Source organism: Saccostrea cucullata, unplaced genomic scaffold (assembly GCF_032062105.1).
Source record: "Saccostrea cucullata isolate Sc308-1 unplaced genomic scaffold, CSIRO_AGI_Scuc_v1 ctg2073, whole genome shotgun sequence".
Taxonomy (NCBI): domain Eukaryota; kingdom Metazoa; phylum Mollusca; class Bivalvia; order Ostreida; family Ostreidae; genus Saccostrea; species Saccostrea cuccullata.
In genome coordinates, this window is record NW_026928086.1 from 256,715 (window position 1) to 328,803 (window position 72,089).

Genomic DNA, 72,089 nt, shown 5'->3' on the forward strand with positions numbered 1-72,089 from the left:
AATTACTTTTTAGCTCACCTCGACGAAGTCGAGATGAGCTTATGCTATACCCCCGGCGTCGGCGTCGGCGTTAGCAGGTTAAAGTTTTAGGAGCAAGTCCTTTCCCAAGTAACTATGAGCCCTACCTGAACCAAACTTGCATGGATGATGCATCTAGGGATGTACACTGCAAGACATGCTTCGGATGCTGGATCTGATTTAAATTTTCCAGATGAATGAGCAGGTTAAAGTTTTTGGAGCAGGTCCATTCCCAAGGAATTGTAAGCCCTACCCAGACCAAACTTGCATGGATGATGCATCTAGGGATGTACACTACCAGACTTGCTTCAGATGCTGGATCTGACCTACATTTTCCATATGAGTGACCAGGTTAAAGTTTTTGGAGCAGGTTCATTCCCAAGGAACTATAAGCCCTACTCGAACCAAACTTGCATGGATGATGCATCTAGGGATGTACACTACCAGACTTGCTTCGGATGCTGGATCTGACCTACATTTTCCAGATGAGTGACCAGGTTAAAGTTTTTGGAGCAGGTCCATAACTCAGGAACTATGAGCCTTATTTGGACCAAACTTGCATGGATGATGCATCTAGGGATGTACACTACCACACTTGCTTCAGATGCTGGATCTGACCTACATTTTTCATATGAGTGACCAGGTTAAAGTTTTTGGAGCAGGTTCATTCCCAAGGAACTATAAGCCCTACTCAAACCAAACTTGCATGGATGATGCATCTAGGGATGTACACTACCAGACTTGCTTCGAATGCTGGATCTGACCTACATTTTCCAGATGATTGACCAGGTTAAAGTTTTTGGAGCAGGTCCATAATCAGGAACTATAAGCCTTATTTGGACCAAACTTGCATGGATGATGCATCTAGGGATTGACACTACCAGACTTGCTTCAGATGCTGGATCTGACCTACATTTTCATTCCCAAGTAACTGTAAGCCCTATTTGGACCAAACTTGCATGGATGATGCATCTAGGGATGTACACTACCAGACTTGCTTCAGATGCTGGATCTGGCCTACATTTTCCATATGAGTGACCAGGTTAAAGTTTTTGGAGCAGGTTCATTCCCAAGGAACTATAAGCCCTACTCGAACCAAACTTCCATGGATGATGCATCTAGGGATGTACACTACCAGACTTGCTTCGGATGCTGGATCTGACCTACATTTTCCAGATGAGTGACCAGGTTAAAGTTTTTGGAGCAGGTCCATAACTCAGGAACTATGAGCCTTATTTGGACCAAACTTGCATGGATGATGCATCTAGGGATGTACACTACCACACTTGCTTCAGATGCTGGATCTGACCTACATTTTTCATATGAGTGACCAGGTTAAAGTTTTTGGAGCAGGTCCATTCCCAAGGAACTATAAGCCCTACTCAGACCAAACTTGCATGGATGATGCATCTAGGGATGTACACTACCAAACTTGCTTCGGATGCTGGATCTGACCTACATTTTCCAGATGAGTGACCAGGTTAAAGTTTTTGGAGCAGGTCCATAACTCAGGAACTATAAGCCTTATTTGGACCAAACTTGCATGGATGATGCATCTAGGGATGGACACTACCAGACTTGCTTCAGATGCTGGATCTGACCTACATTTTCATTCCCAAGTAACTGTAAGCCCTATTTGGACCAAACTTGCATGGATGATGCGTCTAGGGATGGACACTACCAGACTTGCTTCAGATGCTAGATCTGACCTATATTTTCATTCCCAAGGAACTATAAGCCATATTAGGACCAAACTTACATGGATGATGCATCTAGGGATGGACACTACCAGACTTGCTTCAGATGCTGGGTCTGACCTATATTTACATTCCCAAGTATCCATAAGCCCTAGCTAAACTAAACTTGCATGGATGATGTATCTAGGGATGGGCACTACCAGACTAGCTTCGGATGCTCGATCTGACCTACATTTTCATTCCCAAGTAACTTTAAGCCCTAGCGTAACCAAACTTGCATGGATGGTGCATCTAAGGATGGACACTATCAGACTTGCTTCGGATGCTGGATCTGACCTATATTTTCCATACAAGAGACTTGGTTAAAGTTTTGGGAACAGATCAATCAGAATGAACTTGAAGACCTTGATATAAACAGTATTAACAGTTATGAATATTTGTTTACAATATACATATACATATTTTTCATGCTACAGACTTAGAAATGTGTATATGCCATGTAAGGGGTTAAACACAACTTGCAAGAATATTGTTGTTGGGATGAATACTAAATATTTAGAAAATATGATGTGAGATTTGCATTACTTAAACTGATAACATTCGTCGAGGTGAGCTTCGTAATCTTTGATTACCTATGTTTTTTTTATTTTAAACGTTATGAATTGACATATTTTGTTTTTAGCTCTACTGGTCAGAGACCAGCAGAGCTTATGCGATAGTAATGCGTCCGGCGTCCGTCCGTCTGTCTGTAAACAATTTTTCAAAATGCTACTCCTCCTACAGTTTTGGTCTAATTTCAATATAACTTGGCACACAAGTAGACTACACTAAGATACATAATTCTGTGTATCGGTTTTTGATTTCGATGAACGGTATTGCCGTGGTTACTAAAAATAGAAATTTCTGTGAAATTCTTTCAAAATGCTACTCCTCCTACAAATTTGGTCTGATTTCAATATAACTTGGCACACAAGTAGAATACACTAAGATACATAATTCTGTATATCGGTTTTTGATTTCGATGAACCGTGTTGCTGTGGTTACTAAAAATAGAAATTTCTGTGAAATTCTTTCAAAATGCTTCTCCTCCAACAGTTTTGGTCTGATTTCAATATAACTTGGCACACAAGTAGAATACACTAAGATACATAATTCTGTGTATCAGTTTTTATTTTCAATGAACGGTGTTGCCGTGGTTACTAAAAATTGAAATTTCTGTGAAATTTTTTCAAAATGCTACTTTTCCTACAGATTTTGTCTGATTTCAATATATCTAGGCACACAAGTAGACTACACTAAGAACATATAGAGACTTTATCAACGATCATTATTCTATTTATTGCTGTTGTAAAGTTTCAAATCCCAGCTGGTTAAGGACTTTTCTCTTCCTTTGCTATAAGTTCAAACCAGTAGAGCTTCAGTCTCGACAGAGACTTCTGGTTATTTTTAGCTCTACTGGTCAGAGACCAGAAGAGCTTATGCGATAGTAATGCGTCCGTCGTCCGTCCGTCTGTCTGTCTGTCTGTCTGTCCGTCTGTCTGTCTGTAAACAATTTTTCAAAATGCTACTCATCCTACAGTTTTGGCCTGATTTCAATATAACTTGGCACACAATTAGACTACACTAAGATACATAATTCTGTGTATCGGTTTTTGATTTCGATGAACGGTGTTGCCTTGGTTACTAAAAATAGAAATTTCTTTGAAATTCTTTCAAAATGCTACTCCTCCTACAGTTCTGGTCTGATTTCAATATAACTTCTCACACAAGTAGACTACACTAAGATACATAATTCTGTTTATCGGTTTTTGATTTCGATGAACGGTGTTGCCGTGGTTACTAAAAATAGAAATTTCTACACACCAATAACTCACACAAAACTGAAAAAACATTCCTTAATTACGTAGTATCACAAATTTATTATGTGAAGTAGAGAACCCCTGTGATTAAACATAGTAATACTGATTGTTTCTTTAATTTTTCTGTCTCATCCAATTTTCATTTTCTGACTGTGTGATACTGCAGGTTATGGAACACAAACAACACATGTATTTCTCAACACCAGTTCTCTGGCGTATACAAAAAAACAGCACTGAACAAAGTAATACTGAAAATCATTTCTTTAATAATCAGTCACTTGGCATTTTCTTTTCTCTTATTTATTTTTTTAAATTGATTAATTTTCTAATTGTGTAATTTTGTTTTTTTTCAGACACACCCAGCAGTAATAGTTTTTCCTTTATATATCAATAGCACCTTACCTACTTTTACTAGACCTACACAGCATTGCTTTCTGTATCTGAGCTTTTTATCCTTTTTAAACATACCTGTTGTAGCCTTTCCTTTATTCTTTTTAAAACGCTATAAACGCATCAATAATAAGCATAAATTAACTCAAATCATATGTTGAGCTCATGCAAATGTTTACAGACAAACAGCAATTACTTTATTAAATGACCAAAATCAGATCTATCGAAATGAAAATGATCCAAATGAATCTTCAACAAATACTTTTTCATTTCATTCATCCATGTCTTCAAATATATATTATTTACCGTTCACGGTAACTCAGTTGGTAGAACGCTCGCTCCGTGATCGGGAGGTCGTGAGCTCGCATCTCGGCCGCGACCGACCTAGTCGTTAAAATGGGTAGCAACTGTTCCTTCGCCATGCGCTCGGCACTTTGAAGTGAAAGTTGCGGGTCCTTCGGATGAGACCTTAAAAACCGAGGCTTCGTGTCAGGGGCAGGCGCTGGCACGATTAAGATCCCTCATTGCTCAATGGCCCTGAGTGCCGAGTAAAGGTCAAAATTTGAAGCCCTTCACCTGCATACGACGACATCTCCATATGGGTGAAAAATTCTCAAGAGGGACGTTAAACAATATACAATCAATCAATCAATCAAATATATATTAAGAACCGATATCAAGTGCATAGTCGTTTAAATGTTTCAATTGCATAAAACTTTCTATTGTGCACGTTTTTATTATCCATTGTTGCTTTATATCCTTTGTTTACGTCTTTTCTTTGTTTGTGTAGTCACATCTATCGTCCTCGGTATCACCCTCCCTACCGGCCTTGTATTTATTATCATTTGTGTGGTGTATCGCCGCCGCAACCGCCACCTGATTCCGAAAAGACACTTTCCGCAGAAATTACAGTGGTGCACTCAAGAATTGACGAATTACAAGAGGAAATGAAGCATTCCGATGTCACACGAAAAAGAAAGTTAATAGAAGAAGGATATGGAAATAACGAACAGTATTCAATCTCAACGTCCATTAAACAAATATACAAAATAAGTGCAGAGCAAACACGGACCTCCGAAACATCAGAGGTGGGATCAGGTGCCATGGAGAGCATCCCCTGCCGACCGGTCACACCCGCCGTGTGCTCGTTGTCATAATCAGGATATAACGGAAAAAATCCGTGGTCAATTCAGTGTATAAATAATGGACTAACAATTGGTATGAAAAACGTCATTCAGCATTTCATTCAATGATAAATTGTATTTGCTGACAAGGTCATTGTATCGACCATAGAATTTACGAAATGATGACTTTAAACGAGACTGTTGATATTCTTGTTTCATCAACTTGCTTGTCAATAATTTACCTCGTTTAAGAAACTGTTCATACGCAGAGCATGCTCTTGCATATCGAATCAACTGAGATATAAATACTCCGTATGCAGGTGATGAAGGTATATTGCTGCATAAGTAAGGGAAGTTGACGATAGAAAAATTAAAGTCATCACGTTTATCATATAGCTTGGTTGTTAGATTACCATTAGAAGAGGAGAGAAAGTCGGGGAAGTATTAGAGGGCATCACCTACCGTCCACAGTGAGAGATTATATTAAAAAAAAATGTGGAGTTGGTTCCCCACTACAAAGATGACGAGGGGGACACTTCTGAGGATGAATTAATTGTCGAGTTTGACAAGTTGGCCTTGGGGGCGGCGAAACGGAGAATCCTAAAGACCCATCAGACGCAAGTCCTGCGGTAACTAGGGTCTAGGCAAGGTATAAGAATTTGTAAATCGTTTGGGGGTCTTTTTTAATCAACCCTTGTGTAGACATTCGTCAGTACTTGGAACTTACGAAAGATTCAAGCATCGTACCTACCAGGACTCTATCTCAGGCCAGTTGATTATAATCATTTCAAACATGTATTTGACGAAATACAAAAATGTTTACCAGAATTGGAAAATGTGGACCTATGTTCTGGGCGCGATGACCACCCAAACCAGCTTGGTATGTTAAGGTGTGACATTTGTAATCCAGACGATTTCATGAATTGGTGATACGAAGATGCCATACAACCTTTGACGCTTTTTTAAAGACAGTTTTTGTTTCTTTATTAGTATATTGTATCATTATATTATGATGAGTCCGGAAAGGCACTTTCTACAGAAATTAGAGTGGTGCACTCAAGAATTGACGAATTACAGGAGGAAATGAAGCATTCCGATGTTACAGTAAATCCACGACAAAGAAAGTTAATAAAAAATTAATAATAAAATGTGGAGTTGGTTCCCCATAGATGACCTGATTCCGGCTGACATCCCCATAGTGGAGTAGGTTCCCCACTACACAGATGACAAGGGGGACACTACGGAGGAGGAATTGATTGTCGAGTTTGACAAGTTGGCCTTGAGGGCGGCGAAACGGAGAATCCTAAAGACCTATCAGACGCAAGTCCTGCGGTAACTAGGGCCCAGGCAAAGTATACGAATTTGTAAATTTATGTTGATGCTAACTTATTTACCTCATTGTTCTGTAGTTTATATGATTGAACTATAATGGTATTGTTTGTACATATTGCTTTAACGCTTTAATGAAACTAAACTTTTGTTAATATACATCCCCATAACGCGTTTTGAACTTTGTTCATGCACATTCCCATAACGTGTTGTTTCCATATATCCTGATATTAATAAATGCCTTCTGACTTGCATTAGTTTGTTTTTTGTTTCCTTGTGTGAGGAAACATAAACTATTATAGAAAGAGTTTGTATTCCTTCAGTGGCATGGCATATATTTGAGCATTTTGCAACTGTGGACTGAATATTACCCTGGAGTTGAACTGACAGGCCACCCTCAGAGTGAAACAAAAGCCTACTTTTTATCATCATAATAAAACTACTGTATTACATATATATTGATTTGATAATGTCAATCTGCCGGTGATTTCCAGTATAAATCAATGGAGATAACTTTGGTTTGTTCTATGCGTTATCAGATTGTCCCGCTTTCTTCTTGACAAAGTCAGTGAATTTGAATAGGGAAAATGTCGTGCATTTAACATTCTGTATAGACTTTCAAACTCCCTTAACGTTCTCGTTTCTCCACTGTTTTGTTTTGTTTTATTTTTTTTAATATCATTTATTTGACTTCGTAAAACTTTGTTAACCTACATTTCTCCTTAATTGTTTTTGGATAGTTGTCAGAAATGGATTCAGCAATGCAAGTATTTTTTTTTTATTTTTTTCTTTAAAAAAATGATTTCTTTAAAATAAAATGCGTAATGACCGACAACTCTTTTTAAAAATCTCCTTTTTTTCATAGAAGAAGTATTTCTCTTAGCAGCCGCTCTGCCGTATGAAATACGGTACCAGATTTACATGATGGTGTGCCTCTGGAATAAAGATGTTAAAAATTCAAAACAAGCAGTTCTAAGAGAAATTACATATAGTAATGGATCGTTAGATACATGACTCGTTCCCTTTATGACTACCTCTGCGGGACGTTTGAAAGTACGACGAAAATCTTTACGACTTGTCAACCGTTGCATCAACATGTTTGTTAATGGACCTGACAATGAGATTCGTAGTCCATCAAAAGTAATTTAAAAAGATTTGCAAAGGTTTAATTTATTTTTTATTTGACAGATGTTTTCGTTCTCTTATTACTTCGCTAAATTTCACATACTTCAATAATTCGTTTCACTTTTAAAATATTACAGTGATGAAGACGTTATAGATTTATGTCCTGAAAGAACGCCTTCTAATGGGTATTTTTTGTACGTAAACACAGTTTATCTTATTTTGTATATCAGTTATTTTCCAATATTTTTCCTTATGACGCATCTTCGGACTCATCTCTGTTGTCTATATCAACCATTACCGGGTATTTTCATTATTATGTTACCTCTCATTTTATTTAAAATTAGGAAATATTTTCTATTTTTGAATACATGTTTTCTTTTCTTTTTTAAAGGAGGTTCTCCCCTTACCAATCATCATCTTCGGAATCAAGGTATTTTTTTAAATAAAATATCACTAGCATTTTAAAAAATATACAATTATTTTTTAGAAACATCATTTTAAAATATATTTTCTTAATTTATGATTTTGTTCGTTACAGATCATCGTCATCAGTTTCCCCAGCCGCTTCATCTCAAAGGAGCGATAGTTTTAGATCGTTCTTTTTAAAGTAAATTAAGGATTCTTCTTTATTTTTACGGGATCCGGGTTAGAATAGTCTTCAGTACCCCCTTGCTTGTCGTAAAAGGCGACTAAATGGGGCGGTCCTTCGGATGATACCGTATAAATCGAGGCCCCGTGTCACAGCAGGTGTGGCACGATAAAGATCCCTCCCTGCTCAAAGGCCCTGAGTGCCGAGCATAGGCCTAAATTTTCAGCCCTTCACTGGCTATGGTGACGTCTCCATATCAGTGATATATTCTGGAGAGGGACGTTAAACAATATTCAATCAATCAATCAATTATTATTCTTGTTTAAATGTGTAATTTTTATCTTTCTTTTCTTTAGTTCGAGCATATTCTCTCATGATGAGGAACTGGAGAGTCATCTTGATTTAACATCAGGAAAAAATAACCAGTTGCATGCTCTACAACAATTAGAGGAAAAGTTAATTTGTGACTTGGACCAAAAAAAATCGGAAAAGTGTTCCCTTGTTCATGACCTTAAAATCGTGGATTGTGAAATACAAACCCTTACTAAAGACATTGCAGTGTTACAAAGAGATATAAATAATTTAATGACACAATTGGGATATCAGTGATACGTTTTCTTATAAATTTGGACTTTATACATTTAATTCACATTAAAGGTAAATTTCGCTTTTCATTTGTTTAATACATTTAATTGATATATTTCCTGATTTTAAATGGAATTAAATCACTATTATAGACAACGTCATTTTAATAAAAATCACCATTTAATTAAGTGTGCAAAAAATAATAAAACTGTTTTGAAAAACTTAACATCTTGTGATTATAATCACACACATAAAATTAAAACGGGACACGGTAGTAGACATTATGAGCTTTGTGAGGAAAAGCGGCGTTTCGATGAGTGGTTGGAGCGAGATAAAAACTGTATCAAAAAAGGCGACACCTCTCTACCAAATTATAAAGACTGTCCTATATCCTCGGAAGAGAATTGGGACAAGGAGTTAGAACCCTTGTATGGTAAAATCTTTCTTGGGCTAGTCCCAGATGTGAAAAAAATGTGATAAAATGTGTATGAAAAAAGGGGACACTTCTCTCCCTAATTATAATGAAATCCAAATATCCTCCTGGGATGAGGAGTTGATGTTCTAACTTTTTTCGATATTGTTTGTATTTAATTTTGAACCGGAGACATTACATCCCATAGGTATATACAATATTCCCATATAACATTTGTACGGGTTATACAATATACATTTGATAAAAACCTGAACTACTTACTTCGATTATATAGTTTATTAATTGTAAGGAAATGGATTATTACCAAAGAAGCATTACTTTTGTTTTATTAATTTGTCCATACGACAATACGCATGCCATCAGGATGGAAAGAATGTCGCGTCACTTAATTAAGTGTGCGAAAAATAATAAAACAGTTCTGAAGAACTTCCCTTCTTGTGAATACAACCATACGCTTAAAATTAAAATGCGACACGGTAGCAGGCATTACGGACATTGTGGAGAAAAGAAGCGGCACGACGAATGGTTATCCAGTGATCAAAACCACTTCTCTACCAAATTATAAGGACTTTCTTTTAATGAGAATGGGATGATGAGGTGGAACCCTTCTGCAGTAAAAACTTTCTTGGACTAGTTCCAGATGTGAAAAAAACTGATAAAAGGATGATGTGACATAACTGCTATCTGGGGCCCCTTTTTCCACGACGAATTATATTTAATCTACAACGATGTTGGTAGTTTTCAAACATGAGTGAATAAATACGACGCCTTTTGAATAGTTTCAATAGTTCAGACACATTTTAATTGTAAGGAATACTGCATTATCTTTGATTTTTGAGACCCTACCACAGCTAGATTCGGCCAGGTTTGTGAGAATATGTTCTTTTATGGCAAGAAAATGGGCGGGTCTTAGTACAATAGAGGGATATGCGTGTCTGAGAAGACCTTATATGGCTATTGTTATTATTTTGCACTTAGTCATTGTCCAATCCGATGACAGAACAACAAAACATGCTGGTTTAGTACGTTTACATTTTATCGCAGACACGTGGTTGAGGTCAATTTACCTGTTATCCTTTTTTACATTTCAAACTTTTATAATGGTCAGCCAGTTCTGTTTGTACGCATAAAACGCATGGATTTTCAGCATATAAACGAATTTAGGACAAGAAATGCACATGAAACATGTATTCAACGATTCTCGGGAATACGTGTAGACCTAGCGCATTGCTCACCAAACACGCTACAAAACTTTGAACTAATGTATATCACGTATATTCTATCAATAGTTTGTAACAGTTACTGTATATAAATTTTACTGTGGTCTCGGAAAAAATCCGTATTTAATCTGTGACTCAAATACATAAAAAATATCGGAAAGCAGTAAAATTCCTATGTTTCCATAGTATTTATGTGGTACTCACTCGTAACGAATTTCATTAAGCTGATTGGTCAGTTAGAAAGTATCGCCTGTGCCTCGATAAGCATATGAATTCAATCTTACGTCAGAAAATCTAGTTCCGTCGATCTGTTTATAATGGGAAAGGGCAACTAGATTTTACGATTTTTTTAAAAATAGCATGTGAGCGCAGTTAGGTACAATTATCTCCTTTCACATATAGGAAGATTTCAATGAAATACAGTGACATCTGCGCTCGTATATTTTAAGGGCTTCAAAGAGTGGGGCGGGGTTAAAATGCAATGGGAATTGAATGCAAACATGATACCCCTACCCCACTCAAAGATCTATATCTTTCAAATCACGTTTCTATTTTTGTTAAAAATAGTATTCTATAAAGGTACACATATCAGTGATTAGTTACATACAAAATTTGAGTTAAATTAAGACATTTAATTTTTTGTCAATATACGAGGGGCCGCAAGTCACCTCATCCTTTGTATGAAAAAAGGGGACACTTCTCTCCCAACTTATAATGAAATCCTAAGTATAACATTTACGCACGAGATTAGACAAATAGTAACGACTGTCAAATTTAGAGAATGACTGTAATGACTGTAAATTCTTAGTCTTAAGACGATTTGTGGAAAAAAGGACTACTGAGAAAAGTTTATGCCTTCCGACAAAGAAGAAGTCAATGTTTTTCGAGAAATAATCTTTTTTAATCTATATGTATTTAAAAAAAACGCACACAAACAAAAATTCAGCACTGTTCTCGCTCAAGTACACATCCTCACGTCTCCCTGTTAAAATAAACAGTGTAGTGGTCTCGGAGGGGCTGGGAACGATTTCTCTAGTCACCTCCAGACCACGTGCCCGGCAGTGATGCGGGCTGTGACGTAATCGTCACTCTCTCTGATTGCTGATTGTCGACCCGTTCAGACGTGTTTACCAATCCTCTGTAAGTCACTGTATTATTGTTGATATATTATTGGCGACCACTAATAAACGTGCGGAATTTATACATAGTATTTCTCTGCTTTATCCGCCATCACAGTTTAGTTATGTAGGTACAGGTGAAATACTATATTGACGCTGCGATCCAGGGTTCTTTGTCTGGGCAGCGGGGTGCCGGCCTAACTACGTGTTGTTAGTGCCGTCGCCATCTTGGATTTTTGTGACTTTGTATTTTATCATGTAAGTTTATAGGCTTTAACCTTATAAAAGTCTTTGTGTTTTTAGTTTATTGTTTTATTTGCTCTTAGCGGATTAGCCGCGAGAGATTTGTATGTATTTTTAATAAAGTTTAGTGTACTTTTGTGTGATCTGAGGACCGGTGTTATGGACCGGGAGGTTAGCTCGTTCGGTTTTGGTAGGGGGGCTTTGAGACCCGAGGGGGGTTGGTACGCTCGTGCAGTGGGGGGAGACCGGAGTGGTCTATTAGGTGCCCCGTTAGAGTGCAGCCCAGGGAAAGTCCCGCCTACTAAGAGTGTGAAGTTTGTCCCGGGTGTTGCTAGTACACCTGTGCCCCAGGGGGGGAGTGCCCTGGATAATGTCACTCAGTATGGGGAGGGGGACATGTCACTCACACAGGGAGCTATTTCGGAGGGTCCAGGGGAAACACCCGGATGGTCCGCTTTTTATTCCCTCCTCCAGGAACGTCAGCACATACTGGAGGGAGCGGTTGACCGGATTCAAGGGGAAATGGGTCAATTCCAGGGGAATATAAGTCAGATCCATGGTGACCTTGACACTGTTAATAAGAGGGTGGATACCCTAGGTAGGGATATAGGCATAGTGAATGGCAGAATGGATGCCTTTGGTCAGGATATGGGGGCCCTGAGGGGGGAGATAGATACCCTTGGGACCAGTGTCACAAATGTGTCGCAGCAGCTGGGGACTATGGGGTCCGAGTTAGATGCCCTTGGGACCAATGTTACAGGTGTGTCAACACAGGTGGGGTCCATGGAGACAAGTATGGGGGGCCAGTTGGGTAACATTACTCAGATGTTGGCTGGGTTAATGAAGACCAGTCAGCCCCAGTCACCCCCATCCACGCAGGATAATAGGGTCAGTCAGCCAGTAGTGACTAGTAGCCAGGGGAGTCCTTGGGTCCCTAGCGCACTACCCGGATATCAGGTGACTGTTAGCAGCCCTGTAGTGACTAGTAGCCAGGGGAGTCCTTGGGTCCCTAGCGCACTACTCGGACATCAGATGCCTGTTAGTAACCCTGTAGTGACCGCACATAGCGGGGGGTATATGCCTGTCTCTGTGGGGGGCCCTAGTGTACACATGTATCAAGGTCAGTCCTTATCCTCACTTGGCAATGACAGTTTAGTCTCGGGGTTGCCGAGTACTATAACTCTGGGTTCTTTCGCGTCAGGGGGGACCGATTACCCAGTGCTTCCCAGCACGGGCCCACCGGTTCCGGGTCAGGTTGCATGGTGCACCCGAGTGGGTACTTCCGCGACAATGCCCGTAGCGTCCGCGCATCCTAGTGTTGCTAACTCGAGTGGTCAGAGCGCTGGCCACTATGGTAGGTTGGTTGGGGAGTCAGTAGCATTGGGGGGTAGTCCGTCGTTTATGCCCAGTCAGGGGGGTCTGCATACTGCAGGACAGGGACATTCCCTGATGACCACCGCATACCAGAGCCTGTTGCCTAGCTTACTTCCCGCGGGTACCCGTAGCTGTATTCAGTGTTTTCAATAAGAGCCGGCAACCGGCAAAATTAACCGCCTGTACGAGTAATTTTGCCGGCTATGAATTTTCCGCCATTAGGATTTTGCCGGTGCTGATACACGATATCCATAGATTTTATCGCAACTATTTCCATGATCTAGAGTAGCTTCCCTTTGGTGCGCTCTTTTTTCAAGGAAGTTTGATTAGATCGATAGTGTCATTTAATGGCGTCGCGGACAACGAATATTTGAGCGAAGTCGTGGAGAAATGTGCTGTTGCTGTAACACTTGCGTTTGAGATAACATACATTAAGAGGCATAAAGAATGGTCCCTTCCGAAAAGATTTGTTTGTGTTTTATAATTTTCGATTGAAAATTGATCATATATCCATTCTAATTCTTACAGAATTTCCGCAAACTGAAAATCTCAAATGTTAAGCTGACATAATAATTACGAATAAAAGTCTTAATATTTTTAATCGTGACTCAGACATAGAAATTCTTACAGCATTTCTTCAAACTGAAAATGAAAAAAAATATTCTCTTTTATTCGTCTAAGATCTCTTGAAGTACAGGAACAGTGTATCATTTTCACATATGGGAAGGTTTTAATGTACTAGTATTTTGTATCAAATTACATTTTCTTAATTATTTTGTTCTGACTATCTGCACAAAATGTCAAAAACGTAAATCAATTTAAAGATTAATTTATGAAAAGTCTCAGATTTCAGAATATTTCAATTTTTGAGGGATACCTTACATCACCAAGTGTTTAAAAAAATCTAAAATTTTCAACCAAATAATTTTTTGAGTTTTGAATAAAAGTCCTGACCAATTTATGTGAAAGGGTCTAAATATGTAGAATTTTAAATATGATATTCTACCACAGACAATTGTTTGTACTAGAATTTCATACTTAAGTTGTCTATAGTTTTTATAGACACTTATAGTTTTTTGAAGAAAAAATCCAGTCTGTCAAATTTAATCTTGTCAAACAAATCTGTAAAAAGGTAGAAAAAAAACTCTGATTGGCTTTTTTGGGTAAAATTTGATAATTGATTGTGACAAGAATGTGAAAAAATATTACTTTTTTAATGGCCTGAGAGGTAAGAAAAATGAGTCAAAAATGCTGATTTTCGTTTTCGGCCGGGGGGCTTCCCCCCCCTGGGCCCCCTACCAGGGCTCTGCCCTGGACCCGCTGGGGGCCTAAGGCGGCCCCCAGACACCTTGCCGAGACTGGTTTCCTGCTATTCCATCTATTTTTCCTTCTATTCAAAATCTTATTGAAAACACTGGTATTAGTCGAAATATTCCAGCAGAGGTTAAAGGGGTTAGATATAACAGGGACGTAGAATGGGGTCCGTTTTACTCGAAGTTTTCTACCATTGCCGAGTACCATCAGTGGAGCGACCCCGACTCTCTGTTTGCCGTAAGCCTCACTTTAGAGGGGGCAGCCCTGAAGTATTTTGACATCCTCAGGCGACGAGGCGCGCTATTAAGTTTCCGTGAGGTCGTTCTCCGGATGGAGGAGCGATTCGGTAAGACTTCTCTTAGAGCCGCCTCACAGCTGGAATTTAATTCGATCAACCAGCGGGCGGACGAAGCTATTGAGCAATGGGGAGATAGGGTGATGGACACCGCCCAGAAAGCGTTCGGTGGCGGCACCTCGCCAGAGGTTTTCCAGGAGCAAATTATTGTCCGTTTTGCTCTTGGGTGTAATGATGGCGAGGCGGGGCAACAGTTGATCAATAATCCCCCGGGAACTCTCGAGGAGGCAATTAAACGTGTAAAAACGTATCAACTTAGCCGTAGAGCTTTAGCCCGCCGTCCTAGGGCAGTGCGATCGCTTTCGAGGGACCGAAGTCAGTCGCCAGGTTCAAGTTTTTATCGCGCCCGGCCAGACTCTGAGAGCCAAGACTTTTTGGTGGCACGCAGAGAACGCTCAGAGTCGCGGGACCGCACCAATCGTGCCAGCAGGGACCGTCCTTATCGTGCCAGCGAGGACCGTTCCCCAGAACGTGCCAGCAGGACCCGTCTTCATCGTACCAGCGAGGACCGTCCTCGCCGTGCCAGCAGAGACCGTTCTGATCGCCGCGTTAATAGGGACCGCTCCGAGTCACCGGATTGGGATGCAGGTAAGGGTCATTACTCCAGTGACTCGGAGGACCGCACCCGAAGATCCAGTCCCGAGCATTTCCTCCGAGGCTTGAATTTAAGGCCATATGCTCGGAACCGCTCAAACACTTGTCTTAGGTTATCAAGGTGAGCGTGTGCGGTAGATCCTAGGACTAAAACATCATCTAGGAAGGCTAAGGCTATCTTCCAGTTGAGCCTGTGTAACACCAAATTAATGGCCCTGGCGAAGGTGGCAGGGGCGTTACACAAACCAAACCCCATTCTAGTGAATTCAAATAACCCATATTTTGTGGTAGAACCGTGAGCGAGCACGGAGTTGAGATGGGGGACCAGTACATCGAGTCAGTGCGTGACTGGCCAGTTCCACGTGATGTTAAGGGCGTAGAGCGCTTTCTTGGCTTCGCCAATTACCACCGTAGTTTTATCCCCCACTTCTCCAGAATTGCGGCTCCGCTGTATGCGGTTACCGGAAAAAGTGGTTTCCGGTGGGGTGAAGAGCAGCAGAGTGCTTTTCAGGGACTCATTCAGCTAATGACCAATCCCCCAGTCCTAGCCATACCAAACAGTACAGGTCACTTCATCCTGGACACTGACGCCTCGGATTATGCCGTAGGCGGAGAATTAAGCCAAGTCCAGGATGGCAAAGAAAGAACCATTGGGTATGGGAGTGCTGTGCTATCCGCAGAACAGCGCAGATATTGTACAACTCGTAAAGAGCTATTGGCGGTAATTAAGTTTACCAGACAATTCCGCCATTACCTGCTGGGTCGAGAGTTCACAGTCAGGACCGATCATCATAGCCTGGTCTGGCTGATGAACTTCAAGCATCCGCAGAACCAGATTGCTCGATGGCTCGAGGAACTGAGCCAGTACAACATGCGGATCGTACACCGCCCGGGAAAGAAGCATGTGAATGCTGACGCTCTGTCCCGGGACATACCTGATTCATGCCAGGGGTACTCGACGAGAATTAGGGTAGAAGACTTGCCCTGCGGCGGATGCCGTTATTGCCGCCGAGCCCATGAGCGCTGGCATGACTTTAACACCGAAATAGACGATGTAATTCCTTTGTCCCAACTCTTTGACGAGACGCCTGTGCCAGCGGAGAGTCCGTCCGCTGAGGGGGGAAACTGTAGTTCATTAGATCCCACCCTTCGTCAGGCCATTGTTTCCAGTCCTTGGGAAGACACTCCCTCGACTGTGAGTGCGTCGGCACTCCCCAGTTTCCAGATTAATGTCAGTGGGGTGTCGAGTTTAAATCCCAAGATTGAGACAGTTAGTCCTCAAGTCTGTCAGGTAACAGGTGACATTGCGGGGATTTACCTATCTTCATACAGTCCCGCAGACCTAGCTCAGAAACAGAAGCATGACGAGGCTATGGTATACCTGAGGCATTACTTAGAGTCTGGGGACCTACCTACCGAAAGTGACTTAATCATCAGTAGTCCGGAAGAGAAGTGTTATCTTCTGGAGCGAGACTGCTTTTATCTCGACGAGACAGGGGTTGTTTGGCGAGAACCGGGTGACTCGGATGTGCCCCGTCGGCTCCTAGTGCCGCGGAGTCTCAGATCCGAGATCATGCACTTATGTCATGACATACCGTCCTCTGGTCACCAGGGAATCCAGAGAACTAAAGAACACCTTAAACAACGGTTCTACTGGTGGCGGATGACAAAAGACATTAAGTTATATGTCAAGACCTGCGACGTATGTGCCAGAAATAAGCGGGGTTCGTTGCCAAACAGATCAGAACTCAAGAGCTACCAAGCGGGAAGCCCGATGGAGAGGGTACATTTAGACTTTCTCGGGCCGCTTCCCCGAACTGATAGCGGGAACGAATACATCCTCATGATGGTAGATAACTTTACCAAGTGGGTGGAGTGTATTCCGCTTCCGTCTCAGACAGCGGAAGTTACCGCCCGTTCCGCTATCAATGACTTCTTTTCTCGATTTGGCTTTCCTTACGAAATCTTTACAGATCAGGGCCGCAATTTTGAGAGCGAGCTGTTCTGTAAGATTTCTGCCATGTTAGGGATCCATAAAGCCAGGACCACACCCTACCGTCCGTCAGGGAATGGCCAGGTAGAGCGCTACAACCGCACTCTAATGGACGCGGTTCGTTGCTACGTAGATGGCCAGCCCAAGTCATGGGATAAGTACTTAGGCCCATTGGCTGGAGCGTTGCGGTCCGCGGTAAACCGCCATACTGGATACACTCCAAATCGTCTCATGCTGGGTAGAGAAGTAAATATACCAGCAACCTTGATGTTCGCCCCACCGCCTTCCACGTCTTTTCAAAATGGGGAGGAGGGTGAGGTAGAGAAGTATGTACGTGATCTAGAAGAAAATGTTCAGAGCGCGCACGACATTGCCCGCGGTAAACTAAAAGTCGCGCTAAAGGCAATGAAAAGGTCTCATGACATTAAGGTCCGTACCAGTAAGTTCAAGGTCGGGGACTTGGTCTACTGGCGCCGCAATGCGGGAAAAAAGGTAGAGTCAGTATGGAGGGGTCCTGGGATAATAACCGAAGTCAAATCGGACACAATATTTGTTGTAAAATCTCGGCGCGAGGTCAAGGTCATGCACCATGACAAGCTTAAAAGGTGCGAGTCCAGGCAACTCCCTAAATGGTTAGTAAACTACAAAAATAAGTTGCCCGGACAGTCAGTAGCCCGAGATGGGGATAGTTCTCCTATACATGATGTGGTAGCACCGCTGGGGTCCGCAGACTCAGGATTAAGTCCTGAGAGCCCGGGGAGTGGGGGTCAATCAAAAGTTAGCCCCAAACCAGCGGAGTCATTAGGTCCATATATGGGTACTCGTAAACGGGTTAGGGAAAGAGTAGAGCAATCTAAACAACCCCCATCGCCCAAAAGACCTAGAGCCACTAGGGGGACTAAAACCAAGAAATATTGTGTTTGCTTACAGTCTAATCCCAAGGGAATGATGGTGCAGTGCGACAACTGTCGGGACTGGTTTCACCCAGGGTGTGTGGGTATAAGTGAGGATTATGCTAAATCTGTACCTCAATATATCTGCCCCGAATGTAGTCCCGTCGGAGTCGACACTGGTTAGTTAGTTAGTTAGGTTTCCGCAGGGGTGCGGAAGCGTGTGCAAGTTTTAGTAGGTTAACATCAGGTCTAGCTAGACTTGTACATGAATTAGTTAGTAAGTAGACATAGTTTTGATAAACTTACATGTCTTTGTAGGTTCGTAAGTGATGTCTAAGGAAGTTGATGAGTTTGTCTTCGAGGGCGGAAGCTCCGCCGAGGAAGAGATGCGGGACCGCAGCGACGCGGATTCCGAAGTGGCCGCACCGGCGAGCGACGCAGAGACGCCGGAGGGAGACCTCGGGATGCCCAGAGGTCGAGGAATTATCACTGGAATTCCGGATGTGCCGCCTACCTTGCCGCTGGCTGGACGCGGAGCGCCTGTCCGACCAGAGTCCTCTTGGTCGGAAATTGTTGAGATGAGTCTTGGGAATCAGGAGCCTGCAGGAGAGCAGGAACCCAGCGCACCCCGACCCCTGGGAGTTGGGCGTGCGGGGTTGACCAGTTATGCCAGGTTAAGGTTATTACCCGCAGGTGCGGAGGGGGCGGGAGCCCGCCGTATCAGAGCCAGAGGTACCCGCAGGTGCGCGGTACATGCTTGTGGAATGAAGTTTTCGGGGGCTCATATTTGGGAGTACCACACTAGGGGGGTGGACGACCCCCAGGTGTTCATGGATTTTCTCTTGCAGTTAGCTCGTTTGCTCAGGGTGTCCCCTGAGGGTACCAGCGACTTTGGGATGCTGGGTCATCTCCGCCAGTGGGCGGTTCGGCGAGTGGGAAAAGTCGAATGGGGGTTTTCCGGTAATGTCAGAGATCTGATGATCCGTTTCTCTGCTCATCTAGGTATTGTGCCGCCCCTAGAGTCGGAGATCCGCAGGGTGCGGATGGGGGAGTTGCCCCATGTTGCTATGCTCATACACCCTCGAGTGATAGCTATTATGTTAAACGGTGCTGATATTATGGGGACTTGGAACTGTATGGAACGATCCCGCTCTAATATAGCGGAATCCTGGGAAGACGAACTCTAGCCGGAGGCCATGGTCAGCAGCGAGGTGGTTCTTGTACCGGACAGCCTTCCGAGCTCCAGGGAGAGCTTGGTGACTACGACTGTGGTAGCGGAGAGCCCGCAACCACCAGTTGTTGTTGTGGTTCCGCCGGAGGAAGGCGCCAGCGGCGGAGCGCCGCGGCCTTCTTGGTCAGCGGACCCCCAGGTCCCTCTGATACAGGTTGTTGATTGTTTGTGGTTCCCCCGGAGGATCCCGGGGGGGTGAGGGACAGTCGGTGGGGGAATTGTTGCGCGCGGACCACCGCCCCGTCGATGTACGAGTGGAGCTGGTGGGTGTTTGCGTAGCGTATGGTTTCCGAGAGGAGCCCCTCTCGGACTCAGGCAATCCGCAATGGGTTGTGGCTCAGGGGATTTCCCCTGGGTCTGCGGACTTTGTTCTGCAGTCAGATGTATCCCGTGTTGTGGGAGAGTGTAGGAACAGGAACGTTGTGATAGGGGAGATTGGACTGGATTACTCCAGTCCAGCCACTCAGAGGTGCCAGAGATTTGTGCTGGCGGAGTTCTTCCGCCAGGCCACGTTCAGTACCGGGATGATATTGGTTGTGAGGGGGACAGCGGACGACCCTTTGGGCCGCGTTCCTACTCAAGATTGCCTTACCATTATGGACGGGATGTTTGTTCCTATCCTAGTGCCTATCTTTATCCGTGGTTTCACTGGAGGACCAGAGCAGGTGAAGCTCTGGGTGGAGTCTGGCAGGCCCGTATTCTTTGGAATCGGAGGTCAGATCGCGGATATGTCCGCAACCCAGTTGTCGGGAGTCAGAGCTATTCCTACAGACCGACTGTTAGTCGAGTCGGATAGTCCTGAGTTTCCTTGTGGAGTTGAAGCGCCGATGGGCCCCAGGCACATCGGAGAAGTGTACCGCAGAGTAGCCGCAGCGAGGGGACAGGACGTCGCCTTGCTAGCGGGCCTGGGTTTTAGGAACTTCAGGGTGTTCTTTGGGCCTCAGTTGAGGGGGTCGTTATAAATACTTACGCTGTAGCCGGGAAGTGATGCCCGGATGTACTTACCTGAGTTTGCCTGCATCGGGAGCAGATAGTCCTGATGGCTGGAACCAGCCGCACTATAGATGTCGCCCTTTGATGTACTAAGCAGAGCCTATCCCGATGTATCAACGATGGACCACTTGGTGGATGTTAACAACGATGGACCTCGTGGTATTCCGAGACGACGCGGAGGATGAGTGACTGTGTGATAGGAACTGTTAAATCTGTGATTTTTATTATTATAGAGACATTAATGTTTAAAGTTTCATTATTGTGTGAATGCATGTGTATGTATGTAAGATAGGCCCTGCTAGGTGTTAATTATTACTATTATTTGTATATTATAGTTTGTCCCATTGTATTTACTTTACGGGCTGGGACGCCCTCTTTCAAAATGGGGAGGAGTGTAGTGGTCTCGGAGGGGCTGGGAACGATTTCTCTAGTCACCTCCAGACCACGTGCCCGGCAGTGATGCGGGCTGTGACGTAATCGTCACTCTCTCTGATTGCTGATTGTCGACCCGTTCAGACGTGTTTACCAATCCTCTGTAAGTCACTGTATTATTGTTGATATATTATTGGCGACCACTAATAAACGTGCGGAATTTATTCATAGTATTTCTCTGCTTTATCCGCCATCACAGTTTAGTTATGTAGATACAGGTGAAATACTATAACAGCAAAAAACATATTTAATTGTATTTCAAACCCATATTTTTAATTTTTATTGGAAATGTGATCTTTATATTTTAGGTAAACATGTGATATTGATTGAAACATTTTAATTAAAAAAAAAGTATTTCACAAATACGTTTCTTTTTGCTACCTAAGGCCCTGTCACACCAACTGCGTTCACACGGAGTCATTTCGGCGTTGTAAAATTTTTAAAATCGCCGTGGAATCGCAGGGAAATTGCACAAATTTCTGTTAATTTTTCACAATATGAAGATGTCACGGCGTCCGTACGGCGACGGACGCGATTCTACGGCAATCTAACGGAGTTCTACTGCGTTCCCACGGAGATCTCTCGGCGATTTATTGCGCTTTCGCGGAGTTTTCACGACGCATTAGGAGTTTTCACCTCGTGTTCACGGCGTTCTCACCCCGCTGGTTACGTTCACAATGCGTTACTCATTAATATTTATTTAGAAGGAATGTAACACATTTTTGTTTAAAGATTCAAGTTACACGATGAAAAGACTTCTAATCATGCAAAGAAATATTAATACTGTAATCAAAAATGTACTATATTTACATGTAAATAATTTAATACTAAATTATTAATAGTTTTATGAATAAACTCCTTTTCTTTTAATTTCATCGGTTCAGTTGTGTTGTTAAATTTTCTTTATTTTATTTTTAATGTAAAAAAAAACATAAACACACCGAAAAGTTTTCTACAAATTTTAATTGAAACAGAACAAGTGCTTGTGTTATTTTCTCTTCCATTTTTTTTCCCACATAAATGATCGTAGTGCAACAAATACGTTTAAATTATAGCTGATCAAATATGCTCTTGTTCTGTGAGCTGGCTGACAACGCTCTAACAACGCCGTGAAAGCGCATTATGATCGCCAACGGACGCTGTAGAATCTCAGTGGGAGCGCAATGACAACTCCGTGCTGTCGCCGTGTGATCGCAGTCGAAAAATCACAAGACGATAAATCTCATTACAAGCGCCGTAAAAACGCGATAGAAACGTAGTGACATCTCCAAGGACTCCACGACATATCCGTGGGGTCTCCGTGAAAGCGCAGTCTACTATCACTGCGTTCGTGCCGCGATCATGTGCGATTTCACGGCGTTTATACGGAGCTCCCACTACGTTGTTCGAGATCTCACCGCGCTGCTACGGCGATAATACTACGTTTCTACTGCGTCCTTAACAGACTGCAATCACACGGCGCGTACTTTGTGCATGCTCAAAGTGATCGCCTCGCCGTCCCCTGGCGTTCTTGGAGACCCTTTGCGACCCTACGGCGTTCAGTGGAGATCACACTGTTGTCACGGCGCTGTAGGAGACTCTACTGCGATCACCTCGGCGTTTTGCATTTTTTTAGGACGCCTTGCAGTCGCCGTGAGGACGCAGCCCGGTGTGACAGGGGTTTTACATTTTACACATTAGTCTTCTTCTTGGACCTAAGACCGTATGCCGGTCCACCCGTCACCACTGGGAGTTTCCTCTTCGTCTGCTTGCCGACGGGGGGCGGGTGTCTCGTCCAACTCAAACAGTTCTATGGTTAGCCTCATTTCCGTGGTAGCTGGTCTATTGGGGGCATGTAACATCCCCCGATGGGGGGCCTCAGTCCTCCGATTGATGGGGAGCCGGCATGACAACCCGATCTTCCGCTTTAAGAAGCTGAGGGGGAGACCCAGAAAAAGGCCGCACACGAGTAAAAAACTGGTGATGGCCAACCCAAATGCCGCGTCCTCTGACAAATTTGTAAAATATATATTAATCACAGGTTTTTTTTGGATACCTTACGTAATATTAACCAATATTTATAATATTAAAATGGGACATAAAGTACATTCAAACAATGATTACCTACTAACACAGTTGTCAGTTAACGTGTCCCCTTAATTGATTCATTATCACCCGTATCAGAAAAGTTTTATTTATTGTCTTTATCTATTGTTGTCTGGGGTATTCCCGAATTCTCCTATTAATTTTACTCAATCTGACTCGGGAGTTCTTTCCACTACACGGGGAGAGTCCTGTATGACACAGTTTTACCATATTAGGTCATCTTTAACAATTTGACATTTTTCCTTTAAAAATGAAGAAAAGAAAAATCGGTTTTTGTTGTTGTTAAGATACCCTTACCAATCAAAATTCAGTAATAATAATTAACACTGACTCTTCACCATATAAAAAAGAGGGAAAAACGCGCTAATCTTCACTCCTTCTTTTTGGACCCCCCCCCCCCTTACCGTCTTTTACCATGGAGCGGTACTTCATGATTTTCATTTTTTTTTGGGGGGGGGGGTCTGAAAAAAAAATCGTAACTTCTTTTCAGAGATATTAATTTTTTTTTAAGCCAATGCATATGCGAAGATGTCAAAGATATCATCGAAAAGCTAACAAGCATTTGTGAGCAACTTGGAAGGTTGCCATGCTCGTGAATATTTTTATTCTTTCCTGGAGTTATGATTCTTTGGATGTTATTCTTAAGCATCAGGTATGTCCAATATTATTTTTTTATTCAATTATAGCATGGACTTTTATTCAAATAAACGAAGGCGGCCGATGACTAGGTATTTTCCATAATTTTACTTTTTTTCCCTACTTGTACTTTCCTTCTTTTTGTTTCACTTAGTTCATCATAAATAATTCTTATCAAAGGTATTATGATCGGATAAAAATAATATACAATAATTTTGTCCCCTTAATTGATTCATTATCACCCGTATCAGAAAAGTTTTATTTATTGTCTTTATCTATTCTTGTCTGGGGTATTCCCGCATTCTCCTATTAATTTTACTCAATCTGACTCGCGAGTTCTTTCGACTACACGGGGAGAGGTCCTGTATGATACAGTTTTACCATATTAGGTCATCTTTAACAATTTGACTTTTTTCCTTTAAAAATGAAGAAAAGAAGAACCGGTTTTTTTTCGTTGTTAAGATACCCTTACTAATCAAAATTCAGTAATAATAATTAACACTGACTCTTCACCATATAAAAAAGAAGAAAAAACGCGCTAATCTTCACTCCTTCTTTTTGGACCCCCTTGTCTTTGACCATGGAAAGGTACTTCATGATTTTCATTCTTTTTTTTTTTTTTGAGTCTGAAAAAAAAATCGTAACTTCTTTTCAGAGATATTTATTTCTTCTTTTTTTTTTAAGCCGATGCATATGCGATGATGTCAAAGACATCATCGAAAAACTAACTTGTGTATGTGAGCAGGTTGGAAGCCTGCCCTGCCCGTGAGTATTTTTATTCCTTCCTGGAGTTATGATTCTTTGGATGTTATTCTTAAGCATCAGGTATGTCCAATATTAATTTTTTTTTCAATTATAGCATGGATATCTATTCCAACAAACGAAGGGGCCCAATGACGAGGTATTTCCCATAATTTTACTTTTTTTTCTGTACTTCTACTTGAAAAGATTTCCTTCTTTTTTTTTCACTTAGTTCATCATAAATAATTCTTATCAAAGGTATTATGATCAGATAAAATTAATATACAATATATTTTTTTCACATTCAAGATTAATGATTATATTTAAAAATCATACATTTTTTTCATTGACATTTGTTAATGTTACCATAAAAAGATCATCTTTCAATTTTTCATTTTTATCTCATTTTTCAGTACGCCTACTGAGTAAGTTTATTTTACAGAAAATTTTTCGAGAGATCATAATCAATAAAAATGAAATTATACCTATTCTTTAATTAATATTCATTTTATGTATTCGACACATTTTTATTTCTGTTAAAATAGGGAACCAAGTAGACGTAGAACAGCAACCGCTGGAGAGTTAGTATTTTTTTTTTTTGTCATGACTTTAAACAAATTTCCACTTCTTCATAATAAAGGCAATAGTGTATACTCTTTCATTTGCAAATTGTGTATCCTTTGCTTTTCTTTATAGCGAAACCCCTCAGCGCCCCGCGGCAGCATTGGGGTTAGTATATTTTTTCTAAAAGGATTTTGATCAAACTTCATCCTCTAAATTGTTAGTAAAAATGTTTTAACTATTCTCCCCCTTTTATTTTCTTCTACACAGATGTCCACCCAATGCCCCCAGGCGAAGAAATATGTTGGTATAGTTATTGCAATGATTAGTCTTAAAATACAAAAAAATATTGTATACACTTCTTTTACATCATTATTAAAACTTTGATTTTTTTTTTTACAGGCCTGTCATAGATATCATCACAATTAGTGATGAGTAAGTGATTTATTTATTTTTTTTCCCCAAATCACACCTGAGTTTTTCCTCCTTTAATATATATTAAATATATATATATAATATATATATATATATATTTATTTATACTGAACTCTTATTATTCCAGGAGTAGAAATGGCGCGGAGACCGAAAGGTACTCCCTTTTAGGGAGTACCTTTGACATGTTAAACACGTCAACCTTCAACCTTAGGTAATTGAAAATATCCTTCTACCCATTTACTTATTTTTATTTTAAAAGAGAGATTTTCACACAATCGTTTTAAGATAAAACATATATAAGTCTTGACAATTGTTTTTTTTTTTTTAGCCCTGAGGATAAGGACGAAGGAGAGGAAAAGAAGAAGAACTAGGAAAAGAAAAAAAATCATCGTAAGTAGTTTTAAAATATAATATATGGTCATTAAATTCTTATCGTATAAAATTCTTCTTTTGGACTAAGGTTATTCTTTTTCAACTTTTGCGGGGGGTAACGATAAGGGGAATACAAGTTCACTGTGAAATATTAATAAATTTTACATCGATTTTTTTTTTATTTCTTTCAGATAAGCGTGGTGTGGAGTTATCAAATGTTAATTGAAACTTTTGATTGATTAAAAATAAGAATGTTTTGGAATTGTTTCTTTCATTTTTGTCTCGCCTGCGACGAATGTCGCGAAGCGAGACATAGCGACCATAGATTCCGTCGTCGTCGTCGTCGGCGTCCAACTTTTTTTGGAGAAGGGACTACAAGGATAGACAAAGAGAAAAACACCTGGTCTGAAAACATTTAATTGTATACAAGCATGCTTTGATTTATGAACTACAAGTTCACTATTCGTATGCTTGATTAGGTCCGTTTAATGCAATTTTTACCTGTATCCTACAGGTAATGAACTTTTTCGAGAAGCGTTGACTCTTACAGTTGACAGTTTCTTTTTTATGTATTATGTATCGAGGTGTGAAATTGATAAGAAAAAAACCAGTGATTTTGTGTGTGTGAGGAACTCTCACATTATCTGAATACGGAAGAGACAATACATTCTTCTTATCTTAAAAGTAAAACCGTCCCTAATTAAAAGTCAAAGCTTCTCGAATGAGTTCATTATTTAAATACCGAACCCTCATTTGACTGTTGTGTATTACATTGACATTGGCTACATAGCTAAATGAACAAATTCACTACGACCTTTTTTTTTACAGGTCATATTTATATCTCCAAGGCATCCCGTTCTTAAGTCACCTGAGTAAACTCAGGTGAATTATTGCTATCTGTTTTCGTCCGTCGTCGTGCGTCGTTCGCTAACAATTGAACATTTTCAGCTTTTTCTCTGAAACCATTGAACCAATTTCAACCAATTTTAGCATATAGCATCTATGAGTGAAGGGGAACAAAAATTGTGAATTTCATTGTCCCTGCCCCCTGGGGCCTGGGGTGGGGCAAAAACCACTAAAATTAGTGCAATCTTTGAAAAAAAAAATCTTAACTCCTGGACATCAAGCAGTTTAACTGTTTGCATGATTGTAATCAGCATTAAGTCCTCTACCAAATTGTAAAATTCATGGCCCTGGGGTCAGGGGTTCTAGTGCTAGGGCGGGGCTTAATAAGTACATAATTGAAATTATTTCTTTGAAAATCTTCTTCTCTTCTCCTGGGTATTAAATAAACCAACTAGGTACATAGTTATGATGATCAAGAGTGTCTCTACCAAAATTGTGAATTTTATCGCCCCAGGGTCAGGGGTTCTTGTGTTAGGGCGGGGCTTTTTTGATTATATATAGTGAAAATACATGAATTCTTTGAAAATCTGCTTCTCTGTTCCTAGGTATAAAATAAACTAACTAATTGCATAGTTATGATGAGCAAGAGTGCCTCAACCAAAATTGTGAATTTAATTGTCTCAGGGTCAAGGGTTATTGTGTTAAGGGGGGGCTCTATTGATTATATTTTGAAAATACACCAATTCTTTGAAAATATTCCCTGCTCCTAGGTATAAAATAAGCTAACTAAGTGCATAGTTATGATGAGCAAGAGTCCCTCAACCAAAAGTGTAAATTTTATGGCCCTAGGGTGGGGCCCAGTAGATTATATAGTAAAAATACATGAATTCTTTGAAAATCTACTACTCTGCTCCAAGGTATTAAATAAACTGACTAAGTGCATAAATATGATGAGCAAGAGTGTTTTTACCAAAATTGTGAATTCTATGGTCCCAGGGTCAGGGGTTCTGGTGTGTGTGGGGGGGGGCTCTATTGATTATATATTGAAAATACACGAATTCTTTGAAAATCTTCTACTCTGCTCCTAGGAATTGAATAAACTAAGTACATAGTAATGATGAGCACGAATGCCTCTTAAAACTATGAATTTTATGGCCCCAGGATCAGGGGTTCTGGTGTAAGGGGGCAGGGCTCTATTGATTATATTTTGAAAATACACCAATTCTTTGAAAATATTCCCTGCTCCTAGGTATAAAATAAGCTAACTAAGTGCATAGTTATGATGAGCAAGAGTCCCTCAACCAAAATTGTAAATTTTATGGCCCTAGGGTGGGGCCCAGTAGATTATATAGTAAAAATACATGAATTCTTTGAAAATCTACTACTCTGCTCCAAGGTATTAAATAAACTGACTAAGTGCATAAATATGATGAACAAGAGTGTTTTTACCAAAATTGTGAATTCTATGGTCCCAGGGTCAAGGGTTCTGGTGTGTGTGTGTGGGGGGGGGGGCTCTATTGATTATATATTGAAAATACATGAATTCTTTGAAAATCTTCTACTCTGCTCCTAGGAATTGAATAAACTAAGTATATAGTTATGATGAGCACGAATGCCTCTAAAAACTATGTATTTTATGGCCCCAGGATCAGGGGTTCTGGTGTAAGGGGGCAGGGCTCTATTGATTATATAGTGAATATACATTAAATATTTTCTTCTGAATCTTCTCTGTCTCCGGGTATAAAGCAGATGAACTACCTTTATAGTTTCTATCAGCAAGGGCCCTAATCTTACAGACTTTAGAATTTCAATGCCCCAGGGTCAGAGGTGGGTAAGGGGCTCTATTTATACATATTGAAAATGAATTTTTGGTTTGAAATCTGCTCTTTTGTTTTAATAAACCATTTATTTATTGATATTAAGGGTGCCTTTTTAAAATGTGTGCAATGTGTGGACCTAAAGGGTAAGGAGTTTAGGTCACAGTGTTTGGAGCACAAGAAGGATAGGGAAATAACAAACAGTATTCAATCTCAACGTCCATTAAACAAATATACAAAATAAGAGCAAAGCAAACACGGACCTCCGAAACATCAGAGGTTGGATCAGGTGCCATGGAGGAGTGAACATCCCCTGCCGACCGGTCACACCCGCCGTGTGCTCGTTGTCATAATCAGGAAATTACGGAAAAAATCCGTGGTCAGATTACGGAAAAAATCCGTGGTCAATTCGGTGTGTAAATAATTGACTAACAATTGGTATAATAAATAGACGTCAGTCAGCATTTCATTCAATGATAAATTGTATTTGCTGAGAAGGTCATTGTATCGACCATAGAAATTACGAAATGATGACTTTAAACGAGACTGTTGATATTCTTGTTTCATCAACTTGCTTGTCAATAATTTACCTCGTTTAAGAAATTGTTCATACGTAGAGCATGCTCTTGCGTATCGAATCAACTGAGATATAAATACTCCGTGTGCAGGTGATGAAGGTATATTGCTGCACAAGTAAGGGAAGTTGACGATAGAGAAGTTAAAGTCATCACGTTTATCATATAGCTTGGTTGTTAGATTACCATAAGTGTCTTTTTCAAGTAAATTATCCCAGTATGAAGCAGAAGTATCGGACTCTGTGGCATCTTTTATCTCAAGCTCACCAGCATATATCGTGTCGACGTAGGAATGGAAATTGTCATTATTAATTGACAATACATCGTCGATATATCTAAATGTCGAGTTGAATGCCACAGCAAGTGTTTTCTTCTTTTCATGCAAAAGAGTTTGGATAAATTCTGCTTCATATGAATATAAAAAATAAGTCTGCTAATGACGGAGCGCAATTTGTACCCATGGGAATTCCAACAACTGATTAGTTGAAATGATTTTTTGTTCCCCTACCCTGCTTATTCAGTAACCAAGCTGAGCAACTGCTAAGTGTATTGTTATGATGATCAATGATGCCTCTTTCAAAATTGTGAATGTCAAATACCATCTGGCTTAAAACAATAGTCAAATTCAATAACTGGAAAGTTGTTGCATTATGCTCAGGTGACCTATAAGGCCCGCGGGCCTCTTGTTTTAACTTCTCGTATTCATATTTGAATTTTTTATTCATTGTATAACTGGATTCCGTGCCTCATTGTTACTCGTATCTATACCTTTAAAGGAGAACAAAAAACCCATAAAGGGGTAGCAACGAATTCCCCGGTTATTGTTGAGTGCCCTTGGACAAAGGGTTGTTTGTGAACACATTGATTGGTCTTATTGTCGTCGCTGGGTTTTCCCCACTCTCTATTGTTTTTTTCTATACCCCATTGTTCAATTGTACTCTACCCTTTCTAGGTCAAGAGTACATCACTGTCCATGGGCACTCGACCATAAAACAGACAAGGTCATTGGGGGTCTCTATTGTCCCCTTCATTGTTCTCCCCATTGCTCTCTTACACAATACCCCATTGTAAACTCCCCTCAGGTGTCGGTCATACTTCTATAAGACTTCCAATGGTAGAGTCGATTGCAAGCCTTTGGTATATATATATGTAGCTTAAGCCTTTTGAGTAAGTGGAGATTATTGGGAGCCTTTTGTATAAATACAAGATTACCCTTCCGAGAGGGCGGAGTCTCCTATAAAACTTTGGTATAAATATACGGTAAGCCTTCCAAAAGGACGGAGACTCCTTTAAACCTTTGATATAAATATAAAGTGTAAGCCTTCTGAGTGGGTGGGGTCTACTGTCAACCTTTGGTATAAATATAAAGTGTAGGCCTTCTGAGTGGGTGGGGCCTACTGTCAACCTTTGGTATAAATATAAAGTGTAAGTCTTCTGAGTGGGTGGGACTACTGTCAACCTTTGGTATAAATATAAAGTGTAAGCCTTCTGAGTGGGTGGGACTACTGTCAACCTTTGGTATAAATATAAAGTGTAAGCCTTCTGAGTGGGTGGGACTACTGTCAACCTTTGGTATAAATATAAAGTGTAAGCCTTCTGAGTGGGTGGGGCCTACTGTCAACCTTTGGTATAAATATAAAGTGTTAGCCTTCTGAGTGGGTGGGAACTACTGTCAGCCTTTGGTATAAATATAAAGTGGAAACCTTCTGAGTGGATGGTGACTACTGTCAGCCTTTGGTATAAATATACGGTAAGCCTTCCAAAAGGACGGAGACTCCTTTAAACCTTTGATATAAATATAAAGTGTAAGCCTTCTGAGTGGGTGGGGCCTACTGTCAACCTTTGGTATAAATATAAAGTGTAAGCCTTCTGAGTGGGTGGGACTACTGTCAACCTTTGGTATAAATATAAAGTGTAAGCCTTCTGAGTGGGTGGGGCCTACTGTCAACCTTTGGTATAAATATAAAGTGTTAGCCTTCTGAGTGGGTGGGAACTACTGTCAGCCTTTGGTATAAATATAAAGTGGAAACCTTCTGAGTGGATGGTGACTACTGTCAACCTTTGGTATAAATGTACGGTAAGCCTTCCAAAAGGACGGAGACTCCTTTAAACCTTTGATATAAATATAAAGTGTAAGCCTTCTGAGAGGGTGGGGACTACTGTCAACCTTTGGTATAAATATAAAGTGTTAGCCTTCTGAGTGGGTGGGGCCTACTGTCAACCTTTGGTATAAATATAAAGTGTTAGCCTTCTGAGTGGGTGGGAACTACTGTCAGCCTTTGGTATAAATATAAAGTGTTACCCTTCTGAGTGGATGGGGACTACTGTCAACCTTTGGTATAAATATAAAGTGTAGGCCTTCTGAGTGGATGGGGACTACTGTCAGCCTTTGGTATAAATATAAAGTGTAGGCCTTCTGCGTGGGTGGGACCTACTGTCAACCTTTGGTATAAATATAAAGTGTAAACCTTCTGAGTGGGTGGGAACTACTGTCAGCCTTTGGTATAAATATAAAGTGTTACACTTCTGAGTGGGTGGGGACTACTGTCAGCCTTTGGTATAAATATAAAGTGTAAGCCTTCTGAGTGGGTGGGAACTACTGTCAGCCTTTGGTATAAATATAAAGTGTAAGCTTTCTGAGTGGGTGGGAACTACTGTCAACCTTTGGTATAAATATAAAGTGTTAGCCTTCTGAATGGTCGGGGGCTACTGTCAACCTTTGGTATAAATATAAAGTGTTAGCCTTCTGAGTGGGTGGGAACTACTGTCAGCCTTTGGTATAAATATAAAGTGTTAGCCTTCTGAGTGGGTGGGAACTACTGTCAGCCTTTGGTATAAATATAAAGTGTAAACTTCTGAGTGGGTGGGAACTACTGTCAACCTTTGGTATAAATATAAAGTGTAGGCCTTCTGAGTGGGTGTGAACTACTGTCAACCTTTGGTATAAATATAAAGTGTAGGCCTTCTGAGTGGGTGGGAACTACTGTCAACCTTTGGTATAAATATAAAGTGTAGGCCTTCTGAGTGGGTGGGAACTACTGTCAACCTTTGGTATAAATATAAAGTGTTAGCCTTCTGAGTGGGTGGGAACTACTGTCAGCCTTTGGTATAAATATAAAGTGTTAGCCTTCTGAGTGGGTGGGAACTACTGTCAGCCTTTGGTATAAATATAAAGTGTAAACTTCTGAGTGGGTGGGATCTACTGTCAGTCTTTGGTATAAATATAAAGTGTAAGCCTTCTGAGTGGGTGTGAACTACTGTCAGCCTTTGGTATAAATATAAAGTGTAAGCCTTCTGAGTGGGTGAAGGCTACTGTCAACCTTTGGTATAAATATAAAGTGTAGGCCTTCTGAGTGGGTGGGATCTACTGTCAGCCTTTGGTATAAATATAAAGTGTAGGCCTTCTGAGTGTGTGGGGACTACTGTCAACCTTTGGTATAAATATAAAGTGTAGGCCTTCTGAGTGGGTGGGATCTACTGTCAGCCTTTGGTATAAATATAAAGTGTAGGCCTTCTGAGTGGGTGGGGGCTACTGTCAGACTTTGGTATAAATATAAAGTGTTAGCCTTCTGAGTGGGTGGGATCTACTGTCAGCCTTTGGTATAAATATAAAGTGTAGGCCTTCTGAGTGGGTGTGAACTACTGTCAGCCTTTGGTATAAATATAAAGTGTAAGCCTTCTGAGTGGGTGGGACTACTGTCAACCTTTGGTGTGTAATATGTAGAGAAAGCCTTTCATCTTATTAGCATAAATGGAATATATAGTAAATAGGGTGGGTCTAACTATTTATTATAAAGTGTGTTGTAGAGCACTATTTAAAACACTTTTGTGTGACATTTAAAATGGTAGATTGTTCTTTTTGTTATTGATGTCTTAAAATAAGAATTTTATACTTAGCAATTTGGGTTACTGTCGTTTCGCCCTAAAACCAGAACACCCCAAGCATGAGCGCCCCAGAGATTTTTTCACCGGCGCCCAAGTACAAACATGAACGCCCCAAAATTTATTCACGAGCGCCCCAATTAGCATTATGATTGTCCCAAATAATACTGTAGCAGATACTCGTTATGTGATGATTTTATACATAAGGACGTATAAAATAGTTAAATTTTGTTTAAACATTCATTTGTTTGCTTTTCCATCTTCAAAGAACACTGCCTGATGTAATATTCTTTAAACTATCAACTTTTACTTATTTGTGTTATCAAAAAAGTGAGCACACCGCTGTAATCCCAAATATTATTGTGTGACGATGTCGTTAACACAGCCTGCAATTTTTTCCTTCTTTTTATGGAAAACTAACTGCAGATTTGTATAATGCCGTTGAAGGACCAGAATTACGGTGTATATTAACTTTATTTTTTTTTAAATGGCTGATGAAATGGACAACTTGTTTGGTGAAAATATGGCACGAAGTGAACAATGTGAAATTATGATAAATCAATTAAAAGACATTGTATTCAAACTCTCCAGAAATGTTCAACTGGTAGAAAACGTACAAGACTTCTTAAACTTTGCCTTGGCATTAAAAAAAAAAAAAGATTAAGACTTTAAATATCAAGATACATTAATTCATTCGGATGCTAGATTACAAAAAGTCCTCTATTATTTCTTTACATCTTGAATTTTTTAATTCTGCAGAAGATATCCTTTGACTTCGACCACGCCCTGCATTTTATTTAATTGTGAATTTGAAGTGAAAAAAAAGTTGACGAATGTTATTAAACTGGCTTAAAGTTAAGCAAAAAGACCCCCCTTCCCAAACAAATCGAACAACTGAATTTTAACACTAGGAATTTTTTTATATAGTTTTACTCTTTTAATGTCTTTAAGTAAACGTACCAGGCACCCGCCAATTGAATAATAAGTTTTTCACCTGAGTACCTGATATATGATCTTACCTAACCTTGTGTATTGTTCACAGGTATGAGGCACTTTAAGGGTTTTAGAGTTCACGTCAAACAGGAATGGTGGTTGTTTTTTAGAATAAAATTGAATTATATCTGTATTAAAAATAACAATTATTGATTCCTTTATTAAATAAATAATCGTTATAAATTTGATTTTATTCTTTTCGTTGTTTACATGATTCCGGGAAAAAAAAAACTTCTGCATACATTTCTGCATTTATAATGAAAAAATCTTTATCAAGCTAGGTTGTTCATATAATATTCGAAAATTAAGATTAACTCTATTGACGTTAAAAATACTATATAGTGAGGTAAGGGTAGAAGGACACATATGTCTTCTTTACGAATTCTTCATTAGGTGTCAATCAAATTGAACATATTCCCATGTATATAGTAGCCCATGTATATAGTAATGATTGACAACAGATTATCTGGTGAAGATGGGGTTTACCTTGACACCTGATAATGTCTGAGAGCAGTGCTTAATTGAACATAAACATTGTGATGCTGGCTTGATAATTGTTAATTGTAGATTGACAAATTTAGGTGTCTCATTACATCCACAGTTTATTTTAGATTTTTTTTACAGCACCACTTATAATATAGATGTAAAATATCCAAAAGGATGTATTGATATCATAAATATTTTTTGGGATTTTTTTGGCTTTTATGAGAAGGATTTTAGTGAAATGTTTCATTTCAAGTTCATTATTACCAGAATTTCAGAACGTTCAGTTTCAAATGATGGATATCCTCTTTAGACAAGTATACACAATAAAATATCTTATAATGTCTAATATTAGTTTTATTTTAAAATTAAAAAATAGTTTTCCCCTAAAAACAATCAATTTCATGATCTTTTTTTAATCTGTGAATAAAATATTTATAATAAGAGTTCTGAAGAAACAAGGAAAGTATTTGGATGAATTACATGTGATAAATTAAATGAAGAATGTTTAAACGAAATAAAATTCCAATTTAAAAAATATTTGGTATAAAAAGTCCACTTTCAAAAGTTATCTATCTTAATTATCCAAGTATAAAAAGACTATGGAATGTTTGAACTTTACATCTTAAAGTTAGAACAAAGCTTTAAACAGCCAGAGTATATAATTAAATCAATAAAACGAATATATAGATTAAAACCAACACAGTAAACAGTGCAATTAGATAACTTTTTAAATTTCAACAAGGTTGTAGATTTAAACTCGAATTTCTTCCATAAAAACATAAAGGACTCACGGCTTCGCTAGGAAATTGCACATTACTTGTTTGGCGAAGATTTAGCTGGCTGTTTTCTTTCATTTCTGCTTAAGGACATACGCAACGTACCTTACCTACTGATAGATTTCCAAGATATTCCAAATTTAAACTTATAATATAATTACATGTCAATAGACAAAAAATCAGCATGCCTTACCAGAGGTTTTGAAAAGATATCAAATTTTGAAAATTTGCATTATTCAAATAAAATTGTACAAAAGTTATAAAACAAAAATTTCAGAATTTTTTCTTCAAAAATTGTTTTAGAAGAGGTGTAAAAATCCATTTATAGACATAAAAAATACTGCACACAGGTCCTTCATTTAGTGGAACTCTTCAATTCCAGGGGATAACCCAAAAAAGAGTTCAAACTATACGTTGCGTATGACCTTAAAGGCCGGGCCCGGATATAAAAGGCAGCCAATCGAAAAATGTTGGGGAAATTCAACTTTCTATGCAGCTTTCAGATCTGAGAAGCATTTTTGAGAAAATATGCTTTTTATAATCATTTTAAATTCTTATTTTTGGCATGGAAGCAGCCACCTTGATGGTGAATAATGTGTCCATCTTTCATAGTTGAAAAAAAAATTATATCTTGAGAAATTTAGGAATAAAGTTCTGAAGCTGCACTGAATTTTGAATTTCTTCTCAGTGATTGACAAAGTAGGCGGAGATAACCAGTGTTTTGTTTACACAGGAAGTGGCTGTAGCCATGTGCTGCAGCACATGCTCTGTGTGGAATTGTTTTTCATACTATACTATAAATAGTTTTCACTATATTTTTTATATAATTTACAAAGATAAAAATGACAAGAAAACATTTTTATTTTGAACAGTAAGTAAACAGGTTTTGAAAATAAATAAACATTAACAGAATTAATTTTTTTTAATACAAACCTTAGGTGAACAAGTAATTATTAGCACACTTAATATTTCCAGTATATTCAAGTCATTTGATTACATATAAATAAAAAATTCACAAGTCAAAAGAATATTTTTAACATGAGTTTGAGTTCCCAATCACTCCCACATATGTCCCATGTATGGCTGATCAATAAGATTTGGTAGCCAATGTCTTACAGTGCTCACAACACATTTCGGCATAAGGTCCCTCCTGTGATAAATGTAATTTTTTCTGCGCGGATCCTGTCTTAGGGCATTCCTTTTCCGCTGAATGTATCTCGGATCCTTCCACACATTTCTATGGAACAACATTGTCCAGAATCTTTTGTATTTGTCCTTTCTCCTTTGAGAATTGCTTCTGTTTGGCGGCTCCGGATCCTCTAACCACCACATTTGACAGTTGGTTTCCGATGTTATGCAAGGACGGCATAGACAGTGAACACATTCGTCTTCTTCATCATTCTGATTTATAACGAAATCAGCAACTTCTTCATTGTTCTGCTCCTCTTGGACCTGGTTTACATTGTCCTCGATTGGGACCTCATTGAAATCCCACTCATGGTGTGCAAAAAGATGGCGTATTGTTTCTCTCTGAGTTTCTGTAACTTCAATTGCTAAAATAGATTTGTCTTCTGTTCTCTCCATGTTGTAGTCAGCAAATACCAAGATGGCTTCACATTATACTTGCAACACTGGAAAGCCCAATCATTTCAAAAGGACCATACAGGATACATTGAATACTTGCACGAAGACAGAGAAGCACACCACATATTTGTGAATTAAGAGCTGCACAGATGTATCATAATATTTTAGGAGCTCTACATTATTATTATTTTTTAATTAAAATATTTTAAGATAGATAAATTTTAGGAAGAATTTTATTAGATAACCCTAATGTGCCTCTGTAACTCTGCAGCGAAAGACAGATTATGTCATTGCCAGATGCTAGATCAGGAATTTGGCGGGGAAGTGCTAACTACAGATAGGATTTGGTGTCAAGTCTGACCATTTTCATGTGAGGGGTGTCAAGATTGCAGATATGCAGCTTCTTGGATGTAGAAATTCAAAAATTAAATTGTTTTTAAAAATTTATGCTGAAAAAGAAATACAGGCTTTATATAAAGTGTTCATATATGCAATTCAGCATCATTTGTCGTGTTAAAAAAATTTATATTCATGTTTGTAAACAAACACCCCTTTTTCAAAAATAATTGTATATTCCCAGAATTAGTGTCTTGTACATTTGTAAAAATCAAAAAGTTCAAAACAACCACAACGAATGAAAGTGAATATGTCTAGTCCACCAAAAAAAAACGAAAGAGAACACCAAGTTTCAGAATTGAATTATTAGGAGATGAAAATAAGAAAATCAGTGTATTGGAAAATTTACAAAAACTAAGGACTGAATTAGAGAGCAAACTGAACAAACATGTTGGTAATCTGCAAGTCATTGAATATCTCTTTTCTCTTTGGACTGAGAAAAGAAATGAGGAACAAATCCAGGGTGATATTCCACAGTCTGCCCAAGAAAAATCTCCAGCACCTAGTCCTTACATTAAGGTGCAGAAAAAGGATGTGAATCAGAAACTCTTCTTGTGTGCTGAAGATTCTTTGAGGAGACTGGTGGAAATTTCAGAATACCACGGTCAAAATTGTACTGGGAATTTAAAAATGAAGAACAAACATCAGAGAGGACATGTGATGTCAACCAAATTTCAATGCGAGGAAGAGGGGTGTGGGCATACATTTCTGTGGTCTTCATCTCCTTATTTGCCTAACAATGAATATTTGGTAAATAACCGCGTCAACCATTCTTTATTATGCAGCGGGATGCTTCCATCACACTACACTAGATTTGCCGATGGAGCAGGTATTGGGAAAATATCAAAACAGGATCGGCAAAAGTTTTTCAATCAATCAAAGAAACACATTCAAAAGGAGTATGAAGACTCAATCTACACGGCAACTCTGGAGAAAGTGGCATCTTCTGAGGACCTTGAGAGTATAGATATAATGACTGATGCACGACATGGCTGGCGCAAAAATGCCAAAGATTCCAGTGTAGTGGCTATTGGGGACAATACGCACAGAGTTTTATCATGTCAACACGTAACGGAATCTAATGATAAAGTGTCACAACGGCATGAAAAACTCGGAACAGAAAGAATATACCAGCATTTGAAAGATCAAAATGTTAAAGTAGGAATTCATACTCTTGACAGGAATCTGTCAATTAATAAATACATTCGTGAGGAATGCGAGTCTACAAATCAAAATGACACCTGGCATGCAGTAATATCAGTTAAATCTTCTTTGAAAAAAATATCTTCTGGACCAGCTTATCTTGAGGGAAAATCCTGGTCATCTCAACTTGATGACAAAGTGGAGCCAGTGTGCACTCACTTTCATTGGGCCATAAGAAACTGTGATGAAGATACCTCAAAACTTCAAACACTTCTATTGAACATAGTAGAACATTACAAAAACAATCACTCGAATTGTCATTCGTCCTCCAGGTGCCAAATGGATCCAAACTATGAAATATCTTGGAAAGTTATTTCTAACTCGTGTGCCGAGAAGTTGTTGCTAGGGGTCATAAAAAATTCTATTGTTTATAAGCATCCACAGGATTACATTTTATGCCACGATACCTTTTATGTTGAAAGCTTCAACAATGTCATGAATGTATACCAAGATAAAAGAATATCATTTTCTGATGACATGTACAGAGCAAGATCTAATTTGGCCGTATGTCATTGGAATGAAAATGTGGACAGAGAATACACATCTGTTTGGAGACCGAATCACCGTATGCCAAGAAGTGCTAAGGGTAAAAAGAACTACAAAAAATTAACTTTCTCTTTTAGGAAAAATATTTGGATGCGATATGTGAAGTGTGTGTTCAAAGCTAAAAGAAGAAAGTGATTTTAATAATTTATTTTTTAAGGAGACATATGTGTAATTATCCCAATTTGGATGAACTTTGGATGAAACTCCATTAATTTATTAGTTTGAAACTTTTGTGTAAATGTAAACAGATGTGTATTCTCTGTCCCCTTTTTTATTCCGATGACATGATAATCTGCAACAACATTATACTGTTTATTAACTGCATAAATATGTTAATAAGTAAATGTTTTATAATTAATTAAACTTGGATAATTAGACTCGCAGTGCACAGATTTCATTTCTTTATTTATATTTACACACAAAATGGAAAGGAATTCCCACTGTGGGTAATTTGTAAACAAAGCTGACTCAGCTCAGTGCAGTTCTTATCAGCAGCACTGACAGTGATGGAGATAAGCCCAGCCTATTTTACCAGGTGGCAAAAAATCTAGGTCGCCCCCGGCCTTTAAAAGCAATCCTTTTAAACTTGGTTTATACATCATGAATCCGTTACTTTGTTTTCACTGTTTAAAAAAAAAGTTTCATTTATTTTTAAAGCGTTTTCAAGGTCAGGGTCATATCATAGAAATACCTATATAATTCGTTCACAGAGGAAAAGTGGTCAAAACAATGGAAGTTTATTTTTTGTGTAGTACGTCATCAAAAAATGGTGTAATGAGCCTCCTTAATTTAGAAGCATAAACGATCCCTTTTGCAAGCATATTCATGTACATCACAATAATTTAGTTACTCCTTTTACATCAACGCCCATGCGGGATTTATTTTCAAAATATTGTCATTGATTTTCTTAAAGTCTGTTAAGCTTTCATAGAACTTTCTACGTCAACATGTTAATCTACAATTACTACACTATTTACAAAATCACTATCAGGAATCACGTCATCATTTTAAGGTGCTACATGGCGTTCACATTACATCTTTGTGTTGGCTTTCTCTCCAGGTTTTATACAAGCTTAAGAGCAAAGACAACAGAAAGGATTTTTGATGCTGGTATATTAACTTTTTTATAACTGTAATTGGAGTAATGTCTCAGAACACCATTGTCATTAGTGGTTCTAGAATATTTTCAACACTCTCCTATTTTCATATATAATTTATTTCCCAGGTTCTTATTTTGATTTGAGATTTTGCTTGGTCTTATTTCAGAGCCTGTTTGTACCTTATTTCAACACATCATGTCAATTGTAATGAAAACACCAGTTTCAATAAACAACAAAATTTATTCATCCTTTGTATAGACAAACAAAAAATTGTATTAAAAAAATAACAACTGTAAATTTCTGCCTTGTTAAAGAAAAAAAAAATCCCAATTTTGAAAACCCAGCAAAATCACCCCCAACCTAGCGTATGGAAACTCTATACCCAACCTAGCCGGGGTAAAAGGCTTAGATAAATTAAAAAAAAACTTATTTACATTTATTTATTGAAAACCTAACTCCTATTTTTTTATGTCCTAATAAATTTCACAGGAGCAATAGACGACGACAATTTTTGTACAAATACCTTATATCTTAACATAATTTCTAAGGGTGCAACCTGTTAAATACCTAATAAACCTCTATAAAAGTAAGAGAACTTACAGCAAATCAATGCTTTTTAAGACTCCCCACTAAACTAGCAGTTACACGGGTTATTATACTTTTTGGAAAATCCATTCCTGCTACACCCCTCTTCTTAAGACATAAATGATTATATTATTTATTCAAAATTATAATATATCTATACCAGGAATGAATGAATGAAAAGAAAAAAAAATCAATTAACGAGGCTCAGAGGTGGCAGCCATTTTTAGACTATTTCAATCTCCTTTAAATGGAGAGCTCCATATAAAGATATAGAAATTGATCAAATTTTAAAACTAAATTTTTTGAATTTTTTCTTTGCCAAATGATAGTTCACAGCTAAAGATACCATATTTAAAAAAATAAGTTAAATCTGGTGGTTAATTTGGGATTAATTTGTTGACCCTCCAGCCTCCTTAAACAACAAAGGTAACATAGAATTAAAAAATATCATTTAACAGTTAACATTAACTTTACACTGTCACTTGTCAAACTACAATGTATACTTTTCCACTGTTGGCAGCGATTGCCTTCCCCCTGTCTTCCTGTGATCAAGATGTTTTCTCCCTCTTGGGTCGGACGAACCATTGATCGCGCGATACAGTGGTTTGCTTTGCCAATATGGGACCGGCCTCAAGGTTGAGACTGTTTTTTTCTTTTCAAAGCGGCCTCGTGTCGAAATCTGTCTCGGGCTTCAGAGACTTGGGCCAATGGCATCAAACTGTTTTGCAGATATATATAACGTAGATTCCCAACTGTGGTGTGAGTGGATTCCACGGCGCTTTGATGTCTGAGGCGCGCATGCCGAATCACCTGTCCCTTCCTCTTACTAGCATAATGACAGTTGGCTTTAGTGCATTTGTATAATTCAATGTTTGGTTCATGGACCTCTGTCCAGTGTGTTCTGCAAGCTTTGTAGCTCCCCGACCACGTCTCGCATCGCTCTACGTTACATGTCATTCCCCTCTCCTGCCACAAGGGGCGGATGTCACAGTTAAGTTTCTCTATTTCCTCACGGGTGACAAAAATGTCCAATACGGCCATGAAAGCAACCTATCAAAATCATTGTACAACTAATATTAGAATTTTCTTTAAATAAATCTATTATACCAAAGTAATATCAGAGTATAGGAATAGGGCCAAACAGTCCAGCTGTTTTAAAATATTCCAACTCTTTTATATAACCATGAAATAATAGATAAAATCAATTTCCAAATGTTAATTACACACATTTGAGATTACAAATCATTACAAATTATACTTTTGAAAATATGTTACTTTCAAATTACAGATAATTTTTGAAAAAAAAAATCACTTATCTGAATTGATATTAAAGTGATGGTGAGTAGATCTCCCTGGGTTTAATTCTTCTCCCAGTTCTTGTTTTTACAGGAGGTCTTTGCTCAGGGTGCACAAAAGGTCTAATTGGAAATGGTTCTGTTGTTTCGCTCAAGGTTCCATCAGAAGTTTGGTGTTCGTTATCTTCCAACCAATGAACCGTTCACGGTAGCTCAGTCGGTAGAGCGCTCGCTTCGTGATCGGGAGGTCGTGAGTTCCCATCTCCGCCCCCACCGACCTAGTCGTTAAAATGGGTAGCAACTGTTCCTTCGCCATGCGCTCGGCACTTTGAAGTGAAAGTTGCGGGTCCTTCGGATGAGACCTTAAAAACCGAGGCCCCGTGTCAGCTGCAGGCGCTGGCACGATAAAGATCCCTCACTGCTCGATGGCCCTGACTGCCGAGTAAATGTCAAAATTTGAAGCCCTTCATCGGCATACGGTGACGTCTCCATATGAGTGAAAAATTCTCGAGAGGGACGTTAAACAATATAAAATCAATCAATCTTCCAACCAATTGGGGGGGGGTCTCTATTGATTATATAGTGAAAATACATGAATTCTTTGATAATATTCATCTCTGCTCCTAGGTATTAAATAAACAAACTAAGTGCATAAGTTATGATGGGCAAGAGTGCTTTTACCAAAATTGTGAATTTTGTGGCCCCAGGGTCAAGAGTTCAAGTGGGGGGGGGGCTCTATTGATTATATAGTGAAAATACATGAATTCTTTGATAATCTTCATCTCTGCTCCTAGGTATTAAATAAACAAAATAAGTGCATAGTTATGATTAGTAAGAGTGCTTTTACCAAAATTGTGAATTTTGTGGCCCCAGGGTCAAGGGTTCAGGTATTTGGGGGGGAGGGGGGGGGGCTCTATTGATTATATTGTTAAAATACATGAATTCTTTGAAAATCTTCATCTCTGCTCCTAGGTAATAGGAAAACTAAATGCCTCTTCTAAAATTATGAATTTTATGGCCCCTACTCAAGAAATAAATATGTAGATATTTTATACGATTTTCAGTGATGTTATTTTTTACTGACAAATTCTATTGGTTGTCAGCTATCATCCGTAAAGAACAGTCTGTTACCAAGAGAGATTTCGAAATAGTCTTTTTTTTTTTTTAAAATACATATACAGAGTATAATAGACTCACGAAATCAATAGAATAAATAACAGTCGACATTTGAATTAAAGAATACAATTTTAATTTCTTTTCTTTCTAAATTTAATCTGATAATCCTTTGTTTAATATAATAGACATATTCAAAAAAATAAAAAGAATGAAAATAAAATAAGAATATCAATTTTTCATTGAGGTCTATTTTTTATTCAATGGTTATAGGATCCTTCGTACACTTTCTTAGTGTTTTTTTTAGAAAATAAATTTGTTATAACCTGTCAAATATCAGTAAAAATTATTCTTTTTTTAAAGTGAAATTAAAATTATAAAATTAATGTATACAAGCAAATTCAAGGAATTGTGGTCCCCCGCTTTCGGTGTCATTGTGGGTGAAATGTCATTTTTTTATGATGTATTGAGTGTAATATGAACACCCTATCATTTGTCATTTATTTAGAAATCATCATTGAACTCAATGTTAATGGGTTAAAGTTCTTGGTATCCATAAGTTTTCTCATAAGGATTACATATTTGAAGTATGAAAGTCCTAGTCCTTACCATTCAAAAGTTATAGTCAAGATTTAAGTTTTTTATTAGTACAAAAATGTCCAAGGTCAAGGTCAAAAGCTCAAGGTTGTTGGTATCAAATGAAAGGTCTTGCCAAAAAGAATGCATATGTGAAATACGAAAGTCCCAGTATCTACTGTTCCAAAGTTGTGGCTAAGGTCAAAGTTTTTGAAAAGTAGGTCAAACTCCAAGGTCAAGGTCAAAGGATCATAGTTCTTGGTATTTAATGAAAGGTCTTCTCACAAGGATTGCATTTGTGAAGTATGAAAGCCCTAGCCCCTACCATTCAAAAATTTTGATCAAGTTTAAAATTTTTTCGTAAGTACACAAATCTCCAAGGTCAAGGTCAAAATTGATGATATCCAATGAAAGGTCTTGCCACAAAGAATACATATGTAAAATGTGAAAGTCCTAGTATCCACCGTTCAAAAGTTGTAACCAAGGTTATTGTTTTTAAAAGTAGATCAAACTCCAAGGTCAAGGTCAAATGATCAAAGTTCTTGGTATTTAATGAAAGTTCTTCTTACAATGATTACGTATGTGAAGTATGAAAGCCCTAGCCCTAACCATTCAAACGTTTTGGTTAAAGTTAAAGTTTTTTTCATAAGTACATAAATCTCCAAGGTCAAGGTCAAAAGGTCAAAGTTGTTGGTTTCCAATAAAAGGTCTTGCTACAAACAATACATATATGAAATATAAAAGTCCTAGTTCCTACCATTCAAAAGTTATGACCAAAGTAAATGTTTGGAATTTTTGTGTAAAAGTGGGTCAAACGTCAAGGTCAAAAAGTCAAATTTAGTGGTACCCAAAGAAAGGTCTTGTCACAAAGAATACACATGTGAAATATGATAGTCAAAGCTCCACTAAATCAAAAGTTATGGGCAAGGTTAAAGTTTTTGTGACGGACGGACAGACTGACAGACAGACAGACGGACGGACAGACGAATGAGATTTAATGTCCCTCGCTTTCGCGAAAGCGGGGGACAATAAGACAGATTTTAACATATTTATTTTATTTACTCTAGTGTAAATCAGAATCATTCCACTATATGCAAAAGATTTCCCATATTACTTGATCACATCAAGTAACAACACTTTATTTTGTTATTTCTTGTTTCATTTCATTTTTCTTTGTCATAATATAAACGTAGATTCATTTCATCAGTCTCCTCATTCATTTCATCAGTCTCCTCATTCATTTCATCAGTCTCCTCATTCATTTCATCAGTCTCCTCATTCATTTTACAACCATTCTTTCATGAAGCCTTTTTCCAACTTCACATATAGTTTTTATAATAACACAAACAAAATATTATCATTTTGAGTTCTAGATTTTTATTCTTTTCGCGATATTACAATGTATACGCGATTCTTTTCTTCTTTCTACAAAAAAAAAGACATATAGTACACAATTGAATATAAGTATGTGTGTTTGTGTGTGTATGTGTGAGAGAGTGTGTGTGTGAGAGAGAGAGAGAGAGGATGTATATGTATATGTGTGACGGAGTGTGTGGGTGAGAGAGAGAGAGAGACTCACATTCATTTTTCTCCTCATTTTTTTCCATAACTTCTACCGTCATTGACTCGTTTCTGAAATGTTTTTTAAAGTAATGTTTACTGTATTTGAGTAGTTAAGTCAGTAGCTGAGAGAGAGAGAGAGAGAGATTTGCTTACTGTTCCTCATCAAAGGTGCTATCGTTCAGTAGTTGCACCAAACTATCCGAACTATAAAATAATAATAACATTTTCTCAATACCGTCAGACTACATATAATTTCTATAAGATTATTACACTTGACGTTAAAAAAAGAAAACCTACTCTTCTACGCTTATGATCTCCATCACAAGACGGCTGAAAATAAATCATTACAATAATCAGTAAATGAAAGATAAAGTAAATCCATATGTATATATATTTAATAAAGAAATAAACGTTTAAGAAAATTATGTATTAGCTTAAAGGAATCCCAATAATTTTTTTAAGAAAAGTATAAAATACTAACGGCGGACGTCGTGGTGCGTTTGGCGGTCTAAAAGGAAAAAAAAAGATATCTATTTGTATTATCTAACTATTTATTTATCTGACTATATTTTAATAATACTTTTGTGATCCTTTTTTCTGCGTAATTTTATTTTTTTCCAAAATAAAAAAAAGGGATTAGAAATACTCTTGTAAAATACTAACACATTTCTGTTGGACTTTTCCCCCACCGGACTAATAAAAAATATTTAAAACAAAATTAATTTTTGTTTCCCCTTTTTTTTTCTCGTTAAGTACGTAAAAAATAAATAAAAATGAGGAAATTATTAAAGTAAGGATTAAATTAATACACTCACGAAACATCAGGCGTACTGAAATAAAATTTACAGACTAAATGTAAAAAAAATTAATAAATTATAAAAATTAATAAAGTGTGAGTACAAAAAAAACCACTAAATTTCTTCACACGTAATTATATAATCTCAATACCTGAAAAACGTTTTCCTCTTATGTAAACGTAAGGCTATTCTAAAAAAAATATTCACATCTCAAGTAAATGATTCATACTGATTTAATTTAAAACTAAAATAAAAAATAAGCAGAAAAACGGTAACAAAACCAAAAAAAAAAAAAAAAAAAAAAAAAAAAAAGAAAGAAAAAAAATAATACCTCACGGACACTCCATAGTTTTAATATCCTCCATGATATAATTCAGGAGTTTCAAAATCTCTTTTTTCACAAGTGCAACTTAAAAAAAAAGAAAATAATAAAAGTTTTCATTAAAAAAAAAAAAATCGCGCAAGTTTTAATGAAAATACACTTACTTGTATGATGCCATCCTGTTATGAGTGTAACCAGAGTGAAGTTCTGAAGTGTTTCCCTCAGTTTGAGTGGAACCAGAGTGAAGTTCTGAGGTGTTTCCCTCAGTTTGAGTGGAACCAGACTGAAGTTTTGAGGTGTTTCCCTCAGTTTGAGTAGAACCAGAGTGAAGTTCTGCGGTGTTTCCCTCAATTTGAGTGGAACCAGAGTGAAGTTCTGCGGTGTTTCCCTCAGTTTGAGTGGAACCAGAGTGAAGTTCTGAGGTATTTCCCTCAGTTTGAGTGGAACCAGAGTGAAGTATTGAGGTGTTTCCCTCAGTTTGAGTGGAACCAGAGTGAAGATTTGAGGAGTTTCCCTCAGTTTGAGTGGAACCAGAGTGAAGTTCTAAGGTGTTTCCCTCAGTTTGAGTGGAACCAGAGTGGAGTTCTAAGGTGTTTTCCTCAGTTTGAGTGGAACCAGAGAAGTTCTGAGGTATTTCCCTCAGTTTGAGTGGAACCAGAGTGAAGTTCTGAGGTGTTTCCCTCAGTTTGAGTGGAACCAGAGTGAAGTTCTGAAGTGTTTCCCTCAGTTTGAGTGGAACCAGAGTGAATTTCTGAAGTGTTTCCCTCAGTTTGAGTGGAACCAGAGTGAAGTTCTGAGGTGTTTCCCTCAGTTTGAGTGGAACCAGAGTGGAGTTCTGAGGTGTTTCCCTCAGTTTGAGTGGAACCAGGCCCCGCCGTCACCAAAATTCCTCAACCTCACCCTCAATACTCAACTCAAACCCCTTGAGGTTTCCCTAACTGAGGATTTCCTCAATTCACCGTCACCAAACAGACTGAGTATCACCTCAATAGAGGTGATTTTTTTTCCCTCAACTCAGTTGAGGTGTTACATCAATAACATCGCGCACTTTCGCGGAATTTTTACGTAATGATTTTACGCAATAAATATCTGTCGTCTGTGTGTTATTTTGTATGAAAATGGCTGAGAAAGACATAATTGGGTTGATATCAGGGGGTAAAAGGAAACGGGGGGCTAATTGGACCAGCGAGGAGGAGATAACTTTAATTGAAGAGGTTTTAAAATTCGAACAACAACTATTTGGAAAGATGAAAGGGGCGGGGGTTAAAGGGAAACATGGAAAGGTAAAAGAAGAAACTTGGAAGTCCATCACTGACACACTGAATTTGTAAGTACTGTTATATCAATCTGAATTCACTTACTTTTTGTTTTGACCATGACCAGACGATTCTCGCTGTGATCTCCCTTTGTAGGTGTAAACACAAATTTTATCCCAGTATATTCCAGTCCTAAATTAATACTGACAATGTTTTCTGCCGTAACCGTAAATGCCCACGGTTAATCAAAATTCCTCCGTTAATTTAATAAAATCTCTTCTTAAACAGCATCACATAATTATTATGTTGGTTACACCGTTATGTCGTGTATTATATACCATTTCTGGTCATAAACGATGAAAGCGGGTGGGGGCTCAAATATAGGTACAAACCACTTCAGGCCGCGGCTTCAGACACTAATAATATTGGGGATTAAAGAAATTCATTTTAAAATCAAATATCAAGTCCCAAATGGGGGGAAATAATTTGACCATCCTACAGATTTTTTTTCAAATTAGGATGTACAAGAAAACGAATATAAATGACTACAAAATATTTTTTTTAATAAACAAAACAAAAATATAACTATTTAAATAAACAAAATATAATTATGTTTAAGTATATTCTATGTGATTATCCACTATAATATTTAAAAAAAAAAGTTACACTATTAAAATGAGATGTCAAATTTGTCAAACACAAATTAGAATTTATCAATGCTTTGTTTTAAATTTCATTTATACAGACAATTTAAAAACGACAGAACATCTGACTCCATCTACAAAAAGTATGATAACATCAAACAGAGAGGTAAAATATTATTACTTTTTTATAGAGTTGAGCAAAGTATTTTTTAGAAATATTTATCAATGAGAAATGAAAATCGCCATCAATTGTAGCAAAAGAGAAAATCGATGACATACGCAGGCCCAAGACTGGGGGTGGTCCACCATCAGCGCCCCTCACTCAGGCAGAGGAGGCGTTGTATCAGGCAATGGATACGCGACCCAACATTGTTGGCCTGGTGGGAAGCATAGATACCGATGGTAATTTAAATAATGTCACTTATTTAAGAGGTAGAACTTTGCCAGAGTAAAATTGTCCATCTCAAGTAGAGTTAAGATTAAAAAAGATGTCATATTTTGGGGCCGCGGAAAACTTTAAACATTTAATATACATGTGCCTTGTAATTTTAGAACCAATAACATCCATCCAAACACAAGAGTTAGCAGCAGTTGTTGAAGGAACCGGTGATGCTTCAACATCCTCGAAGAGCTCCGGTTTAAGTTTATCATTTAATACAAATTCAGGTAAGATACCTATCATTTTGAAAATATATTAACATTAATCTTTGATAAAATGGTACATACGCAAGTACAGTGTATATATTTGCATTTATATTTTTTGTGAAAGATGTACGGCCTAAGGAAAAGAAGAGGAAGATGGTACCACGAGAGATCTTGGATGATCTAGAGATAAAAAATAGTAAACTTGAAAATGAGAAGCTGACACAACAAATAAACAAGCTTGTCCAAGAACAAAAGAAATTAGCCTTAGAGGAGAAAAAATTGCAAACGGAGATTGAAATGCTTGAGATTAAAAAATCATATTTATTGTGTAAATTAAGTTCTGAATTTCCAGAATTCATCATAAACCCTGTTTGTCAATGACCAACTACATTTGAGAGGCTCTGAATAGATCACAAACTCTTGAATTGGGATCAGTAAATGTGAAATATTTATTTTTTAAACAATAAATAAACGCATGTACTTCAGTATATCAAATGAAATTCTGAAACATATGTCACTATAAACCGTCAACCACTTGAAAATGACCTGAAATAGACAAAAAAAATTTATCAGCACAATGATTGTTATATTAATACCCGGTAATCATTTGTCATTGGTTGAATGTATACATACACGTAAGTTGTGTGGTCTTCGGTATTATGAATTCAAAAATATGCAAGTGTTTATGAATATGTGCATACCTAGATGTAGCTCTACCCGAAATACGTCTGTGCGATATAGTCTCGCAAGTGACTTCCCTCTGGAGAATTGCATACAACTTGGTGGGCCGTCGGATCAAATGCATCCTCTTGCTGGTCCAATCTATCCATCACATCACCAGTTCGAATCCCAAGATTATGAAGGATGACGCAAGCGACAACGTATGCTACTGCCTGTTCAGGGGCCGTTCTGTAAAAAAAAATCAAATTAGATTTGAATTTTTACTTAATTAGATGTATTTTGATTGTGGTAGTCCCCAAGAGATGGCTGTCAATTATTTTAGTTGGAGCCAATATGAAATATTTAGACGGTTTATCTGTTAAAAAATTATAGAGGGTATTATTTACTGAATATAGCAAAATATGTTTTTTAGAAGTTGCATGTATTTCATCTAAATAATGCAAAGCTTCTTTACCTCAGAGTTCCTTGAAGACAGGAAAACCTCCGTTTCAGAATTCCAAAACTTTGCTCAATAAGAACTCTGGTTCGACACAGAGATGCATTAAATCGTTGGTGAGCGTTTGTCTGCGGGTTGAGGTATGGTGTCATTAAATAGCGTCGACAGGGGTATCCAGAATCGCCCAACAAAATGCCATTGTGTTCACCTAAACGTACAAGAGTTTCTTAATTGAATTTATTGAATAATAACCTTCAACATTTCAAATTTGTTTCCCTTCTCCATCGATAAACAAATGTATCAATATTTTTTAGTAAAATATAAATAAAGTTGTTTACCTCTTTCGAATTGTCGACAAAGGAAGGATTCCCGCCAAATCCTGCTATCATGGACACTACCGGGCCAGCTGGCACACACACTCGTGAATTGGAAGTTGGCATCACAAACCATCTATTTGAAATCAAAATGAAACCCTAACTTTTTAAGATGGCTGATAAATTGCATATGCTGCAGAGTTAAAGAATTTAAATAAAAATAATATTGATATGTAGTCTCGTAGCATCAGAAGGGGTGTGGGAGGCAACTTTTTGTTGCAGTATAGTCAGCTAAATATGATTTAGTAATTAGGACTTTTAATATAAAATTCTGCTTATCAAGTCCTTTTTTCAGGGGAATAGATTTTTTCATTGGCTGCCCCTTTCAAATACGACGCTCACATCACTGATGTTTTGATTAAATAGTCTATAACTTCAACATTGGAAGCATTTGATATGAGATAAAACAACAAATAAAATAAAGAAGAAATAAAATACTGACCTGTACATTCAAAGAATGGAATCCCTTTCTATTCACAAAATCCGGTTCATTTTCAGTTGGAGCCATAATTCTAATGAATGTTCCATCAACGCATCCCAGTGTGTTCGGGAATCCTGTGTAATTTTTTTTTACAATGTATAGTGTTTAAGTTTTTATTTATTGTCTAACTTACAATGTGTGGTAAAAATAGTACATATATATATAGATATGACATCCCTTTAAAAAAACATAGTCATTAGCAGAGGTGGGATCTTGTAAAGGCTATGGGAGGGGGGCAGTTTGAGGTCGGGGTAGAGGCCCATCGCCATACACAAAAAATGATTTATTAAATCTTTTAAATCGTGCAGGGGGGGGGGAGGGGGTCAAATAGAGTTCCATTGTTTAATATGCTTTCCTCCGAGTACCGTCAAATGACATGCAATGCCAGCCCTGGGTGGACTACCACACAATGTTTCACTTTGAAACCAATGGAAGATCCCAGCGAATTATAGCTACATGTACATCTAATGCTTGCTTGTTTGTGTTTTTGTTTTAATTGTTTGTTTGTTTGTTTGTTTCTGGCTTGTCAAAGTCCCCCATATAACCGTTGAAAACTCGGTGTTGCCAGGTTTGAAGTGCTTTTATGCATGAGTGTTGGACACCTGGACCCCCCCCCCCCCCCTCTCTCTTTTTTTAAATTGCTAGATCTGCCACTGCAACGTCTTTATATTATAGCCAATATTTAAAATTTTATAATTTCCAAAAATAAAATAGTATAAGATGTGAATTATGGAGATTGCATAATACTATCGTAACATTTTATCCTTCATCTCATGCATAACTCGAGATCTCTTTAACAATTGAATGGTCGCATGCATAAGCAATGTTATTTTCTTCGAATATTTGTCAAATTATACACATATCGAAGTCCCTATTTTGGTGGATAGGATGCACTTGTAGCATACTCATGGTGGACATTGAATTTTCAAGGTTAGTTGAGATTAAAACGAATTTGAGTCGGCGAATACTATTTTCAATCAGCGTTTCCGCTCTACCAGTCCTTGCTTCAAAACAAATATCGTCGCTAATCGACAATCACTGCATTTTATGAGAATGTAAAATTAAAGAAAAATAAATTGCTCATAAAAACACATTCTTATAATATTTTAATAAAAATATTAATTATTGCCTGAATCGGGTCCATTTGGCATTTATAATTTACAAATCTTGCATTTGAGTTATAACTGTGTCTTCATACAAAAATTGAATAAATGCTGATTAAAATGATATATAATATATGTAGCTTGTGTTCTTTAGATGTGTGACATATATTGTGAAACACCCTGTACATGCACGAAATCGAAAAGAACGAGTTATCCTTCCTACATGTAAGTTTTGAAAGAGAAAGTAGAAAAGAAAACAAAACGACGAACAACATACCGGCAATTTTGATGAACTCTTGCTTCGTTTTCCGTGCTTGTTCGTCTCTAGGGAAAACAATGAATTGTTGTCTTACAGTAAGGATGGCATTAGTGACTGATCTACAGCATCTACCGACAGTTGACTCAGACACATTCATGCTATCACCTATCAGTTTATGATAGGCGCCTGTCGCAAAGAACCTCAGACACACGAAGAGCTGTAAGAGCGGAGGTAAGGCATTGTTTTTTGTACTATCTATCAAAGTCCCACCTATCAAGCCCAGTAAATACACGACTGAAGCCTGTCTAAATCGATAGCGGTCAAAAAGTTCATCGTCTGTGTAGGCTTCTAAGGGGTTCAGTCGATCTCGTATCACCCTTTTTGACGGTCGATTGCGATATCTCCGAAACCTACGTCGTCTACGACGTCTGCCAGCCATGTTAAATTTGCTTGAGGAAATTTTTAAGGTTGCTATGAAGCTATCCCTAAATATTTGAGGATTTCCTCAGGATAATCCCTCAATTTTTTTTGGTGACGGTGACTTGAGGGTGAGGTGAGATATTTGAGGGAAAACCTCAGAGTTGAGGCTGAGTGTTGAGTTGAGGGATGTTGGTGACGGCGGGGCCAGAGTGAAGTTCTGAGGTGTTTCCCTCAGTTTGAGTGGAACCAGAGTGAAGTTCTGAGGTGTTTCCCTCAGTTTGAGTGGAACCAGAGTGAAGTTCTGAGGTGTTTCCCTCAGTTTGAGTGGAACCAGAGTGAAGTTCTGAGGTATTTCCCTCAGTTTGAGTGGAACCAGAGTGAAGTTCTGAGGTGTTTCCCTCAGTTTGAGTGGAACCAGAGTGAAGTTCTGAGGTATTTCCCTCAGTTTGAGTGGAACCAGAGTGAAGTTTTGAGGTGTTTCCCTCAGTTTGAGTAGAACCAGAGTGAAGTTTTGAGGTGTTTCCCTCTGTTTGAGTGGAACCAGAGTGAAGTTTTGAGGTGTTTCCCTCTGTTTGAGTGGAACCAGAGTGAAGTTCTAAGGTGTTTCCCTCAGTTTGAGTGGAACCAGAGTGGAGTTCTAAGGTGTTTCCCTCAGTTTGAGTGGAACCAGAGTGAAGTTCTCAGGTATTTCCCTCAGTTTGAGTGGAACCAGAGTGAAGTTCTGAGGTGTTTCCCTCAGTTTGAGTGGAACCAGAGTGGAGTTCTGAGGTGTTTCCCTCAGTTTGAGTGGAACCAAAGTGAAGTTCTGAGGTGTTTCCCTCAGTTTGAGTGGAACCAGAGTGAAGTTCTGAGGTGTTTCCCTCAGTTTGAGTGGAACCAGAGTGAAGTTCTGAGGTATTTCCCTCAGTTTGAGTAGAACCAGAGTGAAGTTCTAAGGTGTTTCCCTCAGTTTGAGTGGAACCAGAGTGGAGTTCTAAGGTGTTTCCCTCAGTTTGAGTGGAACCAGAGTGGAGTTCTAAGGTGTTTCCCTCAGTTTGAGTGGAACCAGAGTGAAGTTCTGAGGTATTTCCCTCAGTTTAAGTGGAACCAGAGTGAAGTTCTGAGGTGTTTCCCTCAGTTTGAGTGGAACCAGAGTGAAGTTCTGAGGTATTTCCCTCAGTTTGAGTGGAACCAGAGTGGAGTTCTAAGGTGTTTCCCTCAGTTTGAGTGGAACCAGAGTGAAGTTCTCAGGTGTTTCCCTCTGTTTGAGTGGAACCAGAGTGAAGTTCTCAGGTTTTTCCCTCAGTTTGAGTGGAACCAGAGTGAAGTTCTGAGGTGTTTCCCTCAGTTTGAGTGGAACCAGAGTGAAGTTCTGAGGTGTTTCCCTCAGTTTGAGTGGAACCAGAGTGGAGTTCTAAGGTGTTTCCCTCAGTTTGAGTGGAACCAGAGTGGAGTTCTAAGGTGTTTCCCTCAGTTTGAGTGGAACCAGAGTGAAGTTCTCAGGTATTTCCCTCAGTTTGAGTGGAACCAGAGTGAAGTTCTGAAGTGTTTCCCTCAGTTTGAGTGGAACCAGAGTGAAGTTCTGAGGTGTTTCCCTCAGTTTGAGTGGAACCAGAGTGAAGTTCTGAAGTGTTTCCCTCAGTTTGAGTGGAACCAGAGTGAATTTCTGAAGTGTTTCCCTCAGTTTGAGTGGAACCAGAGTGAAGTTCTCAGGTATTTCCCTCAGTTTGAGTGGAACCAGAGTGAAGTTCTGAAGTGTTTCCCTCAGTTTGAGTGGAACCAGAGTGAAGTTCTGAAGTGTTTCCCTCAGTTTGAGTGGAACCAGAGTGAAGTTCTGAGGTGTTTCCCTCAGTTTGAGTGGAACCAGAGTGGAGTTCTAAGGTGTTTCCCTCAGTTTGAGTGGAACCAGAGTGGAGTTCTAAGGTGTTTCCCTCAGTTTGAGTGGAACCAGAGTGAAGTTCTCAGGTATTTCCCTCAGTTTGAGTGGAACCAGAGTGAAGTTCTGAAGTGTTTCCCTCAGTTTGAGTGGAACCAGAGTGAAGTTCTGAGGTGTTTCCCTCAGTTTGAGTGGAACCAGAGTGAAGTTCTGAGGTGTTTCCCTCAGTTTGAGTGGAACCAGAGTGGAGTTCTAAGGTGTTTCCCTCAGTTTGAGTGGAACCAGAGTGGAGTTCTAAGGTGTTTCCCTCAGTTTGAGTGGAACCAGAGTGAAGTTCTCAGGTATTTCCCTCAGTTTGAGTGGAACCAGAGTGAAGTTCTGAAGTGTTTCCCTCAGTTTGAGTGGAACCAGAGTGGAGTTCTAAGGTGTTTCCCTCAGTTTGAGTGGAACCAGAGTGAAGTTCTCAGGTATTTCCCTCAGTTTGAGTGGAACCAGAGTGAAGTTCTGAGGTGTTTCCCTCAGTTTGAGTGGAATCAGAGTGAAGTTCTGAGGTGTTTTCGTCAGTTTGAGTGGAACCAGAGAAGTTCTGAGGTATTTCCCTCAGTTTGAGTAGAACCAGAGTGAATTTCTGAAGTGTTTCCCTCAGTTTGAGTGGAACCAGAGTGAAGTTCTGAGGTGTTTCCCTCAGTTAGAGTGGAACCAGAGTGAATTTCTGAAGTGTTTCCCTCAGTTTGAGTGGAACCAGAGTGAAGTTCTGAGGTGTTTCCCTCAGTTTGAGTGGAACCAGAGTGAAGTTCTGAGGTGTTTCCCTCAGTTTGAGTGGAACCAGAGTGAAGTTCTGAGGTGTTTCCCTCAGTTTGAGTGGAACCAGAGTGGAGTTCTAAGGTGTTTCCCTCAGTTTGAGTGGAACCAGAGTGGAGTTCTAAGGTGTTTCCCTCAGTTTGAGTGGAACCAGAGTGAAGTTCTCAGGTATTTCCCTCAGTTTGAGTGGAACCAGAGTGAAGTTCTGAAGTGTTTCCCTCAGTTTGAGTGGAACCAGAGTGAAGTTCTGAGGTGTTTCCCTCAGTTTGAGTGGAACCAGAGTGAAGTTCTGAAGTGTTTCCCTCAGTTTGAGTGGAACCAGAGTGAATTTCTGAAGTGTTTCCCTCAGTTTGAGTGGAACCAGAGTGAAGTTCTCAGGTATTTCCCTCAGTTTGAGTGGAACCAGAGTGAAGTTCTGAAGTGTTTCCCTCAGTTTGAGTGGAACCAGAGTGAAGTTCTGAAGTGTTTCCCTCAGTTTGAGTGGAACCAGAGTGAAGTTCTGAGGTGTTTCCCTCAGTTTGAGTGGAACCAGAGTGGAGTTCTAAGGTGTTTCCCTCAGTTTGAGTGGAACCAGAGTGGAGTTCTAAGGTGTTTCCCTCAGTTTGAGTGGAACCAGAGTGAAGTTCTCAGGTATTTCCCTCAGTTTGAGTGGAACCAGAGTGAAGTTCTGAAGTGTTTCCCTCAGTTTGAGTGGAACCAGAGTGAAGTTCTGAGGTGTTTCCCTCAGTTTGAGTGGAACCAGAGTGAAGTTCTGAGGTGTTTCCCTCAGTTTGAGTGGAACCAGAGTGGAGTTCTAAGGTGTTTCCCTCAGTTTGAGTGGAACCAGAGTGGAGTTCTAAGGTGTTTCCCTCAGTTTGAGTGGAACCAGAGTGAAGTTCTCAGGTATTTCCCTCAGTTTGAGTGGAACCAGAGTGAAGTTCTGAAGTGTTTCCCTCAGTTTGAGTGGAACCAGAGTGGAGTTCTAAGGTGTTTCCCTCAGTTTGAGTGGAACCAGAGTGAAGTTCTCAGGTATTTCCCTCAGTTTGAGTGGAACCAGAGTGAAGTTCTGAGGTGTTTCCCTCAGTTTGAGTAGAACCAGAGTGAAGTTCTGAGGTGTTTCCCTCAGTTTGAGTGGAATCAGAGTGAAGTTCTGAGGTGTTTTCGTCAGTTTGAGTGGAACCAGAGAAGTTCTGAGGTATTTCCCTCAGTTTGAGTAGAACCAGAGTGAATTTCTGAAGTGTTTCCCTCAGTTTGAGTGGAACCAGAGTGAAGTTCTGAGGTGTTTCCCTCAGTTAGAGTGGAACCAGAGTGAATTTCTGAAGTGTTTCCCTCAGTTTGAGTGGAACCAGAGTGAAGTTCTGAGGTGTTTCCCTCAGTTTGAGTGGAACCAGAGTGAAGTTCTGAGGTGTTTCCCTCAGTTTGAGTGGAACCAGAGTGAAGTTCTGAGGTATTTCCCTCAGTTTGAGTGGAACCAGAGTGAAGTTCTGAGGTGTTTCCCTCAGTTTGAGTGGAACCAGAGTGAAGTTCTGAGGTGTTTCCCTCAGTTTGAGTGGAACCAGAGTGAAGTTCTGAGGTGTTTCCCTCAGTTAGAGTGGAACCAGAGTGAATTTCTGAAGTGTTTCCCTCAGTTTGAGTGGAACCAGAGTGAAGTTCTGAGGTGTTTCCCTCAGTTTGAGTGGAACCAGAGTGAAGTTCTGAGGTGTTTCCCTCAGTTTGAGTGGAACCAGAGTGAAGTTCTGAGGTATTTCCCTCAGTTTGAGTGGAACCAGAGTGAAGTTCTGAGGTGTTTCCCTCAGTTTGAGTGGAACCAGAGTGAAGTTCTGAGGTGTTTCCCTCAGTTTGAGTAGAACCAGAGTGAAGTTCTGAGGTGTTTCCCTCAGTATTTATAAGAAAAAAAAATAACCATGTGATTCTTTACATTGTTTGGGTAGATATTTTAAAAATAACTTTTCATACAATAACTATAGCAAGAGGGTGTAACGAATTTTGAAATCATCACCTTCTAATGAGATCACGGTGACCTGACATATTTTTCACAGTCATACGGGTCGGTACGATGATATTTCCAGATTATCTCATTAATGATGTCAAACTTAATCAGTGAAACAAATTTAACCATGTCATTTGACGACAGTATCAAATTTTTCCATTCATTTCAACCCATTTCTATTTCACTCGCTTATCTAATACAAACGTACTTAAATTATTCATATTTTCTTTCCTTTTTTTCCTTTTAAATAATTTTACTGATGATCTTAATGTAAAGGAAATTGTCATGTTGGACTAAACAAACGAAAGTCTTCAATGTCCAGGTATATGTACATTCTCTATTTCTCAATCTCCCTTTCTCGTAAAATGTCACTAAAATCAAGTAAAAAATAATGCATTCCTTAAATACCCCCCCCCCTTTCAAAAATAGAGCCTGACTGTAATCGTAACTACTCGGTCATTTCCGTGAACGATAAATAACTTTATTTCTCTTCCGGAAAAATGGCCAAGTAGTTACGAATGAGCCTAGCTGATGTAATCATATACACTTGCCGTGGGAAAAACTCCGCCCACTGTCAGTTCAAGCCAATCAAAACCACAAGATTTTAGCTAAGGCTGCAAAATTATAGATCTTTGATCTGATTTTTCCCAGGAAATGACACAATGCCTTGCGACTTTCTATTAGATGAACCTGTCTGTCCTGGTATGTTACCTATATTCAATATTTCACTTATTGAGTAAATTTATTACATTCCCCGTTTTAGGTGAAAGGCAGTTGGGATAATACTTTCACGTTTTACGATTTGTAGATATCTTAATTTCTCATTTTTCAGAACTCACTACAGTCACAATGACAACACCATCACAAAACGAAATGGGTAAGTACATTCTTTTTTTGTGTTTTCTAACTTTTTTATTTTTGTTCACTGTTGACTTGCATTTTTCAATTGACTCTAGATTTCAACACTTCGCTTCGTCACAACGTAACCGACCTCATGACAAAAGCGACTACTTCGTTTTCCGTCAACACTCACAAGTCTGGACCTTTCTCTGCATTCACAAAGAGACACAAACAAAATGCACAAACTTCAATTGCAAATTATAATGTGTCCTCAGATCGTGTACTAACACATACGGCTTAGTCCAGTACACTATACAGTACATGACTGAGTCTACTCAAAAACGTGATACCCTGGACAATGTTACTTCTGCCATTGACACCACTTGCTCACACAATGTTACTTTAACCATTGACACAACTCGCTCACAATGTTACTATAACCACTGTCACCACTCCCTCACACAATGTTACTACTCCCATTGACACCACTCCCTCACACAATGTTACTATAACCACTGTCACCACTCCCTCACACAATGTTACTACTCCCATTGACACCACTCCCTCACACAATGTTACTACTCCCATTGACACCACTCCCTCACACAATGTTACTACTCCCATTGACAACACTCGTTCACACAATGTTACTACAACCACTGTCACCACTCCCTCACACAATGTTACTATAACCACTGTCACCACTCGCTCACACAATGTTACTACTCCCATTGACACCACTCGCTCACACAATGTTACTACTCCCATTGACACCACTCGCTCACACAATGTTACTATAACCACTGTCACCACTCCCTCACACAATGTTACTACTCCCATTGACACCACTCCCTCACACAATACTACTCCCATTAACACCACTCCCTCACACAATGTTACTACTCCCATTGACACCACTCCCTCACACAATGTTACATAACCACTGCCACCACTCGCTCACACAATGTTACTATAACCACTGTCACCACTCCCTCACACAATGTTACTACTCCCATTGACACCACTCGTTCACGCAATGTTACTACTCCCATTGTCACCACTCCCTCACACAATGTTACTATAACCACTGTCACCACTCCCTCACACAATGTTACTATAACCATTGTCACCACTCGCTCACACAATGTTACTATAACTACTGACACCACTCGCTCACACAATGTTACTATAACCACTGTCACCACTCGCTCACACAATGTTACTATAACCACTGTCACCACTCCTTCACACAATGTTACTACTCCCATTGACACAACTCGCTCACACAATACTTCAACCATTGGCACCACTCGTTCACAGACCGTCACTAATAGGTCCCATAAACACACATTACCTCCCTACCTACCTACAACCCAACAGTCTTACTTGTCCGCTACTTTACAGATACATTTGTGTATTCAATGTAGATTTTAAAAAACTGAAACGAAATCTGTGAACTCTTTCTGTGTAGGAGTAGCAAAGATGATTTCGAATGGTAATTTGTTATATCCTTCACCTGTGTTATTAATTAAAAGCATTTTCACAATCAAAATACAAAGATTGTAAGGGAGGCGACTATAGCGTTTTGAGGGTGTTTCCGCGATTACGAAGACTAAGGAAAATAAAGACGAGCGTGCCATGTATGATTGTATCTTATCATATTTAGAAGAAATGGGTATTTATATTTTGTCTGTGCATATAATTTCCTCTGCAAATGTAAGTGCGATTCTCAATCTGAGGAGGGGGTACTCTGTGTTATTCAGAGATAGATATCTTGCGTTATTATCATGCTGTGGGTTAAAATTTATTTCCGAAACAAGTACAAATGTACCTCTGAGTAACATTCAATAAATTCTGAAACATTTACATTCAACTTATTTATAGTTAATAATATCTCTGTAAAACATAAGGATTGATTGATATTGTTTAACGTCCCTCTCGAGCATTTTTCACTCATATGGAGACGCCACCATTTGCCGCGGTGGAGAGCTGCAAATTTTATCCTTTATTCGGCACTCGGGGCCATTGAGCAGGGAGGGATCTTTTTCGTGCCAGCACCTACTGCGACACGGGACCTCGGTTTATACGGTCTGATCCGAAGGACCGGTCTCCATGTCCCGCAGTGGGATTCTAACCCGCGACGTAAGGATTGATTCCTTACTTCGCGACTCTAGAGCAGACGCTCCAACAAATGCGCCATGCGGGCGACTAAAACATTAGGAAGATAAACATTGAATTAATAAATTTGGGAAAATATTATTTATATAATATAATAAATATGACCTCAATGCACGGTCAATATGCATTTATAATGACCCATGTATCTGAGGTCAATATCTGTCAGCCTGGGTCATTATAAATGCATATTGTCCTACATCGAGTCCATATTTGTATATTGTCACACACCGATGACGTCCTATATGTTCATGAAGTAACTTGGTCCGAATTGATCTTGTGTAAAGAGAATTTAGCTAAGACGGCGGGTACAAAGTAAAATGGAGTTTAAAAGAAAATATCGTGAATATTATGTGAAATTCAGACGGAGTTCAATTAATAATACAGGTATGCAAATTAATTTTTATCGATTATATTCTCTTTTGAAGACAGTCAGCTATATACGTAACCCGGTCGGTCTTTTCTGTGTCATTCGAGACAAAAATATTGCGATAGAACAACAATAAGCTGGATATTTCAAAACAATAGATCTGTACAGATGGAACAAGGTTTTCTCTAGGTCTTGAAAACAAGGACCTGGGCCTTTCCATTTGGAAAAATAGTGACATTTGGTTAAAATTGGGAAAAATCTCATATTTAACATTTTTCTATATAAATTCAAGTACGAAGGGTTTTTTTTTTTACTCGCAATGTATTTCTTTGACTAATTTTACATTCAGTCAATCAGTTTTTGGAGAACGCCTTTTAGATTTTTATTTGGAACAACATTTTTATCATACTTATTACTGAGTTTTAACATTTTTAAACCGATTTGTTTGTTTGGATTCTCTTTTAGGAATTTGCTTTAATGAAATTGGGAAAAATACACACTTTTTACCATTGGGAAAGGGGCCTCATACAGGCCCCCTACGACCCGTAAAAAAATCCCTGTGGAAAGTTTGCCCGCTGACAAACTTGGGAAGCGTTATCACAATTAAGATGATTTATTATAGAATAAATTTAATGAGACCTCACAACAATTTGAAAAATATGTAGAAAATACAATTTTAAAAATAATCACAGGTTTCCAATTTTTAAATTGCTAGCAAGTTGTTATGTAATTTTAAAGTAAGGTATTTTATTTTCTGTTTACCGTTTCAAACTTAAATCTGGTGAAGTTCGAATTATTATGCTCTGTTTAAATTCAGAGTTAAAATCCAAGTGAGGAGGAGGAACACAGGACAGGAATATACTTATGTTAGGTCCAAGGAGTTTGGAACATCTATGAATGATCCCAACGAAGGTAGGTCTTACATTTTTCAATACAGGAACGTAGTATGACAGTTTTCATACATTATAAATGTATGAAAAATTTATTATACAAATTAACTGAAATCTCTTAGGTTTTAACTGAAATAAACTGCAGGATTTCTCCCTTCATAGTTGTCATGTTTACCATCTGGTAAAATGTTTTGAGAGGTAGTCTGGAATCTGTAGCTTTTGCATTGTATTTATATAATTTAATATTTTTATTATTCATATCCAGACACTAGGGAATCTTTTTACAAACTTATATTTGATTCTCCGTCTGAGCCGCCTTCTGAATCACCTGCCTCAACTGCATTGCATCCTGAATTCAATGCTCCACCGTGGTTAGATTAAAGGTAGGCACCAATATTGATGAGTACCGTTTAAGTGGAAATTATAGCGAGACGCAAATTTAGCGATTTGTCCTTAAAAACTGGTTATTTATTTTTAGCGAGATGTTATTTTAGCGATTTTAAAATAAACATTAAAGAAGCTATTACAAATTAAACGCAATCAATTTTTAGCGATGTAATATATTCACTAGTCTTGGCCCAAAAAGTCAAAACATGATAAACATGCGACATTTATTCCCGAAGCTTCTCTTCTATGTTTTTTAGTACCCCGAGCCCGATCCCAATTCAAACACATTACACTCCTCCCCTTTTACACAAAAGATAATAAAAAATACAAAAGATGAATAAATCCTATCTGGACATACAAAGTAATGATTAATGATTAATTTTGCATTGTCATAAGAACCGCAACATGCAGCACAGTTCACCAACGATTTCGCTCTATAAGTCCAATTTTTTAGTGGGTTTCCTCATCCTGAGCGGATAACGACGTTCCGGCACTGCATCAGTCTGATCAGGCACCTTGGTATCCTTGTTTACAGAGTCCGCAAGTTTTTCTTGAGTTTCCACCATCTCAGGAGTTCCCTTTCCTGTTTCATCTGGAGACACTAAGGCCCGATCCATTCCTGGCTCCTTTAAAGAGGGTAACTCTACATCAAACGGCAGCGGTGTAAGTTCCGGCTCCAGCATCGTAGCAGACGATGCTAATAAATGATCTACGTGGCAATAGCGAATGCCTTTTCCAACTCGCACAAGATAAGTTAATGGTCCCAACTTTCTATGAATCACACCAGATATCCCTTTCCATTTTTGTCCTGGAATAGTTGTTTTCACTTGAACTTGTTCACCTCCCTGAAATTCCCTGACTTTGCACTGTCCGCCATCATGTTGTTCTTTCATCTTTTGCTGTTTCTCCTCCACAGACTCCCGAAGATTAGGTTTAATGCAACTCAACCGGGTTCTTAACTGGCGCTTCAGAAATAGTTCTGCAGGTGATGTACCAGTAGTGCTATGTGGTGTTATGCGATACCTTAACAAAAAGTTGGCAAGGCGCTGCTGAAGAGACCATCTATGACCATCAAAATCTTGCCTCTTTAATGCTTTTTTTAGAATCTGTACTCCTCTTTCAGCCAACCCATTTGACTGAGGATGATAGGGCGGTACAAGTGTATGTTTAACTCCACTGTGCTTCATGAAATCTTGAAGTTCAGAAGATGTAAACTGGGGCCCATTGTCACTCACTATTTCTTCAGGTATTCCAACTGAGGCAAACCATGTTCTTAACTTCTCTATGGTATTGCTGCTTGTGGTGGACTTCACTGGTATGACTTCCAGCCATTTTGAATAACTGTCGACAATAACAAGAAAGGACTGCCCCTTATATTCTGCATTCTTCTATTCTATATGCACTCGTTGCCCCGGTCTAGAAGCCCAAATCCAAGGATGCAGGGGGCTTTCTTTTGGAGTGTTTCTAGTAGATGCACAAGCTGAACATCTTTCAACCATGTCTTCAATGTCCCTGTCTAAATAAGGCCACCAAAGATACCCCCTGGCTAAGGCTTTTGTTCGAGACATTCCTAAATGTTCATCATGCAGCTCTAGCAACAAGCGACCTCTAAACTTGTCCGGAATGACCACTCGCATCCCCCACAAGAGCAATCCCTTTTCCAGTGTAAGTTCATTCCTTCTATCAAAGAAAGGCTGCAAATCAGAATCCTCTACATGAGCTGGCCAGCCGTTCAGAGTGAAATCATACACCCTAGACAGAATCGGGTCTCTTCGGGTAGCCATAGCTATCTCCTGACTGGAGATGGGTAAGTACATATCCAATGAAAATACTCCTTCTTCTGTATCCTCCTGTTTTGTCTCATGTAATGGTAGTCTCGATAAGGAATCACAATTACTATGCTGTTCAGATGATTTGTACTGAATGTCATACTGATACGCAGCCAGTATCAGTGCCCAACGTTGCATTCTGGCTGCAGCTAATGGGGGAACACCCTTTTTTGGACCCAGAATTGACAACAACGGTTTGTGATCTGTTACCAATGTGAATTTGCGTCCAAACAAGTACTTATGGAATTTCTTTACTCCAAAAACTAATGACAGTGCCTCTTTTTCTATTTGAGCATACCGTCTCTCGGTTTCACTCAGTGTTCTGGAGGCAAAAGCTATTGGTCTCTCTGAGCCATCTTTCATTACATGCGATATTACTGCTCCAACTCCATAGGAAGATGAGTCGCACGATAATCGGAGAGGTTTCTTGGAGTCGTAAAACACTAAAAGTTTACTCTCAGTGATCATCTTTTTACAGACATTAAAACTCTCCTCTAACTCGGTACTTAAGTTGGGCAGAAAAGCACCATAGTAATTCAACAACCCAAGAAAAGCTTTTAACTCCTTTACTCCAGTAGGTCTAGGTGCATCATTTATGGCCTTAACCTTTTCTTCTGTTGGGTGTACTCCATTGTGATCTAGCAGGAACCCCATATAAACCACTTGGTCTGCAAAAAACTCGCACTTTTCTGCTTTCAACTTAATGTTATGCTTTCGCAAACGTCGAAATACTTCTCGAAGCGTATTCAGGTGAGTAGTATCATCCGCCGCTGTAATAAGAATGTCATCAATCCGACATACCACATGATCTAATCCCAATAGGACTTGGTCCATAACTGACTGAAATATTGCGCTTGCAGAACTAACTCCATAAGGTAGGCGTGCATATCGAAAGAGTCCAAGGTGAGTATTAATGGTTAGACATTCTTGAGATTCTCTGTCAAATTCTAGCTGAGAATAGGCTTGACTTAGATCCAATTTTGTAATTTTTTTTCCACCTGCTAAGCTAGCAAACATGTCATCTGTGTTGGGCAGTGGGTACTGCTCCTCACTGATAACCCGATTAACTGTCATCTTATAGTCTCCACAAATCCTTACTGACTGGTCTGCCTTTGGAACCACTACTACAGGTGCAGCCCAGGAGCTATTTTTTACTTTCTGAAGAACACCTCGCTCAACTAGTTTTCTCAGTTCCATTTCCACTTGTTCTTTAATAGCATAGGGTACTGTGCGTGCTTTGCAAAATATTGGATGTCCGTCCTCCTTCAACCTTATCTGTGCTTTAAAATCCTTTATTGGTTCTGTGCTTGGTAAGAATAGGTCACTATACTCTCTCCTTAGGGTCTCCATTTCATTCATACTGACTGCAAAGACTTCTTGCCAGTTGAGTTTTATTTTTGACAGCCAGTCCCTCCCCAATAAACTTGGTCGCTGTCCTTGGGCAACTAGCAATGGTAGCTCAACGAACTCTTGATCCTGGTACTTTACAGGAACATGACACACTCCCAGCAGCCCGATTTCATCTCCAGTATATGAACGAAGTACAGTATCTGTTTTTGTGAGCTTGAAATGCTCTAAATGTCTCTGGTAAACTGCCTCACCTACAATGGTACGAACACTCCCGGTGTCAATTAAAAATTCTACCTCTTCATCTCCCACTGTTATGTTCACCGTCAACTTCCTTCTGCTATGGTCTTTTTCATTGGTACAGAAAATAGAACAAATGCTGTCTGATGAATCTGATGTCTCATCATCTGGCTTAGCCACAAACAGTGTTGATTTTTCTGATTTTTTTTTCATGTGACACTTCTTTGCTACATGGCCAATTTTCTGACACTTGAAACACTTGCTGTCTTTGAATTTACACTCCTTCGGGTTATGGTTATTCCCACATCGGTAACATTCCTCCGAATATTGTCTTTGAAATTTCTTTCGGTTCTCAGATTTCCTCCCTGAATATTTTGTTTCCACACTGTGTATTCCTGGATCAGGAGTCAAAAATGCCAATGTGTCTTTTTCAGCCGTTTCCATGGCATACGCAATCTTGACCGCTTTATCGAAATCCAGTTCCGTCTCTGATAACAACTTTTTCTGTATTGCTTCTGACCGTAACCCACAAACCAGTCTATCTCTAAGTGCTTCAGGCAGAAATTCTCAAAACTCACAATGTGTAGATAGCCTCTTTAACTCAATTACATACGAGTAAACACTTTCACCCTCCTTCTGGTTTCTCTTATTGAATTTAAATCTTTCAGAAATAACTAACGGTTTGGGCATGTAATACCCCCGCAACACTTGCACTAAATCTTTGTACTCTTTTTCTTTCGGCGGGGCTGGTTGCACTAAATTTTTCAAAACTCCATAAGTCGTTGGACCAATAACCGACAAAAATACAGCTACTTTCTTTTGGTCCTTAACTTCATTTGCCGCGAAAATTTGTTCAAGTCTCTCCACATAATTCGCGAAGCTTTCTGTGCTTTCATTAAACTCACCGACTTTTCCTATGTGGGTCATGCTGATTCTTCGATAAAGAGAATTCAAGCGTTCCGAATCCTCGTCGCCAATGTAATATATTCACTAGTCTTGGCCCAAAAAGTCAAAACATGATAAACATGCGACATTTATTCCCGAAGCTTCTCTTCTATGTTTTTAGTACCCCGAGCCCGATCCCAATTCAAACACATTACAAGCGATATTCAATTTTAGCGATCTCTATACCCTCGCTAATAATGCCAAAACTATATCCTCGCTAAAAATTCTACTTATACGGTATTTCCTCGAACACTTATTATTTTTTACGATAATGATACCAAAATTTGTCTGTAGAAAATAGAGGAATAACATTTTCAACATAACCGGGTACTCGTGGTGACACAGCTTTTGTCCAATGAAAGAGAACAACACCTGTTTGAAGTAAGAAGTTACTATATTCGTATAAGAATGCATCCTCAGTATCATTTAACAAACTACCATACATAAAAAGCATAACATTTTTATCTGCGCCATTTTGTAACAAACATGCGTACCTACTTTGGTATATTCTAGAAGACAGTTATCCATAAAACTTGCGTGATTTTCATTCAGACTTATCATTAGCATTTTGCAAATACCCCAAAAACAAAAAATCTATATTTTATTTAACAGCTTTAATAATAATTTGCATCATGTATCTCTAAATGTTTTAGAATAGCGGTTCACAGTATTGATATTTTTGAATGTGGTGATTACAGAAAAATTATTAATTTATAAATCGTGTGTAGCCATTAGAAGAAGACGCCATTCTGTGTAAGCACCCACAGGTAACTTTTGTGAACTTTATCGACCTGCTGTGTGCGGTCAGGGGCTGCTGTGTGCGCCTCACATACATAACTTGCTGCTGTGTGCAAAAACTTAGTTTAAAGGCCCTCAGTCTCACTGAAAGGGAGACCAACAATATCACAATCTCCGTCTCTAAAACACTGTTAACCTGTAGGGTTTAGCCCAGACATATTGATCGAACATTTTAAACTTAAACAATATTAATATCATAATCATTTTAATAATAAGCAGTGAAAGGAAAATGATATTAAAATTATTTAATCAGAACTTTTATTTTAAGTGACTCAAATTCGGTGACTTTATAATTGGAAAAAGGACTTTTAAGTTTGTAAACTATTATCATCTTGTTAAATAAAATTAGATTTTGTTGATGTTCCAATGCACTATAGTTTGGTAAATCATTTTGTAATGAAATTGATCCAAATAGACCAATTAAGCCCATCGATAGAAAGTTTTAAAATTTAAACGGAAATGCAATGGTTTTATTAAGATATTTGACCAAGATAAATAAAATTGGCGACTTTGAAGTAAATATGTAAAAGAGCTTAGGGCTAGAACTCCTGTGATGTAGAGATGGGGACTAGCCCCATTAATATAAGTAATGAGTATATGTATTAACCTGCATTTGAGGGTGGTGCAATGTTGGGGTTCATAGGTCAACGGACATACCTACGGACAAAGCATAGGTAGTTAGTGATGGTGGGTTAGCGAATGAAATGCATTTTTATATCCGGGACCATGGATACCCACTGAGCACAAAATACCCTGTTTTGGTCAGAAAAGAGCATTCCCATTCCCGTTCGTATTCCCATTCCAAAATCCCGTTTTTATTCCCATTCTTACTCAGATATTCGTAAATTCTTAATTCTCTATTAGCATCTTTGGGAATCATTCTATTGGACACTTGTTTATTTATTTATTGGGAGCTCGGTCTTCAGCTCTTTGTATTTTGGACGGATCCTTTGAACATTTATATCAACAATGTTTTAGTTTTTTTCGGTTAAAATTTAAAAAGAAAACGCTTACTATAAATATATTCGATCACAGTAAAATTGTCAACTGGATTAGTAAACTTTTAAACCAACAAAAGTGTCCTCATTGGCTTTCATCTCAGAAGTCACTTTGGTGCCAGTGACCAGGATTTTGCGAAGTACAGTAAAGATCAGAGACATTAAGGCGAGACAATTTCTCCTGCTACTTATAAATTTTGAGATGACCACGCAAATTTTACTTGTTAATTTTATGAAATAAGCATCAAAATTATAAATTAAAAAGAAATTTTCACAATGGCAAAGGCTCCAACACATAGAGAGCAGCTTGGTAAAGCATTAGATGAATTATCATAGCGTGAATCTTGGCCCCGAGGTGAATTTTACTATTCCCACGGGAGTATGTAATGAATGATTATTTTCCAAAATAACGGCCTGTCAATGACGTTGCCATGATAGAGAGCTAAAAATATTTAAAAATAATACTTTTAATTTTCCATCTAATTAAAAATACACCATCGGAAAGAGCGTACCTGAAAATGGTTAAACGCGCACTCGTGTGTTGAGGTTTCGAAACGGAATTTATAAAGAGGAAGTCAAACCATACAAGTGGTTTGTTACATATTAGAAATAGCAAAAGCTTATCTGTAGCACTATAATGATAGAATCTACTAGCAAGGTTAAATGTTTACTTTTTTCCTAGTCTTTATTCATTAATGAAGAAATGAATAAAATTATTAATTTTGAGTTTGTACCCTATTTTATTTCAATGGACAACAAACAGGGGGAAAATCTTTTTTTAAATATTTAATTTTGTAGACTAAAGAAAAATTCAAGTCATTGCAACCATTGAGAGAGAAAACTAATAAGGGGAAATTTACACTCAATAATATTTAGCAGTCCCCTGCTTTACCAGCCGTCATCCAGAAATTGCCCGCATTTGTTAAAATAAATAAAAAGAAGACCCGTACCTTCAACACATGAGTGTGCGTTTTACCAGGATAAAGATGGAAAGTTGCGTGACCAGCTGAAGTATGCTCCCGGAAAGAGTTTAACAATTACTAAACTTGATGAAGACGTTTGACTTCACATGCAATATTTGACAAGCAATCAAACAATTGAAATATTTTCTTACTAATTCACTAGTGCTTCTCTTATATATCATGAGTAACAACTACTTTCAGTATCTTTTTTATACTTCATTTTCCGTACATTTCTAACAGTGGGGGAGGGGAGGGGGACAACCAGACTTTCAATTAACATTTCCTTTAGTATAAAGTTAGGTTCCTTGCCCCCTGTTCCTACCTGCCTATTATTGGTTCCTGGTCTAAAAGCATATTTAGACCAGAGACTATGGACGATGTTAATATCTTAGCGGGCCGTAAAAATAAATACTTTAAACAGCTAGGGAAGGGCGCATCTACGTGAAAATTACAACTCGGTCGGGACAGGACTAATTTTAATGAACACCAGAAATATGTGTGTACCATAAGACATAAGCCTCAGACAGAGTTAAATGAAGTGAGGGGCACACCAAACCCCGACCGGACACAAACACAGACTAATTCTTTTTCGTTAAACAATGTAGAAATCAAATTCAGCAATATCAAAACCACCATCGATATTTTTAATTTATTTTTATGCAATCTATAAGCTCACTATTTATATTTTTTCTTCAGCAATCTGTATGAAAACGAGATTACTACCATAAAGGACACCACATTTTCTGGCTGAACGAACTTAAGGAAAAGTAGCAAGTTTTTAACAGAGTCGAGCTCTCCAAACTAGACAGCGATGTGATCAAAGAAAACACAACTTTAATAAAATATTAACTTGCTCTAATGTTATTTATGTAAATTTACAGGGTCCCCTGGCAACTATCGATGATGACACGGATAACGCCGAGGAAAAGGAACTTAGCAGAGTGTTTGCACTTTTTCATTACATTTTACTATATTATTCATTAAATTGTGCATTATGCTTACCATTTATGTTAAGTTTTACGATTACCATTAAGTTATTTTATAATGAAAAGTTTTGATGATATCGACAATCTTGATAATGAATCTTCCACTATTATCACCGTTCACGGTAGCCTAGTGGTAGAGCGTTCACTTCGTGGTTGGGAGGCCTGTGTTCGATTCTCGTTCCCGGCGCCGCGTCAAACCTAAGACATAAAAATGGGTAGTGGCTGTTCCTTTGCCAAGCGCTCGGCATCAGAAGTGAAAGTCACGGGTCTTTCGGATATGACCTTAAAAACGTAGGTCCCGTGTCACGGTAGGCGCTGGCACGATAAAAACCGTAACTGCTCAATGGCCCTGAGCACCGACAGGTCTAAATTTGAAGACCTTCACCGGCAAACGGTGACGTCTCCATATGAGTGAAAGAGAGGACCGTTAAACAGTATACAATCAATCCTCTGTTATCAGTGGTAATGTGGAATGTGATTTAGACACTGACGAAGGAAATTACTCACTCTAAGGGTTCGTAATCCATTGTTAACCAATAGGGTTTACAAATATAGATTTTTGATAACAAATGATTTTCATGTAAACTTTGCATTATATAGTGATAATCATTTATATAGTTTTATATTTTTTTTTTCAATCGCCATTTAATGATGATGAAGATATTGAGATCGAGTCATCTACTATTTAATGGAAGGTGATGTAGGATACAACTAATTCTAGCGATAATTAATTCAGTATAAACCAAAAGGGGTCTAGAGATCTGGATTTTGGATATCAAATGATTTTCTTTAAATTTTGTTTATAAAGTATGTTTAACCAATCAAATCCATCGATTCTTAGGAGTACAATTATGATCCATGACCCTAAAATTGGTACATCCCTGTAAAAAAAATATGGATAGAAAAGAAAATAGTTACTTGATGGTCCTTGACCATAACATTAGAACCTGTGAAGTAGATATGTAAAAGAGCTTGATTTAGAACTTCTGAGATGCAGAGATGAGGACTGAGTCCATAAATATCATTTAAGTATGTATACCTATATTGTAGTTCATGATTTAACAGACAGACGTACGGACAAAGCGTAAGAAGAAAAATAAAACAAACGTGTACTCTTTTTTTTTATACAGGAATGTACATTTACGTATCTGGGACCATGGACACCTTCTGAGCAAATTAAAGACATATGATACAAACTTTTGTCATAAAAATTAAAATTAACAATTTGAGTCATGTTTTTAACAGTATAATTAAGAAGTTTCACCGAGTAGTTTTTGAATTTTTATTTAAATTTTCACAAAAATGGGATTTGAAGTGAAAATATGTTTGTATTTATTAAAAAGGATGGTCTCGGAGAGGCAGAATTTTTAAAATCTTAGAAGTTTAGAGTTTTTCTCTGTATTCTAGAAATTTATTACTTGCATCATTTTTAATTAAATAAGACCCAAAAATATACACCAATCAGGCATCGAATTTTTGTTCGTATCATCTGTCCTTAATTCAAATAAGAAACATCAAACTATACGATCACGATGAATTTTGGGTTAATAAACTTTGAGATAAATATAAGATTTGTCATTTGCTTACAATAGAGAAATTTCCCACAAGAAGAAATTCTTGCAGTTCTCATTGGCGGCGTCTCCATGTGAGTGAACAATTCTAGAAAAGTGACAGGAAATACTAATTAACAAATTCATTTGTTACAAGCTTTCCATCCTATCGTCTTTGCGTCGTTATATTTATTCAACAATGAAATCATTTGTTAATTCCAGTTTGAATGTTGTAAATGTCATGATGTAAATTTTGAATTTACCGGGTGACAGTTAATATAAAATGTACAAGTTGTCGCGTTGTAAATTTTATATTTACTGCCACCAGGTAAATTCAGAACTTACAACATAGTACAATGTACATTTACAATGGTACACTTTATTTGAACAAAAAAATTTTAGCTATTAATAAACTTATTATGGAAAAATGAGCCCCTCAAAGAATTTGATCTGCTATATTTCTATGCGAAAAGGGACATCATAACTGTCGACGCTTTACTTTCATTCTAGAACAACATTAAAGCTATCGTGCAAAGTCTTAAACCTATTATACGCAAGGAGTAAAGCGGTGTCCGCCATATTTCTCTACTCTGCGATAGTTACAATTCCAAATATATGTGATCAATCGCGGTCAAGGGCTATTGCACACGCTTC

General features: G+C 38.5%; 4 protein-coding genes across 4 annotated transcripts; 1 reads left to right on the plus strand and 3 right to left on the minus strand.

Moving 5' to 3' along the window:
• Positions 1-47,068: 47,068 nt before the first annotated feature.
• On the plus strand, positions 47,069-49,334 carry LOC134276390 (uncharacterized). Its single transcript, XM_062758651.1, has 5 exons — positions 47,069-47,521; positions 48,196-48,260; positions 48,350-48,496; positions 48,647-48,760; positions 48,864-49,334. The coding sequence occupies exons 1-5, from the start codon at positions 47,307-47,309 to the stop codon at positions 49,118-49,120; spliced, it is 798 nt and encodes a 265-aa protein (XP_062614635.1). The 5' UTR covers positions 47,069-47,306; the 3' UTR covers positions 49,121-49,334.
• Positions 49,335-49,437: 103 nt separating this feature from the next.
• LOC134276386 (putative nuclease HARBI1) lies at positions 49,438-52,512 on the minus strand. Its single transcript, XM_062758648.1, has 5 exons — positions 52,092-52,512; positions 50,673-50,785; positions 50,195-50,306; positions 49,875-50,064; positions 49,438-49,648 (listed from the first exon to the last, which is right to left on the minus strand). The coding sequence occupies exons 1-5, from the start codon at positions 52,510-52,512 to the stop codon at positions 49,453-49,455; spliced, it is 1,032 nt and encodes a 343-aa protein (XP_062614632.1). The 3' UTR covers positions 49,438-49,452.
• Positions 52,513-56,292: 3,780 nt separating this feature from the next.
• On the minus strand, positions 56,293-58,867 carry LOC134276387 (autotransporter adhesin UpaG-like). The gene is made up of 2 exons (XM_062758649.1): positions 58,394-58,867; positions 56,293-57,003 (listed from the first exon to the last, which is right to left on the minus strand). The coding sequence occupies exons 1-2, from the start codon at positions 58,865-58,867 to the stop codon at positions 56,293-56,295; spliced, it is 1,185 nt and encodes a 394-aa protein (XP_062614633.1).
• A 3,347-nt stretch (positions 58,868-62,214) lies between these two features.
• Positions 62,215-65,975, minus strand: LOC134276389 (uncharacterized protein K02A2.6-like). Its single transcript, XM_062758650.1, has 2 exons — positions 63,320-65,975; positions 62,215-63,121 (listed from the first exon to the last, which is right to left on the minus strand). Exons 1-2 carry the CDS (start codon positions 65,638-65,640, stop codon positions 62,215-62,217), a joined length of 3,228 nt encoding a protein of 1,075 aa, XP_062614634.1. The 5' UTR covers positions 65,641-65,975.
• Positions 65,976-72,089: the final 6,114 nt, after the last annotated feature.

Coding starts and splice junctions, on each gene's coding strand:
- LOC134276390 (XM_062758651.1), top strand. CDS start 47,307: ATGAAAATGGCTGAGAAAGACATAATTGGGTTGATATCAGGGGGTAAA. Junction 47,522..48,195: donor ATCACTGACACACTGAATTT/GTAAGTACTGTT, acceptor TCATTTATACAG/ACAATTTAAAAACGACAGAA. Junction 48,261..48,349: donor TGATAACATCAAACAGAGAG/GTAAAATATTAT, acceptor CATCAATTGTAG/CAAAAGAGAAAATCGATGAC.
- LOC134276386 (XM_062758648.1), bottom strand. CDS start 52,512: ATGGCTGGCAGACGTCGTAGACGACGTAGGTTTCGGAGATATCGCAAT. Junction 50,786..52,091: donor AGAGTTCATCAAAATTGCCG/GTATGTTGTTCG, acceptor AAAATTACACAG/GATTCCCGAACACACTGGGA. Junction 50,307..50,672: donor TCCATTCTTTGAATGTACAG/GTCAGTATTTTA, acceptor GATTTCAAATAG/ATGGTTTGTGATGCCAACTT.
- LOC134276387 (XM_062758649.1), bottom strand. CDS start 58,867: ATGGGAGTAGTAACATTGTGTGAGGGAGTGGTGTTAATGGGAGTAGTA. Junction 57,004..58,393: donor GAGTGGTGACAGTGGTTATA/GTAACATTGTGA, acceptor ATAAATACTGAG/GGAAACACCTCAGAACTTCA.
- LOC134276389 (XM_062758650.1), bottom strand. CDS start 65,640: ATGGAAACGGCTGAAAAAGACACATTGGCATTTTTGACTCCTGATCCA. Junction 63,122..63,319: donor ACAAAAGCCTTAGCCAGGGG/GTATCTTTGGTG, acceptor TATTGTCGACAG/TTATTCAAAATGGCTGGAAG.